General features: G+C 48.2%; 1 protein-coding gene and 1 long non-coding RNA gene across 6 annotated transcripts; one reads left to right on the top strand and one right to left on the bottom strand.

Annotated features, from left to right (window-relative positions):
* The first annotated feature begins 16,087 nt into the window (after positions 1 to 16,087).
* CUNH8orf48 (chromosome unknown C8orf48 homolog) lies at positions 16,088 to 30,161 on the top strand. Of its 5 annotated transcripts, none has more exons than XM_041484683.1 (6): positions 16,088 to 16,096; positions 17,284 to 17,524; positions 18,043 to 18,186; positions 24,539 to 24,750; positions 26,175 to 26,327; positions 27,374 to 30,161. In XM_041484683.1, the coding sequence occupies exons 2-6, from the start codon at positions 17,293 to 17,295 to the stop codon at positions 27,476 to 27,478; spliced, it is 846 nt and encodes a 281-aa protein (XP_041340617.1). In that variant the 5' UTR covers positions 16,088 to 16,096; positions 17,284 to 17,292; the 3' UTR covers positions 27,479 to 30,161. The 5 variants fall into 5 exon arrangements, with proteins under 5 accessions (XP_041340617.1, XP_041340618.1, XP_041340616.1 ...); XM_041484684.1 differs by lacking the exon at positions 16,088 to 16,096 and adding an exon at positions 16,467 to 16,487; XM_041484682.1 differs by lacking the exon at positions 16,088 to 16,096 and adding an exon at positions 16,477 to 16,592.
* A 1,601-nt stretch (positions 30,162 to 31,762) lies between these two features.
* On the bottom strand, positions 31,763 to 42,107 carry LOC121362829. The gene is made up of 3 exons (XR_005956587.1): positions 41,804 to 42,107; positions 35,412 to 35,456; positions 31,763 to 34,018 (listed from the first exon to the last, which is right to left on the bottom strand). It is a non-coding gene; the product is annotated as an uncharacterized LOC121362829 (long non-coding RNA).
* Positions 42,108 to 70,243: the final 28,136 nt, after the last annotated feature.

Below are 70,243 nucleotides of genomic sequence, written 5' to 3'. Positions count from 1 at the left end.
TAAAAATCTTATCTGTATAGAAGGAAATGCTGGATCTTTCCCCCTCCTAGTGCTGCTGCAGATTGGAAAAATAAAAAGTTTGGAAATGTCTCCTGTAGTTCTCTGGCATTCACAGACTTTGGATAAACAAATATGACCTTACACTGATTTATTTTACTTCAGAATGTTACATCAGAGTTGTGGTGAGCACAAAGTCCTACAGTTACACTCATATTATATCCAAGTGGCCTCATTGGTAGGGAAAAGTCATAATTTGATCATTCCTGGCTCTTTCAGGGAACTTCACAGAATTCAGCTGACCCTAAAGAAAGTGGCAGCAAGGGCTGGGGCTGTGGAGAGCAGGAGGATGAGATCGGAGGCTGCCTGCCCAGCTGCACTGCTGCCTTTGGGGGACTGTGGCCAGCAGGAGATGGCTCAGCACCTCCTGTCACCTGCCTGGGGCTGATGAGAGCTCAGGTGTGGAAATCCCCTGGGTGCTGAGCCCTGCCTGCCACAGGAGCTGCTGGAAATGAGTTCATTACCCAGACACTGCCCTGGAAATGTCCCTGAGCTGCTGAGGACACCAGTGTGGCACGGAGAGGGTGCTGAGGGAGCTTAAAGGAGAGGGAAACCCTGTCAGAGGTACCCCAGAGCTGTGGAAGGCAGGATGCCTGATCAATTAGATAATTATTGGAACCAATTATTCAGAGAGAAATCAAACACAACTACTCAAGTTCCAATCACAAAAGAATTCAGGAGCAAAGATGGCCATCCAGCAACCCTGAAATTGGCCTGGGTGACAATAACAGAACAGGAAATCACATTTACATCAGTGCCACAAGCACAACAAATAAAAGCAAGATTCCATGTGTAGGGAAAGTGTTAATGTCTCCTGGGTTATAAATGATTTTTTTTTTTTGTCATTGGTGCTTCTGCTGAATAAATAATCCCACCTGATTTCCCTGCTCCACATGATCTGTGCAAGCAAATAATATTTTCATTTTTTCCCCCTTGCCTAGGAGGAAATCTTTCCTTTCTATTAGGAGATGGCTGCATGGGAATATTGGTCAATGATGTATGAAATGAGGGGAAGAGTGAGAGAGAGGCTGTCTGTAGGTAATTCAGATAGAAATTTATCTAAAATAACTAGATGTTGTTAGATATTATTTCTGTGGGTTTAGCCCCTCAGTGAGTGTCATTTCACAAACCAGAGGGATCAACATTGTTCTCACCTGATTTCGTGTGTGCTTCACTTCTTTCTGCTGGAGAGAAGAAAACTGTTCCTCTGTGTCACAAATCCTGGGGTGATACAACCTCAGGGAAATGTGTTCCCCATTTCTTGGGAAAGGGTCCCCATTTGAGGAAGAAGGAGCCTCTTTTTGCCTCAGGAGGATCTGACTCACTGTCTGGGTTTGAAAAGCCAGGTGTCTGCTAAGGAAGGCAGGAGCCTCCTTTGAAATGGAAGATGTAAACCCCCTCCTTCCAAATAATTATATATATAATATAAATATTAGATAATCTATAATATAATATAATATAGAATTATATATGTAATTTATAATTATAATATTATATAATATACCCCATGGACAGCAGAGAACTGCCCAGCTCTCACAGATGTTAATGAACACACCCAGCCCCAGCCACATCTCTAACCTGAGACACCTCAGTGGATGTGCTGCTGGCACTGGGAAGTGCCCAGGAAGCCATAAATGTGGTTCAGGACTGTCACTGAGAGAGGAAAACAGACAGATGTGTTTGGGAAACATCCCAAATGATGCGGGGACACATTCCAGCTTGGTCCCAGCCAGGAGCCGGGCTGGCACAGCCCAGGGGGACAGATCTGGGACAGGCAGCTGGGCCGAGGGATGGCAACTGCGTAGGCAGGAGAGCCACAAAGCCTCCATGGACTCCAGCTTCACTTGGATATCCCAGCTCTGGTTCTCCCTGGAGGCAGAACCTGGACAGAGACGCTGCAGGAGCTGAGCTCAGACACCAAGCCAAGCTTTTCCATCAGCAGCCCTCAGAGATCTGCACCCCTTTGCCCCCCTCCCAAGGACATTTCACTATCAGGCACTTTGGGGAAGAGAAACCTAAAAACAAAACTCTTCCTCCAGATTTTGTAGCATTTGTGCAGTGCCAAGACTGCTGGTGTCCTGCTCCCTTCCCATCAGGCACTAGGGAATAATTGGTACATATATTAGGCAGAAACTAAAAATATGAGCAAAATCAACCTATCTGGAGCTCAGCTAAACCCCAGATGATTGGCAACACCCGTCTTGTTCCACAGGGAACAGGCATTCCCAGGGTTTGAGCTATTCCAGGCATCATCTCTTCCCACAGCAAAGGAACCTGGGTGGCAGAGAGTGCAAAACCTGGAAAATGAGGGTTGTTTAAAACATCTCTTAGCAACCCAGAGATACCCCAAAGTCACTGCTGCAGGAGAGCACTGCTGCCAATGCTCATGAGATTTCTGCTTTCCTTGGATCTTGGTGAGGAATTTATCAGCAGACGCAGGCAACTCGACAGCCTTTATCTTTTTATCTCACCCATTCTTATTCAGATAATTGTCTAATCCTTATTTGAAACTCCCCAAGGTCTTTGCCTCAGTAATTGAAGATTTATTCGTGCTTTGGGGTTTGAAGAGCACAGTGTCTCCTACAAGAGAAATCCAGAGGATGTTCCTTTGCGCTGGAATTCCGTCTGTTCCAGGTGGGGCCTGTGGCTCAGCTGAAAACAGGAGAGATTTCAGCACCACGGGCAGGGTGGGCATGCAGGGATGCAAATGTGGCAGAGCTCCAGAGCCCATCCAAACACTGATGGAATTGCAGAGCTGGAGCCTGAAGGACACCCAGTCCTCACCACTCCTTCCTTCTTATAAAGAATGTCCCATTTTCCACAGGTCAGCAGGGAGTGCTCCTCACTCTTCACTGTTCTGTGGAGAAAATGGTGTTTTACTTGGGTTTTACTGGAGTGAGGGAGGGGGTGCTCAGTGCTGTTCTCCAGATGTTAATTCCACATGTGGGGCAGTCACTGTGGCTTTGCAAACATTTCTCACTCTGCCCAGGTGGAATCTGCTCTGACAGGCAGAGCTTCCTTCAGATCCCAAAAGGAAAGGGCAAAACACATCACAGTGAGCAGAGAGGAAAATGGGGAAAATCTGCCACAGCTTCCACCTAAGAAGGTTTTTTCTGAATCTCCTCCCCACTCAGATGAGCAGGGATAACCATCCAGGAAGTTTAACCAAGTCATATTTTGAAGCCAGATAATTTAAAACCCCTTGCTACGGGCTCCTGAAAGCATTCCAGAGCTAAATGCTCTGCATTTCCTGGCTGTCTCCACAAGGAACTTCCCACCATGCCAGGGTGCTCCAAGCCCTGTCCAGCCTGGCCCCATCACCTCTCTCAGCCAGGGAGGTGTTAAACACCCGAGCTCCTGCAGAGAAGGATCCTGGAAGGAAAGGGAAGGGCTGGAAATTTGTTTACTGAATCTCAGTCTGAGGTGAGTTTTAGCTCTCTCAAGAGGTTCCAGCCACATAATTGCAAATAGTTATTTTAGCTGAACTTCATAACTCTGAGTTGCTGTGATTAAACTGAAATCCCCATCCCAGACCTGCAGGAAGATGAGTCCTAATAACAACTGTTAAATCTCAATATCACATTCAGCCACCTCAGTAATCTGTTTAAAAAAGCAAACATCTGCAATCCCATTATCAAGCAGCCCAGGGGCTGAAACCTCCCAAGTGGATATGTCGGGAAAGAGAGAAATTTTGCTTAAAAAGGAAGCTTATCTCATCAGGATGAAAAATCTCAACCAAGGAAAGCAAAATGTGCGGTAAAACTTAACCACAACCGTTTTTGTCTCTCAGTGTCTGAGAAATTAAAATTCTCCAGTGGATTCTCCCCCTCTGAAATGCAGGTCCAGCCCATCTTTCAGAACAATGGCTTCAGGTTAATCACAGTCAATGTGGAATTGTTTCTTAGTGACAAGCACAGCTAACACAACAAATAGCCTCACATTCTTCAGGGGTGCTTGTAAATAAATAAAACTAATTCCTGCCACCAGCACAGCTCCCAGTATTTCACTGTGATAACAATGCTCTGGAGCACTTCATCCCTGCACAGCCCTCATCCATCCCAGGGAGCCAGGGCAGCTTTTCTCCTTCGCCAGTCAAGAGAGTGGAACCAAATGCTGGGGCTGATCTTGCTGAATATTTTTGGGTGGCTGAGCAGAACCCTGGCTGTATTATGATACATCCAGAAAAAACTCCAGAAACTCAGTTTTACACAGCTCACAGCACTGCTGGTGCTTCAGCTTCTCCTGGAAGACAAAGTTCCTCAGGAAGGATGACAAAAAATATCATTACATTCATGAACTCCACCCTGTTTCTGCAAATTTAAAGGATTGCAGAGACATGGACAGAGTTAACCAGCACTGCAAAGCACATTTTAAAGCACTCAATTTTACTTCTCCAGTTCTCTGCTGTTTTTCTGTGAAATCCAGAATGAGGGGGCTCTACCTCCAGGAAGCAATTGAAGCCTTAAATGCACATTTGACTGGGTAAATTACCCAGCAACTCCTCTGAGCATCCAGCTGGAGACAGGCAGAGATGAACCCAGGGAGAAGAACAGCAATAGGTTTTATGCTACAGAATTTACCTCTCTTGGTGGGAAGCAGGATGCTGAAGGCTTTGGAAGCACTCTGATATCCTTGATTTCCTTCACAGCAGAAATGCACTAGCTTTAAAAGGGGGTGCTTCTAATTAAACTGTTGTTAATGTGTTGTAGTTAATACATAAATGTGGATTCAAGCCTCAGTATTAAAATTTGAATATGACAAAATGTGGGGTTGTTTAGATCTGGGGGTTTATTTTAGCAGGCTGTAAAAGACAGATCAGAACCCATTCTGTCTTTCAACCATGGAATTTCTACCCATGGAAAAATGATAAATGATGGAGAGCTGTCCTGACAGCAGAGGACAGTGTGAGGAACAGTGGAAATAATATTTTGTTACTGACTTTCCTTGGAATAGGCAAATTCCCTTCATCTCCCCAGCCCCATCCATAGCCCTGCAAACCAGGGCACTCAGGATGTGCTGCTGTTGCAGACCTTGCACTGGACACTAATCTCCTTATGCTCCTAAATCAGCTGCCAGTTTTAGCCCTGGGCTGGCCCAGGCAGCCAGGACAGCCTGACATCTCTGCTCCTCCATCAGCTCTGCCTCAGCGTCCCCCTGAGCCCCAGCAACCCAGAATAATGAACATTTCACTGACACTGCCCAGCCCTGGGACCAGTGTCCAGCCCAGGCCACCAGCTCTGTCCTTGGCTGGGGTCAGGGACAGCAAAGCAGATTCACATGGGAGCGCCTGAAGATTTCCCTGCCAGGCCTCCCACACCAGGCCATGCCTGTTACACAAGACTTAGATTAAAAATCAGAAATAGTTGCAAAAATGTTGGTGAAAAAGTCGGCCAGGGAGTGTTTCAATAACTTCTGTTAAAAACATTACATGCTCCAGCTCAGCTCTGCCATAAGAACAGAAAAGCCAAGTAGGTAATTTTTAAATTACTTTTTTGCCATTAGGACAGTGTCTTTTACCCAGAAGCTGAACACAGATGGTTCTCAAGACACCTGTAATTCTTTCTCTTCAGTAATAAACATGCAAAATGAATAATGAAGAGGTACCTTGGAAGCCCTGTCCACAAGCAACACTTGCTGTGACTCTATAATTTTATTTTCCTTTCTAAATAAAAGGTACTAAAATGGGGGATTTTTGTCCTAGTAACACTGAATATATCATTGCAACAAGGGGCCTGGGTGTGACAGCAGAACTGGTAAGGTGACCTAGGCCAGGGAGGAATTAGGGGATAAGTGTTTTAGATGTGGCTGAAAAGATCCCAAATGCCAGCACCAGCAGCTGTGCCTGTGGAAAACTCAAAACACCTGGGAATTCCCAGGGGAATCCAGGAAAACACAGCCAATCCCACATGGACATCACCTCCAAAGCAGCAGCTGGAACTGCACAAGGAGAAAACTTCCAGGCCATTTTGTGAGAGGATCCCAGGACTCAAATAAATGTAGGATTTAAATCCTTGCATTATTTCCATGTGTACACCGAGTAGGAAGCGTTCACAGGGACGTGTGAAAATACCTGCTTTGAACCAAGAAGGGAAGGTGGAATTGGTGCTGGAGTTCACTGAGGAGAGCCAGGAAATTCTGCTTTTGTCTCCAAAGCAGCCCAGGGTGGCAGCAGCTGTGCCAGCCCCCACTGCCCCAGGCTGGGGGAGCAGCCTTGGAGCAGCAGTGGGACAGGACTGGAATTTCCCTGGACGGGATCAGCCTGGAGGGCTTTTCCAGCCAGGATGATTCTGTGGCTGGGACACAAGTGTGACCCCACAAGCAATCCTGGTGAGAAGCAGCATCGCCCAGAGCCCCCACGGGACTGGCACCTCAGCCACATCCACAGCCAGCACTCCACGGAGCTGCCTCAGCGGGCCAGCCAGACAAGGAGATTTTGTCACTATTTCCTTTATTTGGGGAGGGAAGAGAATAAAGCTGAAACAACAGCCTTGCTTTTAAGTTTTAATAAAACTCCTGCAGCTGCTGGGATTCTCCCAGCCGAGATCAAGGTCGCCTTGTCTGGATTCCTGAATTTTCAGACAGCAGCCTGGTGTTTGATGCTCCCTGCTGCTGCCAGGGCCCACACTGACACGCCCTGCTGTCAGGACAAGCAATTTTATTATTTATTGTTGGGGCAGAATGCATTTAAGCACTAGAACTGCTCCTGTTCCATGCTAATGGTGCCACAGCTTCACTGGCCCATCCTGCTCTGTCAGCTTGGGGGCTGAATTATGGTTTTGGTATTTCACTCTCTGCTCTGACTGGGATTTGTTCCTTGTTGTGTTTCTGGTCTACTTCAGGGTAATCACTTGTTGGAGACACTCAGGCTGCTTGTCACAGAGCTCTGCAAGCAGAAGAGCTCTTCACAAATTCTGTGTGTCTGGGTTGTACAGGATGGGAACATGCTCAGGATCTGTGAATCTTCCAGAACATCTGAGCACAAATTCCTGACAGAACAGAAATACATCTTCACACTTCATGTTTTAATGAAAACAATCAGCACATTCCAGTGTGTGTTTTCTCCATTTATGTCTTTTCATTCAAAATGCATCTTCATACATTCTTTACAACTATTTTACTTCAAATATTTAATGAACATCACAGAAAATGCAACACTGAATCAATTTGGCTTTTCTTTAAAAAACTATTCCCAAGGCACTACACATATGGCTACACCTTAACACATAAATAAGTATGCAGTGGATCAGAGTCTGGATTATTATTATTCATAACTAAGAGAGGACTGTGAATGTATTTTGCTTTTCAAAATTCAGGAACAATCCAGCAGAGGTTTTTGAGTTATCACAGGAGTCAGCAGGTGTTCTGTGAATGAGGAATTGGAGAGCTCAAGGCCTCGGAGCTGTAAGCACTCCTTGGTTTGAAGAATTCAGAAAGGTAAATAGGTGCAAGAAATAATAATGGGAAATTCCATTTAATGCAGGACAAAGGCAGGGAGATGTAGAATTACCCTTCATGAAGGGAATAAAGCAGGCAAAACCTTCAGACAACTTTCCCCAGCTGAATCCATACGTGGATTGTGCAAATCACAGAGGGGGGAAAGTGAAGATCCCTCATCCAATTCTAATCCAGCTGTGGAGAGTGAAATTTTTACAAGTTAAAATGGAAAATAAAATAATTAAAGCTACAAGTTTTGATAGCTCTGCAGCTCAGGTGTAATTTTTGACAAAATTACAGTTTGGTTAACTGAACCAAAACATTCAGTTTTTGGTTCAGGTAACCAAAACTGAATGTTACTTTAATGACATTTCACCCACTAGGTCATTAAGATCAGTCCATTTGTTTCCCTTGTTTTTCATTATCTTCTGTAGAGTCATTCTGGTTTTCTACTGGTGTAAACACATCCCATCCCATGCTGTTTAATTTCCTTTAAAATTTTATTTGCCCATTTCTGGTTTCAAGAGGACTTTAACTTGCAGGTGTTTAAAACAGCAAGGAAACAAAAAGATCATCTTAGAAGGAAATGGAGTCAACTCAAGCTATATTTTAATTTTATGACTGTTCATTTTCTTATACTGGCAATTCCCAGTCAACAACTCAGGTGAGAGAACATGACATTTTTAACCACTGAAATCCCATAATTTTGAAGTAACCGTGGGCTTCTGGTTGTTATTGCTTAAGACTCAACAGAGGCTGCATCAGAAATGAGCCTTTGAGGAAACCAAGCCTATTATCCCTGCTAGCTGGGGCAATGGTAACCATCATGAAAGTAAAATTACTGCCATTAAATCAAGAAACTAATTAGAATCAGATCATCAAGCTCCTTTTCTGCTGGAGCCTTGGTCTCCTGGCATGGGATAGGGTGATTTACTCCAGAGCACACACCAGGGCTGAGCTGTGTCTGTCGGTTTAGTGCTTTTCTGATACTTCTAGAAATTCAATAAACAGCTCAAGAAGGCTCTTGTGGATGTGGGCTGGCAGCTCTCAGAGAGGAAGGCTGGGAAGGCAGAGCTCAGCAAATCTGGCTGATTCCTCTGGATGGAGTCAGAGGGAATCAGCCTCTGCTCTCCCTGCACGGCCCCGAGCAGAACAGGAGCCTTCAGCTGAACGTCTCAGACACAGAAATCCTGGGCTTGATTCCCTCCCTCTCCCAGCAGAAATCAGTGAGATGTCAGATGGAAGGATCACGAGCACAGCTCTGCTCAAGCATCTGAAGCAGACAGGAGGGATCTCTGTGGTTCCCACAAGGAGACCTGGACTGGCTCTGACAGCCTTTGTGTGAAAAACACGGACATTCTCCTGCGAAAATGTAAAAAATTTAATAAAGGACCATAGGAAACAAGGAGCAAAGAGCAAAAGTTATTATGGCACTCAGCCAAGAGCAACACCTGCAAGTTTGGAAAAGCCCTTTACATCCCATTTATATTACATCAGCCTGTTAGATATTCATGGACCTTTATGCACAGTAAACTTCTTCCCAAACTAGTTTACATGTTCCAAGAACTGTTTAGCACGGTTCCTCCTCAGTATATCTGACCTCCAATCAGGATTTGAGGAAGAAATCTACACCACTGGACAGTGAAGAAGGGGTTGATGGACAGAACTTTGGGAGGGGTTAAAGGGTGAAAAAGGGGAAACCTCCATTGTGTGGGAAAGAGGGCACATAGCAGGCAAATCTTGTGCTCCTGGCACCATAACCTTTTTTTCTCTACTCAGTCTTCTGTTGTATTTTTGATAAGGTATAATAAACCTTCCTAAACTATGAAAAGTGAGTAGCTGCTTCTCACAGGTAGGAAGAGGAAGCAAGACAAAATAGAGACAAGAGGAGAGATATAGGGAAGCAAAATAAAGTAGTCACAGCAGCATGTGAAAAAAAGGGGGTCAGGAGAGAAGCAAAGAGTTCTTGAGGGGAGACAGGACCCAAGGGACCTTGGACTTACCTCAGCTGTGATTCTTGGATGATTCTTGGCACTGCCAGGAAAATTTACCAGCTCGGATGCATCTTTCCCTTCTCACCCAGAGAGGCAGGTTTCACTCGCCTGCAGAGAGACCCACCGGATGGCCTCCAATTTTTATTTCCTTGCCTTTTTTATGGCCTCTCCAGTCTGCCACAGCAGCACCTCTCTGAGCCAGTAAGTGCTCATCCTGTCCCTCTTCAACCTATGCCCTGGAGGGAGTAAGGCCAGTACTACCGATGGAAATGATATACAGTTTCAATTTTTTATGTAAACGTTTTAATTTTAATGTAACTTTAGTCAGTTTAGCTCACCTTTGCCCAGGGAGAAGAGAATTGAAGTTTCTTTTCAGAGGACTGGTTCACCAGGTGAGGTCTGATGAGCTTAACAACTCAAGGGACTGGAAGTAGCTCAGAAGATACACAAAAGGAAGTGAGAGACACCTGGTCTGGGAAAACAGAGATAAGAATGAAAACCTAATTAGCATAGAAGGTGAAGAAATCCGTATCCAATAGGAAACCAAATATTAAGAACTGCACAATGTGGGAATAATGAAGATTGAACCAATTAATTTCTATAGGTTTTGACTGTATAAAATACATGAAAAATCGAGTAAAGAGCTGAGATATGGAATTCTTTTCTCTGCACAATCCGGGCAATGTGTGGATGAAATTATTTCTGTTGCACATCCTGGCCAGAACAACATCCCGGCCAGAATAAAGTGATGCCTTGATTCTCTAACACTAAAAACTTAGGGGAGTTGTTTTTGTTTTTCCTGCAGTTTCAGTGACACTAATGTGAAAAACACATTCACTCTCCTGTGAAAATTTAAAGTTTAATAAAGGACCATAGGAGACAAGGACCATAGAGCAAAGCTTATTGTGGCTGGGTGCATCTTGGCACTCAGCCAAGACCACGCCTGCTAGTTTGGAAACACCCTTTATGTCCTATGTCTATTACATCAGCCTGTTAGATATTCATGGACCTTTATGCACAGTAAACTTCTTCCCAAACTAGTTTACATGTTCCAAGAACTGTTTAGCACGGCTCCTCCTCAGTTCCACCTTTTTAGAGCATGTGGATTCCTTGGTTGTGGCTTTTAGTCCATTCTTATCATGTCCTGGTTTTGGGCCTTGGTCCACACTGCCTTCAGACAGTGAGTGCTGATAGTTGGGATATCTGTACAGGTGTCCTCATCCTGTGTTCACTGGATGTTATCCCATCCAAGCAGGCATTTCAACACAAGCATACTTATATCAGCTATTTCACTGAGCTTAATTAACAACAGAAATAAAAACAATATCTTCATAACAAAGTTACTTTAACACCACACATATAAAATCCACTTTAATATTTGCAAAAAGCCAATTTTATAATATGTACCTATAACATTTGGGATGCTCTGCACTCTGAAATCCTCTTCATCCCCACGCCTGGGAATCTCCTGGGCATGGCAGTGTCTCACCTGCCTGCCAAACTTACTGCCACCAACCTTCTCCTGCTGTGGTGGCTCAGCCTCTCAAATGGAGCACAAGGATTTCACAAATATCCACCAGTGAGCTCAGGAAACTTGGGGGGAAAGCACAGGACGTGTGAGGTTCTCATACTGAGGATGAGAAAGGTGATTCACTCCAAATGATACCACAAGAAATTAGACAATTATCAAAGGTTAATAATGAATAACATGCATCTGGCACAGCAGGAAGTGCCCCGATGAGAATCCAGGCTGCCACTCCAACCTTACAGGAGCCATTTACTCTTTATGCCTTTGATTTCCCAGCACTCACCCTTATTTTCCCTGTCTTTGGAGAGTAATCAGTGTTTTAAATGTTCTTCAAAATTATATGAGTCAGTACAAATTGTCTTTCCATTTGTACCCTTAATTGGGTTTTAAGGCCATTTTAGGCATCTGCATGCTCCCAAGTCTAATAGGAACTCTTAAAAGCCTGAAATAATTTGGGACCAAAATTGACACCTGAGGGCCATTCTATTAATGGAAGTTGAGAGTTACCAATTTTACAGTTGTTTTGTTTATAACCAGAGGGAAGGACAGGTTTACTCAGTAGCTGCAGCATTACTCAGCACAGAGACCTGAGGAACGTTCCAGAAAGCAGCAAGGAATTTGCTTGCTCCACAAATAAAATCACTATTTAATATTATATGGGCTACATTTATTGAGAGGATCTACCTCAGATTAGGACACTGAAGTCCTCAAATATCTACACACAAAAGTGGCACAAACTGGTTGCCAAACTTCAAATTAATGTTTATTTTCTGAGTTATCAAACAGTCCCAGAAAATTAAGGGAGAAGTTCTTTCCCCAAAAATATAATCACTCAAAACAAGTCACCTCCTTCCCAGAAGGGAAATGCTCAGAGCAGCATTGATGTTCCCGCCTCCAGGACCATGAGATGGCTCAGAAATGAGCTAAAGCTCAGGAGAGATTACAGAAGTCCTCTGAACTACAAAATCAGTCCAGGTTCTCCAGCAGAAATAATATTCCACCAGCAAAGGACTGGAAAAGAAAACAGAAAATCCCGTGCTGATATCACCCACAGCAGGTGAAGGGCACTTCAGCACTTCAAGAAATTGGCTAAGGAACAAATGAATTCTGTGTTTCTAGGCTAAACACAGAGTCAGTACGAAAAGCTGCCATTTCTAAATGAAAGCCTTTGCTGAACTGGCAAAATAACTCATTGGTTTGAAACCAATCCTGCAAGATTCCCAAACGAGTCAACCTATTACCAAAGCAAGCTGATTAATAAATCCAGTATTGATCTGCCAGGAGCATGGGATGCCTTTGCTGATCCCTTTGGAAGCTCTTCCCACTGCAATGCACTGGGAACTCAGCAGGATGGGCCACAGGGAAATCATTAGGCAAAAATAATGAAAGGAGAGAAGAAAATGAAGGGATCTCAAGCCTTCACTAGGCAGGTTTCTGATTCTCCTCTTTCCCAGGAATTAATGTCACGTTCAGGCTGTAATATTCCTTGGAAAAACAAGGAAAAACCACTGCTCTCCAACATCCAGCTATTTAAAGCACCAACAATAACTCTGTACAATAATTCTGTAAAAAGAACTCAAGCAAACCCGCAGACAAACTGAGCTAGAAACCAGCCCCTCTGGGTGTCCCTGGCAGCAGCAGGCTCTGGGGTTTTCCAGCTGCTGGTCTGAAGCAGCACTGATTTATTCAGACAAAAAATGTAAGGCTGTTGGGCAAGATGGGATCTAGAAATTCAGCATCCAGTGAGGACCTGGATGTTTCCATACACATGGATATCCATCCCTGTCAATGGAGATTTGATAATGCTGCCTCGTGGAACTTTATTGCATTTTCAGTGTTTTCCCACTGGGTTATTGAAATTCTTGCTCCTGCTAGAAGAGAGGACTCACGAGGAAATCTGCAGTGCGCAGGCACAAAGGAGGAAAATAAAATTTGCTCTTTTCCACCTCCTTAGGACAGGGTGAGGAAGGATATTTCTCCAGCTGAAAGCACATGGAAAACCAGGAAGGCAGAGCATGGCCTGGCTGACTGGAGTGTTGTTTCCTACACCAATCCCAAAGCATAATTAACAACAGCTGCCTACAAATACGGATTTTCTTTTTTTTCCCTGTCTGAAACTCAGTGGACACGTTCTCCATCTCATTTGTATGCAGAGCTCTGATCTGCCAGGGACACCTGCCAGTCGCCAGCAACTTTCAGCAAAGATCAATCCATTTCCTAATTAGGGAGGGAGTTAATGGCAGCTGAAATGACCATTTTAAATACAGCAGGCCCCAAACAATGACTTCTCAGGGTGCTGCCTGTCCCAGAGCCTTTCCTTTGTAATCTTCTCAGCCTTGCACTCTCCTGGATGATTTATGGTGTCTGGGGGCTCCTTGGCAGTGCCTTCTGTGCTGATAAAGAGGAGAACCTTGACTCTATCTTAAATTGCCAACAAATGCTTTCAAATTTCCTAAGAGTTCTTGCATTTATCCTTCTTATTTTCAGAGTTTAAAAAATGTTCCAGCCTGAAACTGCCCCTTCCTGCAGAGTAATGCCCATGAGCATCTCATTATTGAGCCCCATGAACTTTCCCCACAGTCAAAATGTGCCTAATTCCACTGGCCTCACCCCATAATTCCCAGCTGGATACCCAACCTCGTGGTGACAGCTCAATTAATTCTGCTGGCATCATTAATGAGAGGCTGATTATTTGAGAAACACACCTGGCAAGAGTGAGTTTCACGGGCTAAAAGGGATATTACAACTTTAACAGAAGGAGACATCAAAAAGCATTTGCCCACAGCAAGGAATTCAACAATTGTGTTTAAATTTAATATAACAAGTAATAAAGAGTTGAGCTGGAGTCAAAGTCTGTCACTGGCTCTCCCACAATATTATTTATGGCTCTATATAGGCCCAGCTCCATGGCTTCAGCAGGCAGAAACCTTAATACCTTGTGACACAACTGGGCTGAGCCATCTAATATCACCCACAAATCCTTGAAAAACAAATACTCCTTCAAATAATTATGCTGTTCCAACATAATAACTTCCCAGGCAGTGATGAAATGTCCTGTTTTAGGGAAGACCACTGAAAAGCCTTGTCTGTATCCTGGGCTTCAAATCAAAAACCTTTAATATTAGGATCACACTCTGCACTGAATAAATGTCAGAGAAATAAACTTGACGGAACAATATATTTTTCATGCTCTAAAATGAATTTTAAAAAGGACCTAGAACAGGAAACTACAAAGTCTTTAACCTCCAGGGGGAAAAAAATCAAATACCACCCAGGTCACTAATAATCTAATGTCAACTGTTTTCATAAAAAATGGGCAATGATAAATAATCAAAGCATTTAGTGGGAGCTGTGGGGATCTGGGTTATTCTCAGTTATTCTGTGTTATTCTCTGTGCATGCTGATTAGATTTTTAAAGAAAAGGAAATGTTTCTCCCAGCCCTGTTTCCCCATGGTTTTTAACCCAGAGCATGAAATCTCTCACTTTATTTTCTAGATCCTTCCAGATCCTGACCTCCCTCAGCCTGGCTGCCACGTTTTCTTCCTGAGAAGGAAAACACCACAGAGCAGCCAATGCAAGGTGAACCTCTGGGCTGACCTTTAGGACACAAGGCAGGTCTGGCTGATCCAAACTGTCCAGAATTCCAGATTCCTGCCTCCACGAGCTCCTGGCACTGAGCTGGCTCCTGCAGTGCCCTTCCACTTGCACACCCCTCTGATCACTGCTCCTGTCTGGATGGGCAGAAGTGGTACAAGAAATGTTTACTTCACTTAAATTATTTTAATTTCTTGCAGCAAACTACAAGAAAAGGGCCAGCCCCAAGCATCCCACTCAGCAAACAAGTGAATGTTAAAACTTGAACAATGTGTAGGCAGAGGTGTTTATTGCACTCTGCTTTACATCCCACTGCATCAATGCATTTATCACTCTCCTGCATCCATCTCATGCTGCCCAATCCTTCTTTATGTTAAATGTAGAGATCAGCACAGAGTTCTCTGTTCCAAGAGACACAAGATCACTCTTGCTGCACTTCATCACGTGTGAGAGAAGACAAAATCTCTTGTCCTTTGGCCAGGCAGTCCAAAATCAGCATGAGGATAAAACCCCAGTGACAGACAACACACTCTGCATCCCAAGACTGGAGAATCAGCTTTTCTTGCCAAAAAAGACTTCACTGAAAATAAAAAAACCCAAAAAACAAAACAACCAACCAAAAACCCAAACAAACAACAACAAGAACCAAAAAACACCCAAAAACCCCTTCATATTTCCAGAGTTTAAAAAATGTCCCAAAAAAACAACAAACAAAAAAAACCCCCAAAACCCAAATACACCCCAAAACAAAACAGAAAGTGGTATTAGCTAACCTGAAATAGCAATTTTAAAGCAAGATCCCAGAATACAGAAGAGTTGCTTTTATCATGATATAACCTATAGAAATTGTACCTGAAAATATGGGGAGATTTCATGCCCTCGAATACTTTTTGCACCTTATTTCCCTGAAGCGTCACATCCAAGGCCATCTGCGTTCATCTTCTTGGGTGTAATACACTCTCCTAAAAAAAAAAAAAAAAAAAAAAAGTCATTTAAAACTCCCAAGTGTTTCTCTTGGCTTTTGTGTCCTTGTAGCGAAGCAGAGCTGGAACTGCCGTGTGGTGTTTCTGACAGCCACAGCTGCGGGCAGCCCCTCTCGGTGTGTGCAATGTGTGGATCCTGGTGGGATTGAACACCCCAGCTCCCCCAGCCCTGCAATGTGTGGATCCCCCTGGGAATTGAACACTCCCAGCTCCCCCAGCCCTGCAATGTGTGGATCCTCACGGGGATTGAACACCCCAGCTCCCCCATCCTGCGCAACCCGCTGGGCACGCTCCAGCTCCTCAGAGTCCTCTCCAACCTCAGAGGGACTCGCTGTGGGGCTCAGCTGGGACGGGATAAGCAGCACACCACCAGCCCCACACACCCGGGGCTATTTCGAGGCCGGATTTTCCGCCTCAGCCGCGGCCGGCCCGGGCTGCGCTCACCGCCCCGCTCCGCCCTCAGCGCCCGGGGCCGCCCCTTCCCGCCCGGGGGAGCCGGGCCGGGGTGAGGAGCGAGATCCGGAGGCCCTGGGGAGGAAAAAGCAGCTCTTAGAGCCCGTCCCTGAGGGCCCAGAGCAGCGAGGGAAGGGTGGAGCAGCTCCTGCCCAGCCCTGCAATGTGTGGATCCTCACGGGGATTGAACACCCCAGCTCCCCCATCCTGCGCAACCCGCTGGGCACGCTCCAGCTCCTCAGAGTCCTCTCCAACCTCAGAGGGACTCGCTGTGGGGCTCAGCTGGGACGGGATAAGCAGCACACCACCAGCCCCACACACCCGGGGCTATTTCGAGGCCGGATTTTCCGCCTCAGCCGCGGCCGGCCCGGGCTGCGCTCACCGCCCCGCTCCGCCCTCAGCGCCCGGGGCCGCCCCTTCCCGCCCGGGGGAGCCGGGCCGGGGTGAGGAGCGAGATCCGGAGGCCTCGGGGAGGAAAAAGCAGCTCTTAGAGCCCGTCCCTGAGGGCCCAGAGCAGCGAGGGAAGGGTGGAGCAGCTCCTGGAGCCCGTGAGGGGCGGGCACGGCCCTGGCTGGGGGAGTTCCGGGGTACGGAGCTGCTCCGGCCAGGCTGGACACTGGGGCTGGAGCAGCCTGGGATGGTGGAAGGTTTTTTCCCACTATCTCATCTAACCATACTCTCTTTCCATTTCATCTCGTTCTTCCTTGTTTCGACACTACCTGCTGTTAAATAGTTTTACCTACCTGTAAATAGTCTTACCTTTTTTTTCCCTGTAAGTATCTCATCTAACCATACTCTCTTTCCATTTCATCTCGTTCTTCCTTGTTTCGACACTACCTGCTGTTAAATAGTTTTACCTACCTGTAAATAGTCTTACCTTTTTTTTTTTTTCCTGTAAATTCCTTTTAGATGCTAGAAAGGGGGGAATTTGCATTTATTTTTTTTTTTTTAATGAAGAATTTTATCCAAGCATTACTCTAATCCACTACAGATTTGCAAAGAATGCTGCTCAGATGTCACAGCTAATGTTCAGTGCTAGTTGGTACTGTACATTTACCCTGTGGTCTGCATGTGTGCTGCTCTAATCCCTGCTTTGGCTTGATCACTACTGAGTGGTGATTTTACCCACCTGCTGTGGTGGTTAAATCTGGTGTGATGTGGCTGTAACATCCCAAAGTACCTCCCGTGTTGCTGTGAGTAATCCTGTGAAACTGACCTTATTTTTGTTTCGATTTGCAGTGCTGTCCCATGGCAGCTGTCCCAGCAGAGAGCTCCAGGAGCCACGGGAAGGGGCTGGGGTTGAGCCAGAGTCACAGCAGCTCTGCCTTGGACTATTCAGGAGACACCTTTGAGTCCTTCAGTGAGGAGGAGGAGGAGAGTGAAGCACCTGGATCCCGGTGTTCCACAGAGGATTTGGAGGGGGCAGCTGTGTCAGAGGCTTTGGAAAGCTCATCATCACTGTCAGGCCAAAGTGCTGCAGGTATGCAGAGCTCTCCCTGCTTGAGGCCTGCCTTCCACAGCTTCAGCCAGTGCAGTGGGAGCTGGAATCAGTAAAAATAAACAGGTGAAAACTGCGTGCAGTGTCCTTGCTGTGCAAAGTGCCCACCAGATCCATGCTTCAGACAGCTCCATGGGAAGGACTTTGCCGTGGAAATCCTTCCTTAATAATCTTTTGATGGTGAAATTCTGTTGGCACCTTAAAAAATAATTCTCCAAGCCACTTTTTACCATGTATGAAAAGTAGCTGGGCCATAAAACAATTTTTCCATGGGATAGATCCATGATTTGAAATACTGAAGAGGGCTGCGTAGGACCTTAAAGCTGCAGCAGAGGAGGGATAGAGCAGAAGCTGAAATCTGTGGCCTCATCTGTGTATTGCTGTGGCTCAGGGTTTCTCCTCCCTAGCAGGGAGAACTGGCACATTCAAGTGGAGGATTATTTGCCTCCCACTTTGCTTTCCTCACAATGTGTGTTCAAAGTTGCCTTTTTTCCTTGCAGAGGAGGAGTTTGAAGCAGTGGATCCTGCAGCTGTGGAAAGAGCTGCCATAGGAAAATGGATTGATGCCATGGGAAAATGGATTGATCTGAAAAATAAAGACACTGGGATTAGGCCAGACAAATCTGTCATCAGAACTCCTGCTGGTGAGTTGGTAACTTCAGCAGAGGCTGTAATTGTTTATTTCGAAAGGAGATGTAAACTTGACTTAAATTTTATACACAGGCTATTAAATTAGCCTGGCTTCATTAGCCAAGTAATTAAGTACAAAGTTTCTCTTTTATGCTTTCTTGGAGAGCAGTTTGTCTCCCATATCACACATGGCTTTGATGCTCCCCCCATGTAGTGACATTATCCTGGTGATGCATTACCACAAAACCTGGGAAAGTACATTAAAAATGTCCCCATGTTTGACATTTGATTGTTTAATTTAATTCAGGTTTTTTTCTCTCCAGTTGCAGAGGTACTAGGAAATTGGGGCATTTTTCTCTCCAAAATAAACATGACTTCAGAATTTATTGTGTGAAACGGGTTTTTCCCCTTGTTAATCAACAGTATTGATAATTGAATTATTTGTTTGCCCTGTTTTAATTCCTTTCCCAAGCTGAGGGAGGCAGTAGGACACTAATTTTGGCAGGAACAATGGAGCAGCTTTACCCAAATAATGATGGAGTGTAGGGAGGAGGAGGAGAAGGGAAAGGAGGAAGGAAGGATCCATTTCCATGTACCATTATGCAAGGAACTGTGAGAGCAGATGGTGGGATGCAAACCCTGCTAAAGTCTGTCAAAAAGTGGGTCAAAGATGCTATTTTTAATTAAGAAAAAAGAGCAAGAAAGCTGTAACTGAGCAAAAAATAATGGGAGCAGATGGGGAATCTTCCTCAATCTACATGTTGATGGGAAGTGAGCACACTTGGAGTTTTGTAGGTCACTGTAGGACAGTGATCCTCCTGCCTGGGCCCTTCATGGCCTGGCATTTGTGTACCAGCATCCTCAAAGCACCCATCCCTCCTAGAGAAGCAGCACCTCGGGTCACTTCCAGGCTGGTCTGAGTTGCAGAACTCCTTCCCCACAGTGTCAGTGCTGGTGGCTCCTGACTCATCTCCTGCATTCCTCTGTCCTGCAGTTGAGGGAAGGCATGAGCAGCTCCTCCTGGCCTGCTCCTCCAAGAGGATCTTCCTAAAATACATCAGAGTCCTGTGGTTGCTTCCTGGAGACAGAGAAGGGGAGCTGGTGGGTTCAGAGGCACTGAAGGAAGCATGAACCGCAGCTGAAGATTGAGGATGTTTCCATCCCCACAGGGTTTTCCCTTTGAAGTTATGCTCAGAGGATCCCTGTAGTTCCGCACCAGGGAATGCTCTGCCTTTGGCTGGTGGGTGCTGATGGCAGGGAGAGTCAGAGTGGTCACTGAGGCTGGAGCAGCAAGTCCTGTTCCACGATCTTGAGCTGATGGATGCAGAGCTGGCTTGTCCTTGCTGGTCTTGTCACTTGTCCCTGTGGCAGCCTCAGGTACATTGGTGCTTCCAGTGATCCAGATGAAGAGCACAGAATATGGTTCATACTTTTCTTTGATGCACACACAGTACCCAGCCATGCTATGCCCAAATCAATCATAATTAGCCATGCACAGCATTTTTTTTATTGCAGAATGTTACCATAAATTAGGCACAGCAACTTTTGTCATCTGATATCTGTAAATGCTTCTCTTGGACATAATCCTTCAGCACTTGGTAGCCCCCAACTCTTGTATTGTTTTAGCAGCTTGGAGGTGTTTTTTTAGTGCAGCAGATGAGCTCACCTAGAAGTGGATTGCTGCACTGTGAGTCCCCTCAGAACACTCAGCTCAGTGAATCATGTGCACTGAGCACACAAGGTACTCTGAATTGGGGTTTGTTTTATTGCCTCAAGACTTTCCTTCTCATCTTACTACTAATAGGGTTAAATGTGATGGGGGGAGCAAAAGGTTCTTGTTTGCCTGTAGGAGCGCTCTGGAATGTAATTTTTATTTTTCATGGTTTTCTTTGTGGGCTGAAAGAAGGAAAGCACGCTGGCCTCAGGAGAAGTGAGAAATTTTCATCAGAGTTGTCTTTGTCCCTGCACCTCAGTGTGGTAGCACGAGCTGTTATTAGCCAAATGCATCACAACACGAGTGTAAATTCTCAGTTCCACAGAGATTGCTCCATGTTAGTCATCTTTGAAATACACTCAGGAAAAGGCAATTCTTCAGCTTGGATGTATCTGAGAATTCAGGTGGGGCTCTTGAGCCCCCTGGCTGGTGCTGTGCTCACAAGCTGCCTCTCACTTTTGTAATGTGTCTTCATGAAATGCTTTGCCTGGTTTTTATTTCTGCACTTTTACCACTGCACTGTTCCTGCAATTGTTCCCTGGGAGGGTGGGGGATACCCTGGCAGAGGTTGCCCAGAGCAGCTGTGGCTGCTCCATCCCTGGGAGTGTCCAATGCCAGCTTGGACAGAGCTTGGAGCAGCCTGGGATGTGTCCCAGTGTGGCACTGGATGGGCTTTAAGGTTGTGTGACTCCGGGATGATTCAGTGTGCTGGAGGAGTTTTACTCACTTTAAGTTCCTATTTGTGATGAACAGCCTGACATTTCAGCCTGTTTCTCTCAGTCCTGTGTTACCTGCAGGGGTCTTTCTCATGTTCTTTGCTGGTCAGGCTGTCAGCATGTTCATCTGAACTGTAAAATCAATCTAGGTCATTATGAAGATGCTCTCTGGAGCTGCAGAGGTAAAACCTTACTGAAGAACAGTTATTGATTATTGCCTTTCACAGTTATCTCCTTTTACTTTTTACCTTCTTTAAAATGGAGTGTTAGTAGGGAATAATAACAACAAAATGCCTGCTATTTTCCTATTAAATCAAAGTTAGACATCAAAGGAAAAGGAAACTCATAAATATTTTCTTCTTTTACTCCCTCCTTGTGGATCTCAAATGTCACACTTAAGGCTGGAGTTAAAACCTGCGTAGGTCACTGAAAAAACCTACAAAACCTGCACAGATCACAGAGTTCCACCCCCCTCAGCAGGGTTTGGGACGCAGACATGAGGATTAGCTTGTCTCTTCTGGGCTGCTGGAATCACAGCAGCTTCCTGGTGCACTTTGTGGGGCTTTGCTGCCTAAACATTCCACGTTTTGTGACCTTCCTGCTGGGTGAGATGGGGCTGGGCTTGATGCTGTGCTGGTGTCACTTGGGCTGCTCTGTCACCTGCTCTGCCTTACTCCGCTGCAGTGAAGAGAGGGAACACTGGATTTGGAGCAAGCAAAAATCAGGAGAATGCCCTTGTGGAGCAGTCATTGGCACTGGCAGGGATTCTCTACACTGCCCTTAGATCTGCCACCACAGCTGGAGAAGGAGCACTGCAGCAGGTCTGGATCACACATGGAAAAGAGGGAATCTGTGAGAGACATGGAATAAACCCAACCCCAAAGCAAGAGCTGAGATCCCCTGGGCAGGTGAACCTCCCACACCTGGGGGAGGTCTGAATGTGTAAATACTTCAGTTAAAAGACAAACTTTTCTCATCTTTTTTTTTTTTTTGGGTTTGTTTCAGAAGAATTCTAGTCCTTGATCCCTAATTTATATTCTTTCCGAATTTCCTATAAGCATGAGTTAATATGAAGAAATAACTCCAGCACTGAGTCGTGCAGTGAGGTTTAAAAATTGCTGTTACCTTTGCCAGTGTTTCTTCTGAAGTCTGGAGGTGCAGATGAGCAGATGGGTGGGTGTATGGCAGCACAGGATTTATGCATTATTAGAAACCAATTCTTAATAAAATTGCACTTGTGGATGTCAGAAGAACCTTAAGTGAGTTATTCAGGCTGGTATTAAACTGTCACTAAATGCTCAGTGGACCTGATGTGTTTTACTTCTCCCTTTGAGTACTCAAATGCTTTTGTTCTGGGTTTTCCCCCCCTCACAATGGTAACTTTTTAATCTTTTTATTCATTCTATGTTCGGCATAAATGAACCTGCCAGGAATATTTTATTAGTGTGATTAAACCCAGTAGTGGCACATGATTTCCACATTTTTACACAATTCCTGTAAGGAAAATCACCTGATGACTGAAATGGAGGTTTCCACTCAGATATTTATGATGCTCCCTCAGAATGTTTTAAAATTAAATTTCATTTTAAGGTGTTGCTAATTCTTATTTATATGTCTAGAAATTGTCATTCCTTTTAATCATTTTGATACTTCATCTTCTTAGGAGGAATAAATTGCTCTGTGATGCTCAACTCTGAACTGTGGTACTTGCACTTAAGCATATTTTCCATGTTGTCCATGAAGCCACAAAATTCTTTCTTTGTTTAGTTTTAATTACGGATTCCTTTATCCTTTATAAACACTTTATTTCTGAGGAGGTGCTCAGTTTCTTTACAGAATTCCACAACTCTGTCCTGTGTACTCAGGACTAAATAAATCCTAGGGAGTTTGGGGGAAGTTTCATATTCCCATTGCTCAGTATTTTGAGGATTTCTGTTGTGGGACTGGAATGACAAGTACCTGTCTGGAAATTGAATTTAATTCTGAAAAGACAGAATGTGGAGAGGTTGTTTAAATGAAAGAATCCAACCTCCCAGCAGGAATTTGGGTGTGAATCCTTGGAATTAAACTGGCCACACGTTGGAGTCACCACCTGCCTGACTTCGGGGGAAATCTGGCCACAGAAACCTCGAGAGCTGTGGTGTGTCCACCTCCCCAGCCCCATCCTGTGTGCCTGTCCATGAAATACTGCACTGATTGTGCTCTAAGCCTCTGGAAAATCTCCCCAAAAGCCCTGAATGAAGTTGTAAATCCATCCTAACCCGCCCAGCTGAAGTCTAATCTCTGTTTTATTTATTTTTACGTGCCACTGGGAAGGATAAGAGAAGATGAAAGAGGGAATGATATTTTTGAAATAAGATCTTAAAAAGAATTTAGGAAATGATTGTTGAAGCTTTAGATGAGAAGTGCTTTCTAATTGCATTTCCTCAAAAAAAAATTGCCTTTCTGTACTTTGTGGAATTTATTGGAGATGTTTCCAGAGTGGCTTCAGTGGACACTGCCTCTAATTTTTCTTACAAATTGCTCCTTACAGTTATTGATGAAGAGCTCTCTTGATATATTAATTAATTTGGGATTAGCAAGTTGCAGTTTCAGGTAGTGAGGTGCTAAATCTGTATTATTGACAGCCAGTTTATTTAATGTCATTGTATTTAACTGCTTGCTTTGCTAATCTATTTATCCTGTGCCATTAACCTTTTGTCCTTTTATTTCCTCCCATCTCTGGAGCCTGTTTTAGAGCCATTTATTCTGCAGGTTCCTACAGCTCCCATCCCCATTGCTGTTTAAATTCTGATTTTGGAGCCTGTTTCAGATCCATTTATTCTGCAAGTTCCTACAGCTCCCATCACCGTTGGTGTTTAATTCTGATTTTGGAGCCATTTCTTGTGCAGGTTTCTACAGCTCCCATCCCCACTTGTGTTTAAATTCTGATTTTGGAGTTTGTTTTAGGGCCTTTTATTATGCAAGTTCCTACAGCTCCCTCCCATCCCCACTTGCGTTTAAATTCTGATTTTGGAGCCTGTTTTAGATCCATTTTTTGTGCAGGTTCCTGCAGCTCCCATCCCCATTGCTGTTTAAATTCTGATTTTGGAGCCGTTTATTGTGCAAGTTCTTACAGCTCCCATCCACATTTGTGTAAATTCTGATTTTAGAGTCTGTTTTAGAGCCTTTTATTATGCAAGTTCCTACAGCTCCCATCCCCTTTTCTGTAAATTCTGATTTTAGAGCCATTTATTCTGCAGGTTCCTACAGCTCCCATCCCCATTGCTGTTTAAATTCTGATTTTGGAGCCATTTATTTTGCAAGTTCCTACAGGTCCCATGCACATTTGTGTTTAAATTCTGATTTTGGAGCCTGTTTTCAAGCTATTTATTCTGCAGGTTCAAGCAGCTGCCATCCCTATTGGTGTTTTAATTCTGATTTTGGAGCCATTTGTTGTGCAGGTTCCTGCAGCTCCCATCCCCATTGCTGTTTAAATTCTGATTTTGGAGCCTTTTATTGTGCAGGTTCCTGCAGCTCCCATCCCCATTGCTGTTTAAATTCTGATTTTGGAGCCTTTTATTGTGCAGGTTCCTGCAGCTCCCATCCCCATTGCTGTTTAAATTCTGATTTTGGAGCCTTTTATTGTGCAGGTTCCTGCAGCTCCCATCCCCATTGCTGTTTAAATTCTGATTTTGGAGCCTTTTATTGTGCAGGTTCCTGCAGCTCCCATCCCCATTGCTGTTTAAATTCTGATTTTGGAGCCTTTTATTGTGCAGGTTCCTGCAGGTGCCATCCCCACTGGTGTTTCATTGTGCTCTGTGTTGCCGCAGGCAGGGCCTGACCCTGGCTTTGGTTCTCCTTGGCCAGCACGAGGTCACACAGATGTACAGCAGCAATTCCTCTTTCCCTGGCACAGCCAGTGATGCCCTTTCCCTGTTGATTTCTGCCTGGCAGGAGTTGCTGAGTTCTCCCAGGGAGAGCTGGGTGCTCTCAGGTCTTTCTGCAGCAGGAGGATCAGCAGGATGCAGCAGGAGCAGGCTGGGAAGGGCAGGAAGCTGCAGTGGGGAGACCCAGCAAGGCAAACTGAGACAGGAGATTCCTGTGCTGTTCCTGCCCAGCTGATGAACAGGATCCTGCTGGAGAACACCAGGGAGGCTGTGAAACAGGTACTGGGTGAGACAAAGGGACATTTCCCCTAAATTCTGGGAGAACCACTGCAGAAAAGAGCCATAATTACAGGATCAAGTCATGCAGGCCTTGCTGATGCCAGGCTCGGGCCTCTGGAAGAGGTTTTGGGTTGACAACCCAAGATTTATACTTCTCCTTTCTTAGACATCACTGTAGAACTGTTGGTAGCAAATAATCACCATAAAATATTGTCTGCTGATAAAATCCTGATTTGTGTGATTGAGCAAGGCTGGGGTCATCATTTATTTTACAAGAAGCCCTGAATCAGCTGAAGGAAAAAGCCTTTTTCTCTGATTGTGTTTGCCCCAATTATTTATCAAATTATTCTCCATATTATCGTTGTGAAGTTTCTGACTCCAGGATTAGAAGAATTGCAAAGACAAAACCTCCCTGTGCTCCCAGCTTTCTTAGGTATTAGATAATATTGATAAAAGCAGTTCCAATAAAATCTTGCTGACCTCAGTCCCTGCTTAAGAAGCCTCTGTCTCATCCTTACCCTATTCAAATCTCGTTTTTTTGTCACCAGCCCAGTGGTTTTTTCCTACCACAGGATGGGTTTTATGCCCCAGCTCCTCCCTTCAGCCCTGCACCTAAAAATAACACTTCAAAATCAGTTCTGGTGTGATAATTATTTCAGGCTTCCTGTCTTTTAAAACAATTTTGATATTTCAGCCATCTGTTTTTTAAATTTCTGTTAATGTTAACCCACCTTGCAAATTTAGTGGAATTTTTTATTTCCTCTTTATTTGTCTTCCATTGTGGGAATACATTCCCTGAGAAAAGTGACTTCATCTGCTCTTCTGCTTGGTTCTGTCTGTAGCTCCACACAACATCATTTTTATCCAGAGAAATCAGGGAAAAGGGATCAGAGAGGCCTGGGATGGGACTTCCTTGGGTTGATTCCCCTGCTTTTGTAGCAATTGAATGTGTTTATGGAGCCAGATGGAATCTGAGTCAATTAGATCAGATAAAACCATTGATATTTCATAAAAGCACAAACCCTGGGATTTGTGTAATGCTGTTAAATAAGCTTAAGATTTCATGGTGGATGAAGTGACCCAGGAATCACTGAGTAGCACTGCTTATCTTACAGACAGAACTGCAGAGTCTGGGTTGGATTCTGCCTCAGAGCTGCATGTTTGAACTAATGGTTCCAGAGTTTATTTGCCTCTTAATTTATTTATAAAATGTATAAATATCATTTATAATCAAAACCCCTCTGGTTGCTGCTTAAGGCCTTGCACACAGCCAGCATAGGAACAGTTATAGATGATGGAATTGTGACTCTGAATTATTTTACCGCTGCCTAAAAAGCCAATTTTTGTCTTTAGTGCATTTTTATTGATTGTTCTCAAAGTTGCCAGCCAAACATTGCTTATGGCATCAAAGTTTCCTCTTCTAGGTCACAGAGGCTGAAATCCATGAGGTTTCAACCTGTCCTGACTGCCAGCAGAAGGAAGCAGAGCTGGCCAAGGTTGCCTTTCTCAGGCAAAAAAAGACTCTGCTGGAAGGTGCTTTAATCCAAGAGAAATTAGAAGAACAGTTTTACTCCAGGGTAAGCAAATATTGTTGAAAAAAATTCATGCTACATTTTATAGGTGCTGTAATGACAGAATCTGTAGTTCAGATTCTCCCTGATTTATGGCAGTGAGATCAGTGCAAACCAAAATAGAATTTGGGTCCATTTCATTAATAAAATGCTTGGGACCAATGTTCTCCTCAAGTCATTTGAGCTGCCTGATTTGTGGAAGCTGAAGGTCACTGCCAGGATGTCCTGGAATGGTTTTGGGTCCCATTTGATTATGTCTTCCCAGTTTGTTTTCTGTCCAAGCTGAAATGGCAAATGAAATGATGTGATAGGAGGTAACTGCCCATGCTGGGCTTCCTTGCTCATCCGCTGCCATGGGAATCTTGGAGTGGGACACTGCAATGTGTGATGGAGGCTGAGATTTTTCTGGAATACTGGGATTTTTTTCTGGGATACTCTGAGATTTCTTCTTGGAATTCCTGTCTCTGTGCCAGTGTCGCAGAGATGGAAGCTTTGTTGGTAGGAAGTGCCTCTGGAGCAGATGGGGGAGCAGTGAAATGCGCAGAATTCCTTGGGCCTCCTGTGGCTGTTTTCAGGAGGATCTTCCTGAAGGAAGAGCTCTTTTCCCTCCTTGGGAGGGGCAGACCAAAGACAGGAGCCTTCCTGCAGCTGCCAGGTCTCTTCCCATGTTGATGAGCAGGCTGGGAGTTTGTGCTGTACCACACATTCCTTTCTTCCCTAATGTAATTCCAGTCTCCAGAATTTTGACTTTTCCTCACTTCCTAACTAAGATTTGAGAGCTTCAGCCTCAGGTGAGGCTTTACTTTTTCCCACTTTTACCTCCTGCTTCCCTGCAAGGCCATCTGCTTTTCCCTGTCCCTCCCTAGGGGCGAATCCTGCTCTTTGGGCCATGCTGTTGGACAGTTTTTTAACAGAATCCTTTCAAACCCACCCAACTGTGTGGATGAGTGCTGCCCACCTGGCTGGGCTTGAGGGACTGGGTGTATGCTACAGGCCACGAGAAATGGCGGGAATACAATCCTGAATAATCCCATGTTTGCTCTCTGTTTCAGGACATGCTCACACTTCTAGGAGAAGCACTCAAAAGCTTTCCCAAGCCTTCAGAGGATCCCAGGGATTTGTGGCAAAGGCTGAAGGGTCAGGAGTGGAAGGATTGAATGAACCACAACTCCAGTGGGTGAAGAACTGGGAGAGCCTCCTGTGGCCAGTCACCTCCAGAATTCCAATGATTTTGGATCTGAGCTGCTCTGGCAGTGATGGATTGGGTACTGCTTTAATATTCCTGCAGGTGGAACCAGATCTGCCTGGCTGGGGTGTGAGTCACCCCTTCCTCCTTCCTCAATGCAAATGTTGCAGTATATTGTAATCCATCTCCATAGGTTTCTCAAATTCCAGAAGCCAACAGTTTCCATTATTAATCTGGCAAGGCAGAAGTATTGTTTTTTGTGGGATTGCTGTGGGATTGCAGAGCAGCTCTCAGCTGCTCCCATCCATAAGGAAAATAAATGATTCCGTTTGCCAGGGCAGGGAGGTGTAATTACTGCATTTCAGCTCAGGCTTTGCCCACTGCCTCATAGTAAATTGAAAGTGAGAGCCCCAGGTGGAAGACAAAAAGCAAAGTTAACTATAAAAAGCAGTAAAATGAAATGCAGTATTTATAGAAGGGAAATAATGAGGTTGTAACAGAAATTAATCAGCAGGACCGGGGATGCCAATGGGATGAGAAATGATAATAAATTAATCATGGAATCTATATAAGATAGAGAGGAAAAAAAAAAGTAACAGATGAAAACTGGGAGAAGAATTGCAAGAAAGTACTTTGGAATTTGTTGTAATTTTTTAAGATGACAAAGTCACTGTTATTCAAATACTGGATCTGGGGTCCAGTACACATCCAATTAAAATGGAATTGTGCTGGGAATCTTTGGGTTAGACAATGAAATCATCCTCACTGTGGCCTCCAAAGCCTGGTGCTGCTCTATGGGCACCTCTGCAGCCCTTTTGACCAAAGCTGACAGCAAGGGCTCAGCCCCTTGCTCCAGCCATGGCCTGACTCTCCTCAGCCTCCCATTTCCTGATTTCACTGCATTCCCATCTCATTTCCATTTTCTGTGGAATATCCCTGTCTATGAACCCACACTGTATTTTTGTGCCAAAGCAGAGGGAATTAAATCTCCCTGTTGGATTTTCTTCCCCCATTTTGGGACAGGAGCCCTCACTGCTGAAGTGGGTTTGTATTTCATGGGGTTGTTTCCCTCCTCGTGCTCTGGATTGTTTATCAGAGTCCGTGAGGGCTGTTTAGCCTCTTGTTCTCACTTCCCACAAACCAGTGGAAAACCTGGAGGGAAATGCTGGGATATAAACAGAAATGTTAGCAAAGTTCTGCCTTCTGCTGCTTAAAAATCTGCTCAGAGTTTATTTCCCTGGGAGTGGATCCTGAGTAGGTCAAGCACCAGGTGGGAGCCCAGCCCAGCCCTGAGTTACTCAGTGCTGCTTGTCCTTGCAAACAGCTTTAATAGTCCATCAAAAATACTCCCCCAAAAGCATCTCCTTTTGAATTGTCCCTGCAGAGCACCTGGATAATGAATAAACTCTGCTTGTTTCGTCCTGTTGCTCTGGGATCCTTGGAAATGTTCAAATCCCTTAAATCTCCTGCCCTCCAGTCTCTTCCTGGATGCCCCACCTCTGTTCCTTCCTTGTTTTGGTCTGCACTCCCTGGTTCTCTGAGCCTCTGGAAGGCTCTGCAAACACTGGGAGAGGCACCCAGAATTTCAGGTGGAGCCTTGGAAGGGCTGTCAGGTATACAGGAGGTGATCAGGAACTGAATCCTTGGAAAATGTCATTTTATAGCACAGACTTCAGCCCTTGCAGACCCACAAAAAGTGACTTTCATGCACATGTTGATATTTCTGTTTTCAGAACATAGAAGCTTTCTAGAGCTACTGAAATTTCTTTGCAGCTGCTGTCAAGCCTTTCTGTAAATCCTGAACTGTGAGTTATTTGGGTTATGTGTCTGACAGTATTTGTCTGTGGAACAGCAGCCTGCTCACACACAGTGCCTGCACAGCTCTTGTTTGTTTGCATAAATGTTACAAACAGAACTCAGGTAACTCCTCAGGAAAATCAAAGCAGATTTTGCTGATGGCTGTTGGATGCATTTTCCTGCTGCTCACTACAGTTGTTTCATTCTTTTATCAGCAGTGAGACTGAAATCTGAATGTTTTCTTTAGCAGCTCTTAGAGATATGCAATGGGATGAACGATCTGATCCCCTAAATAATTTATTTTCTAAACCTGAACTTTTTGAGCAGGATCCAAAACTCTGCTCAAAAAAAGAGATCCAAAACTCTGCCAGGGAAGATGTGGGAAAGAGGGTGGGTGATGTATCCTCCTTTTTCCCCTTCCAGGAGCTCCTCCCTCCAGCAGCAGATTTTTCTTTTGATCCAAAGAAACCTCAAAACTGGTCAAGGAATATTGGCTCATCTGCTGCCTGGTTTGTGCTTGCTGGGGCATAAAAGGAGCAGGGTGGCTCAAGAGGGATTCCTTGGGAAAAGCAGCTGTGGCTGTGAAACAAATCAATCTGCCTCTTCAAAGTGCTCTGCAGCTTTGCCTTTGTGGCTTTCATGCCACCCAGAGCTGGATGATTTCATCTTCTGGATGATTGCTGATGTGGTGGGGTTCATTGTCCTGAGCTCTGTGCTAACAGAGGAGGTTTCTCCCATCTCAGTTGTTTCATGCTCTGTGCATGCTGATATCCCCTTCTGGGCTGTTGGATTTTATAACTGACACTTTGGAGAAACTTGCATTCCTCATATTATCATTAAAATCAGTTTCCCATGGACTGCAGCACTGTAACTTTGCCTTGCTTTTGCTTTAGCTTTATAAAAACCACCCTGCACTCCAGGCTCCCTCATTCCTTGTCTCCTTTCCATCCATCTCTTAGGCTCTGGGAATTTGTATCTCTAGGAAAAACTTCCATCTCAGTCCCAGCAGGCTGCTAGCCCAGCTCTGAGTGGGAGAGAAGTTTTAGTGTCATTAACTCCCTGGATATGAGCTGGCACCAAAGCTGGACATTCACAAAGGACCTGTCCTGGTGGAAGGTGGCCCTGCCCGTGGCAGGGGTGGCACTGGATGAGCTTTAAGGTCCCTTCCAACCCAAACCTTTCCACGAATCTGGGATATTTGAATTTGGATTTCCAGCTACTGAGGAAATCCTCTGTGGTCCCAGTGGTCCAGTGTAGGATCATTGAAGAGCTGGAGTTGGAGGAGACCTTCCAAAGGCCCCCTAACCCCCCTGCCATGGCAGGGACACCTCCCACTATCCCAGGGTGATCCAGCCTGGCCCTGGACACTGCCAGGGATCCGGGGGCAGCCACAGCTTCTCTGGGAGTTCTATTGCAGGGCCTGCCCAGCCTCAGTGTAAAAACCTTCTTGTATCTGGTGTAAAGCAGCCCTCCTGCAGGTAAAACCATTCTGCCTTGTCTGAGGGCACAGGGCCTGCTCAGAGCTGTGCCCCATCTTTCCTGCAGGCCCCTTTCAGGTACAGGAATGTTCCCTGGAGCCTTCCCTTCTCCAGCTGAACACTCCCAATGCTCAGGTTTTCTTCAGGGCAGAGGGGCTCCAACCCTGAGAGCATCTTTGTGACCTCCTTCCATTAATCCTGAACCTTTTCTCTGAAGTTACAGGAATATCTGCAATGCTCTGGGGTCCCTCAGTGCCTCCTCAGAAATTCCGCGCACAGGGTTGGGGTGTGGTGAGACTCGGGTGTTTTTTTAGTTCTATTTTTTACCACAGCCAGTTTGATGAGGTTCCAAGAAAAGGAGCTGAACTCATTTACTCCTGTTGGGAACTTGTACAGAAGTTTTCAGCTGGTGGCACCAAGGACAAGGGCTGGTGTTCCCCTGTGGAGCTGGGGCTGCCCCAGCACCCGGCTCTCAGTAAACCCTGAGCTGAGTGCGGTTCAAACCATCCATGCATCCTCCAGCAAGGGCTGCAGTGCTCCCAGCTCTGCATTCTTCAAGCATTTTCCAATCTCCTCGCATTCCTCAAGCTGTGATTTTATTACCACTGGATGTGATTTCCAGAGAGTGACTTTTGATTGTGCCCCTGAGGGAGGCGCTGGGTGTGTGCAGATCAGCCCTGCCTGCCCGGGGCTGCTTTCCTGCCTGCTCTGGCTTCAAATGATGCCAAAACAGATATTAATCCTATCAACAGATATTCATCCTATCAACACCACATTTGCATTTTTTTCATGCAACTCTTTGTCCTTTTTTTTTTTCTCCACGACTGATTTTGAAGATCTTTGGCAAAACTGACAACACCAGGATGTGGATGGGAGATGAGGGGGAGTGGATTCCTTCTGTCAGAGTCCTCCATCTTCCAGATTACCTAAAGAATTGATCAGGGTACTTTAAAAAAAAAGAAAACCAAACATTTTCCAGCTTCTGGGCATGGACAGTCACTGCTTATTTATTCATTTATTTATTCTGTAATAAAATAGTACTGTTCTCACAGACTAGGCTGTATGATCCATAAATACCCTTGTAAAATAGATTTGTAGCATGTAACAGAATCCTTTAGAATATTCTGTGGAAATTCTTTTTTTGTTGTTGTTGTTGATAGCACTTTCAGAACATTTACATCCTTCATCCTGACATTTTGAAATAGAACATTTTTTTTTCCTACAGAGGTAAGTTTACAGCATCATCACAGTATTATAGCTTGTTAAAAATACATACAGCAGTACTGGTAATTGCAAGCAAGCTGTAGACTTGAGCAAGGGGCTGGTGGCAACTTCACATGGTTTCTACTTTATAAAACAATGACATTTATTAATATTACATCCATCACTTGGTTAAAAAAGATTACTTAGATGTGCTACTCACAAGAAATCTGTCATTTCTCTGTGACATCACAGGACAGGCTATGGAAATAGAAACACTCCGTGATATGGGGGGTTTAAAAAGGATTTGATGCCTCATTTAAAAAAGGGGTTTAGGCTGTCTCTTCCCGTAGGAATTTGAGTTCCATTTACACTGGATGTCCTTAATCCACTTGTGGGAATGCCAGGAGCAGCTCTCAGCACAGCCCTGAAGGAAGCACTGAATTGTCACTCTGGGCCCAGGAGCAGCTCTTGAGGAGCAGCCTGGCAGCACCAGATGGGACCCAACACCTGCACATGCCTGCAACACCTGCAGCCCTGCTGGCCCCAGTGCAGCACAGCTCCCCTGGGCTGGGGCTGCTGAGCTGCTCTGGGATATTTGAATTTGGATTTCCAGCTACTGAGGAAATCCTCTGTGGTCCCAGTGGTCCAGTGTAGGATCATTGAAGAGCTGGAGTTGGAAGAGACCTTCCAAAGGCCCCCTAACCCCCCTGCCATGGCAGGGACACCTCCCACTATCCCAGGGTGATCCAGCCTGGCCCTGGACACTGCCAGGGATCCGGGGGCAGCCACAGCTTCTCTGGGAATTCTATTGCAGGGCCTGCCCAGCCTCAGTGTAAAAACCTTCTTGTATCTGGTCTAAAGCAGCCCTCCTGCAGGTAAAACCATTCTCCAAATACCACTTTGAGGTATTTGGATACCCCAAATCTGCCTCTTCACCTTCCAGGGGGTTTGTGAAGGAGTGAAAGCAACAGATTGAAATTTACTGGTTCAGTAATACACAGAAAAGTGTGGTTAGGGTTGGAGTGGAGCTAAAAACTCATCCCATTCCAGCCCTGCCATGGCAGGGACACCTCTCACTGTCCCAGGCTGCTCCAGCCTGGCCTTGGACACCTCCAGAGATCCAGGGGCAGCCACAGCTGCTCTGGGAATCTGTGCCAAGGCCTGTCCAACCTCACAGGCACTGTCAGTTTGTCCAGTGAGGGTTAAAACGACAGAAAAGATTAAAAATACATCATTGCATTGGTTTTAGTTTGCACAATTGAGACTTAATGTATAAATATATATATATATATATATGTGTGTGTGTATAATAAAGCTGTAGGAAATCTCCAAACTGCTAACAACTCTTAGAAATGAGATAAAACAAGGATGTATTTGCTTGGAAATTCCAAATTTGCAGTTCTGTCATGATTTTCATTTTCAGGTAATTCAAGAGTACTTCACGGTGGATCCTGGTTTTCTCTCTTTATGAAACAAGTCCAGGTGTGCTTTGGCAAATGCTCTTTTCTTGGTCTCTCTGATACTCCTCTTGTGCTTTCTGCAGTCTTTTCCCTCTGAGTTTCCACTTGTGGAAGCAGTAGGTGATGAGGGATGTGAGCACCAGGGAGAAGATGATGACCAGCACGACGACGAGGGCGATGGTGGACGAGAGGGACCCCTCCAGCTGCTCGCTCTCCGTGTCCCTGGTGGAGTTCACATCAGCAAAGTTCTCGTAATCTGCCGAGGCCAAAAGCGCAGCTCCAGGAGCCTCCCTCAACTTGGGCCTCATTGGGACTCGGGAGCTGTTCTCAGGAGCCTGGAGAAGCAGATCTAGGAGTGCCCTGTCAGCATGCAGAGCCAGCTCCGGCTGCTGCAGGCATGGGGAGGCTCAGCAGCGGTGTCTGCAGCCAGGGAGAGCTGCAATTGCAGCTTGTGGCACAAAGTCTCCGGCACAGGACAGCTTTATCCCAGGTGCTGGGGTCAGGAACGTGCTGCCTTCTTCATCAAGGGGCAGGGAGGGCTCAGCCAGCTGCCAGTTTGGGATTCCTTGCTTTCTGCAAGAGATCATTGGAGAAAATCCAATCAGTTTTCCAGTGGTGGCCGAGCTCGTCCTGGGGCTGAAAGCAAAACAAGTGCTGCAACAAGTGTAACTTTCTATCACTGAAAGTCTTTTTTCCTTTCCAAAATATTCCCAGAGGAGAAGGAAATCAAAGGCCTGTTTTGCACATTACGCACAGTCACAAAATCAGCTGCAAACAGGAGTTCTCCCATTAATGAAGGGGTTTAACTTCCCCTCCTCTACGTATCTGCTCTTGGAGTGGGCTGGAAATTGGGGTTTTAATCCTCTGGAGTTTTAGTTATAGTGGGATTGAGGAGGTTTCCTCACTGATTGCAAATCAGGGATCTGGAGAAAGATCCTGGGTGAAAAACCACCCTGGATTAGTGGAGAGGTGAGCTCCCCTACAGGCACTGAGCTGTAAACTGGAATTTAACCCCCCCTTCCTTCCACAATTCTGCTGGAATTTCAAAGACTTTTAAGTCTTTAATTTGCTTTTGATATGTGCTCTGTGTGACAAATCCTAAAAATTTCACTCATCTGAGCACTTCTGAAGCACAAAGCTGCTCTGCCCTCCCCATTCCCTCCCTGATCCAAATCCCATTTTGGAGTTCAACCTGAGGAACAAGGCTGCTCTGCTCTGGATTCCTGCTTCCAGCCGGGACAGGAGGATTTGCCTCGGGGTATTTTCCTCTGAGGAGCTGTAAGTACGTTCAGGGCTATTTATTTCAAACAACAGCTTGCTCCAAACCCCCTCCACCCTCCTCCCAAATGCTTGGAGGCCAAAATTAGGTTTCAGAGATCTTGGAGCATCATTGTTTGGAGATGCTGTGTTTGATAGGATGCAGTTCATCCTCTTTATAGAAATAAAGTTCATCCCACTCAGGCTCACAGAGAACTGAGGGTCTCTTTTCCTAATTAACAGCACATTCTGATTAGTAATAACCACTGTTTACATAGCTCAGCATTCTGTTGGTGCTAAAAGATGTAAATAACAGTTCCTGCCAGCTTGGAACAATATGTTCACAGAGTCAGAGAGAAATGGGGATTTTCAAGGAAGTTTAGAACTCAGATTTTGCCAAGGGAGAGCTGATGGAAAGCTCATTTCACACGAGGGGCCCAGTGCACCGCGGCCCGTCTGTGATGAATGTCTGCAAGGGGCACTGCTGGCAAGCCATGCATCAGGAGGGGTGACAACAGAATATTTCAGTGCTCCTTGGCCGTGTGTTCAACATCTCTCTCAAGCAGCCTGGAGAAAGGAACTGCAATAAAAACACTTGAGGAGCTGAGAAATGCCCCTCTGATTTATGGAGCAGCCAAGGGCTCACCTCCCAGGGAAGTGCAGAGGGGGATGTCTCAGCACCGGGGAAATCTGGTCTTGTCAAACTTACCTTGGCCTGGATCTCATCTCATCCGTGCCCACAGCTCTGGGGGTCCTGGGGAGGAGAGAACAAAACCAAAAGTCAGGCTGCAGCCGGCTCTGCGCTGCCCCAGGAGGGGCAGGGTGATGTTTGTCACGGCCCCACCAGCGCACGGAGGCGAAACCCAAACCAAACCAGGAAAGCTTTTCCATCTCAGATCCGCAAAGCTCTGCTTGGGCTGCGGCTGCACTTCGGGGAAGGAAACGGCGTTTCTGGGCAAATCCCTTGGGAGCAGCCCCGAGGGCTCTGCTGGTGCCTCTGCTGGGACCTCCAGAGTGACAGTGACCAAACCTGAGGGTCACGGCAGTGCCACCACTGCTCCTGTGAGTGACAGCACCTCTGCTCAAATGAGTGACACAGCAGTGCCACCACTGCTCCTGTGGGTCACAGCAGTGCCACCTCTGCTGCCTGAGGGCCAGGAATGCTCCTTGCTGCTGCTCAGGGATGGATTGGGGAACCAGACTGGAGAGCAAAGGGTGGGAGACACCCCAAAACGTGGCAGCCATGGCTGCAGCCTTGCCTGGTGTGGGCACAGGCAGGAGCAGTGCCGAGGGAGCTCCAGGGAGAAGCTCCTTGCTGGGAATGTCTGGGTGGCTGTGATGGGAGGGGTGGTGGCACAAGGGTGACAGAGCTGCTGCTGGCACAGCCCAGCCTGGCAGGGGAGCAGGCAGGGCCAGCAGGGATGCTGTGCCCCTCTCCAGAGCAGAGGGACACGGTGAGGTGCAGGCGTTGGGATGATCAGCTCCCATCCCATCCTCTGGAATCTCACTGGTACATCCTCAGGAGGCACTTCCCATTAAAATGCCCCAAACCTCTTCCTCTTCCAGGCTTTAGCTGAATTCCAGCAGCAGAGAATAAATAAAGCTGAGATTGTTTCCTTGGGTTTGAGTGAGTCATAAGCCTTCAGTGGCTTTGGCCTGAGCACTGCAAACATTGCAATCAGGAGCTCAGGGCTGGGCACATTTAATTCCCATTAAAATATATTAGAAAGATTGAAGTATTGACAAAAATAATGTGATTTTTTTAAATCTGGAGATTTGTTAGAATAAACTTCTTGTGCAAGCACATTAGAATATCTGGAAGTTGAATTAATTTTTAAAGCTTTTAACGAAATAATAATATTTTATTCTGGGACTTACACAGGCTCAGGCTCTTGGGTGTAGCACGTCCCTGCCTTGGGATGGACCTTCCTACCCTGGCTCACATTCCCTTGTCTTTTTCAGCAAGTTATAAAGTAAAGTACAACTCAGTACAAGATGGGGAGGACAAAATCTGCTCCTTGATTTGTAATATCCTTAGGACAGGCATTGTCTTCCCTTTGTTCTCCAAGTCTGACCTTTGAGAACCTCAGAGAGAAATAGATTTTTGAGGGTTTTTTTACAGTTTTTGAGGGCAGAAAGTAAGAGAGGGTTGAAAGCGATTTGAAAGGAAATGACAGTAAAAAAAGCCAGTGTCTCAAGATGAATTCAGGTTATTGGCATCTGTCAAATACTGAATTACTGAAAAGAGATAAGAATGTTCATCAACAGCTTTTTGATTTCCCTGGGAGTCCTCCCTTTCATTAGGGCAAACCCTGCCTCTGTTTGCCAGACTTGGCAGTAGTGATGTTATCAGTGTTACAGCCAAGACAGAAATGACAATTTGCACTGTATTCCTAAAAATAAATAAATGAAAAATCCAAACACTGTGTGGAAGAGCAGACTTAAGTTTTACTGGATGCGTTTTGGGGCTTTTATACAGTTGGAGAAGTCTGGTTTAGATTTCAGTCAGCGTGGCCGAGTTCAGTGAATGTCTGGGATTTTCAGGTTTTTTGGAAGGATGAAGGGCAGGAATCCCAGTGAGCTGCTGCAGCTGCAAAGGAAGCTGATGGCACATCCCTGACCCTGGGGATAACTCACACTTCCTGATGGGGCTGAGCAGGACATCAAACCAAGCCCGGGGAAAAGGAACAGCCCTGTTCTCCAAGGAACACAAAAGCAGCTTCCAAAGGAAAGGTGTCTGCCCTGAAACCACAAACCCTCCTTGGGAGCTGATGGAAAAAATCTCTTTGACAGCAGGAGAGCCTTGGGTTCTGTCTTTGTGTCTCATCTCATCCTCCACTCACCGTGCTCTTCCCACTGTTGAATTACTCCCTTCATTTATGTAACCCTAAATATATATTGATTTTTTTAACATAGTTTCAGGCTTGCTTTCTTCCCTTTTGCCTTCAGCTTTCTTTCTTCAGCTTTGTAAATCTCCCCGCAGCCTTTCAAATTGCCTCTTCCATTTTAATTGCATTAGGGAAGAATGCAGCTCCTCTCTCTCCATTTGCATCTTTTTGATGTGAAAGCATTGGGATGAAAGGTGTCCCTCACGCTTAAACCTGGTGTGGAAAGGGCTCCTCCTCCTCCTCTCCTGAGCTGGGGAGCAGAGGAGACATCAACTCCAACACTTGTGCTCAGATAAAAGGGAGTGGGAGCAGTGGGAGGGGGACAAGGAGGAGGAAGGGATGGGAGAAGGCAGAAAATGCTTGGAAAAACACAGTGAGATGTTTTAGCCTTGCTGCATCTTCTATAAACTCATAGGAACAGAAGGCCTATGAGAGTATTTAAAATAGGCCTATAAATATATATGTATTTAATTTTGGATGCTTAAATTCTTTTGGAAATCTGCAGGTTTCAAGTCTCCAAAGTGCTGCTGAGTTTAATTCCTGGGGGTTCTGTGTCCTTTGGGGTGTGTGCTGCTCCCATGCACTCTGTCTGTAGTGTCACCAGGTTTGTGGGTGCCCAACTCCACGGATTTCCCTGCAAAGTCCTCACATTAAACCCCTTTGTGCCTCTTTCTTCTGTATCGTTAACCTCCAAAGAGGAAACATGATCTGTGCTCGATTTTTCCACGTGGCCACCCCTAGGAATGACTTTTGCACAATCCCCTTGTGCTCACCCCCAGTGCCAGAACTGGCACCTCAGAGAAAGGCTGGAGCAGGCCAATTAATCTTTTAATTAAGTGTACAAAACTCCAGCCCTGCTTTTATCCCAGCGAACAAGAAATCTCTGCTCTTCATTGCTGTTCAGTGTGTTCTGCCTTTGTTATTCCTGAAGAAGACAAAAAGGCTGGGAGTTTTGGGATCTCTCATTCCAGCCCTGGCCAGATCCAAGGGGCAGGGGAAAGATGTGTTCCTATAAAAGGATCAATATCTGGTGGGATCCTGATTCTCCCTGGGCTTGGAGAACTTTGTGCACAAGAAACCCAGGTAATTTTAGAGCAGAACCCGATCCCATCTTCCCTCTGCTTGGAGGGTCCTGAGCAAAACAACCCCATGGACATTTTTGGGATCCAGGGAACTCCATTTTTGGGAGCTGCTGTGGGCAGGGGCTGTGCTCAGCAGGACCATAAATGCAAGGTGCTGCTTTCCTGGGCATTTGCTGCACAGAGGACCCACGTGAGGCTAATTCTGGCTTTCATTTTAGTCGAGTAATCCTTGAAGTGGAGATTAATTAAAGCCACAGGTGTGCCTGCCTTTAGCTCTCTCTGAAGCTAATCTCCATCCCACTGATTTCAGTGGTGACCTCTGATAGTTTAATGTGTTAATTCAGCCTAAGTGTGATTTGATAAACAGCAGCAGCTTCGAGGGTGTGATCACAGCCTCCTTGTCACTGCCTGGTTTGGCAAATCTCAGCTTTGCTCTGTGCCAAGTCCAAATCCCTCTGGAATGGTTCCTGCTCCAGGAGCAAACTGCACCTCAGCCATGGACAGGCTGAACACTTGATGGACTCCCTCCCTAAAGCAGCCCCTGGAAGGCACCTGGACAGACATTTTAACCTTCTTGTGCAGGAAATGTGAGGAAAGTTTATTATCCTGAGCATTGGAATGCTCGGATGCCGTTTTTAGGGTGGCTTTAAATCTCCATGGAGTGCTCCCAGAGGTGTGAGGACTGAGCCAGCACAACCATGTGAGAGGAAACACTGGGGTTATTGTTTTCACAGGAGGAGTAATAATAACAACAACAATAATAATAGTTTGGGTTATTTTTCCTCTAGGAAAGGGTCTGGGTTTTTTCCCCTTTTAAGTTTGGAGAACAGTGCTGTATCCAGGTGTTCCCTTCCAAAGAGGCTTCCCTGCCTTCCGAAAGCTCTGCAGCTGTTTTTCTCCAAGCAGCACCACTGTTCCTGCCTTTGGAGGGTGGGTTTTCCTACTCAGCCATTCCTGCCACAGGAGCTTCCATCACCAGCCCAAGAGCACACCCTGCAGAATGGGGAGCCTTTGTCCCTTTGAAATGATAGTTTGTGGTTCACTCGCTGCTGATGTGGTTCAGACTCCTTTTTTATGCTGTTCTTCCTCTCCAAAATCAGGGGCAGCTCCATCCTGTGATGACAGAGGCAGCCTGGGAATTTCCCCTTGGTCCATAATTCAGATGTTATTCTGTGCAAACACAAGCCCTGGGGTGAGCAGTCCCCAAACCTGCACTGAGCTTAAATTGCTCAGTGATTTTTTTTTTTTTTCCCATTTGCTGTTTTTAGGCTCAGTTTGCCCCAAAGTTCCAGGATTTTGGAGCCAGGACAAGTAGTACAGGTAGAGGTGGATGATTAATTGTTGAGTCAGAAGGGAAATGGAAACTCAAAGCTGTTTAGAACTGAACTCAAATGAAACCCCCAAAGCTAAGAACCCCCTTAAAATACAACCAGGGCCAACCAATGGCCTTTCTGTGCAATTCTCATTTTGTGTGCAGGTGAAGGAGGGATTTAATTCTGGCCTAATTGTGAAGGGATGAACAAATCAGATCTGGTTTTGCGTCCCCCTCCCTATTTAATCTCTCCTTTCCCATTTTCTCCTGCCCTACCAGGAGCAAGGAAAGCCATTACAGCTGGGACACTGCAGCCTTTCTCTTGGATCTAAAATCTGACTGAAACTCCCGCAGGGATAGATTTCTTTTTAAATATATTGCAAAAGAGCAAGAGATTGTTTGAACATTCCAGTTTTCATCCATCTCCTTTCAGAAGAAAACTCTCCTGCTCTTGAAGAACAGGCCCAGTCTAGGACTGCAATAAATTCACTACTCAGAGAATTTCACCTTTAAATTGTGCAGGAAAAGAAGAAGTTAAAGGGTGGGAGGGAGCAGGGGCTGGGAGGGGGAGTGATGAGTGTCAGCTACTTTATCTGTACATTTCTGGAATAAAATCGCATTACTGTTCCCACAGCACAGACTGGGAATAGTTTCTGTGGGATTTGGGAGCTGCAGGTGAGCAGCACCACCCTTCCCTGCCCTCCCCAGCTGCAGCCCAGGGCGCCGAGCTGGTGTGCAGCGAGCTGGTCCCGGCGCCGAGGCTGGGGGAAGAAGGAGGGAGTGAAGACTGGAGCATTCCCTGCTTCCAGCACTGCCCTTCCTCGGAGCTCCCAACCCCATTCCAGACGGGAAAAGCGATGTGGGCTCGGGGAATGGTGGGAGCTGGCCACGGCAGCACCGCCGGGGCTGGGGGGCACGGGGCACCCCAGGGGCACGGCTCGGGGTGCAGGAGGGAGGGGTGGCAAGGCTGAGGGATGCCAGGAGCCCGGGATGGAGAGCAGGGGCAGCTGTGCCCAGCGGTGCCCGGTGCAGCTTTGGGAGCAGCTCCCGGGGAGCTCTGGCAGCCGGGCAGGAGGGGCACCCAGCCGGAGGGGCGCGCCTGGCACACCTGGGGCCGGAGCAGGACCAGCGGCGTGGGCAGGGCAGCCCTGGAGCCTGCCAGGGGCCGTGCCAGTGGCTGGTACCGTGCCGTGCCAGCCTGCACACCCGTGCCGTGCGTGCCGTGCCAGCCTGCACACCGGTCCCACGCTGCCTGCCGCGGTGCCGTGCCAGCCTCACAGCCCAGGTATCACCGTGCCGTGCCAGCCTTACACGCAGGTATCTCAGTGCCGTGCCAGGCAGGTACCGCGCTGCCCAGAGCCGTGCCGTGCCAGCCTGCCCCGGTACCGTGCCGTGCCATTCAGCCCGCACGTCGGTCCCACGCTGCCCGGTGCTGTGCCGTGCCAACCCAGTGCCAGCCTTGCACACTGGATCACGGTGCTGTGCCAGGCGTGCCGTGCCGTGCCAGCCGTGCCCCGGTGCCAGGCGTGCCGTGCCGTGTCCCCGCGGGGCTGCGGGGCCGGGATGCAGCGGAGCATCCCCGGGCTGTGCCGCAGGCGCTGCCCGCGCCGGGCGATCGCCGCTGCTCCCGGGAACCGGCTCCAGAGGCGCATCCCAGGACAGGGGCACCGTGCCCGGGGCACCGCGGGCAGGGCACGGGGCTGGGGCTGCTTCGGGATCGCCCCGCGGCCCCTTCCCTCCTTCCCTCCTTCCCTCCCTCCCTCCCTCCCTCCAGCGCCCGCGGCTCCGCACAAAGGAGCCACCGCCGCCGCTCACTCACCGGCTCCGGCCGCGTCCTCGGGCTCCGGGCTGTGTGCGGCCGGCAGCCCGGGCAGGAGCCCCGGGCAGGAGCCCCGGGCCGGGCGGGAGCCCCGAGCCCCGCGGTGGCCCCGGGCCGGCGCTGCCGCAGCTGCAGCGAGGGTGGGAGCGCGGCACTCCCCCTCGGCAGCACCATCTGAGCCCAGCCGAATTTGTCAACTTTATTTAGGGGGAAGAATGGATCACATGGGAGCCTCACCGAGCTGGGAGGAGCGTGCGGTGCGGAATCAGGTCACCTAGAGAAAGCCGAGCTAGGCACGGCCACCGGCAGAGAGAGCCGGAGACAAAGGCAGGGAGCAGACGGGAATTCGGCCGCTTTCTCCTTTCCTCTGGCCATTAACCAGGGTAATTTCCCGCTCCTTTCACTAGGTGCGGTTTCCTAATCAAGTAGGAAATAGAGAGCAATATGAAAGGAATGTTTTCAGCTCCCGAGCGCTTTTCAGCACATCCATCCTGTCGGGCATTTCTCAGCCTTTTCCTTTCCCGTTTCTGGCTCTGTCCTGCTGTGCTGCATTGATCCAGCCCCAGAGAAATGGATGCTGGACCCATTCCCAAGCACCACATTCAACAGCCCAGGTGGAATATCCACCTCTGCCTCAAATCTTTAATTTGCACCTCCTGCTCAGACAAAGGCTGGAGCTGCTGCTGAACCCTACGCTGGGCTCCTCCAGCCCCTTTTCCTGGAGCTGGGCTCCTCCAGCCCCTTTTCCTGCTCGTTCTCATTCATTAATGGCTAGCAAAGCTCCCAAGCACAGATAGCACAAAATTTGTCTCCTGCTTGCTGCCAGGAGCAGTGTGACTTTTAATATCATTGTTTATTTCATCAGCACACATCCCCAAAGAGCTGCCATGGGTTTGGGTTATTCAGAGGCCAGAATTCGAGTGTGGATCCCTAAATACACACAGATCTTGTGAAGGAGTGGGCCTGACTTTTATAGGTGCTAAGCAACAGTTCTTGTGCATTTCCATCTGCTTTGAAGTCACATCCCACCCTCTCCACCTTCCTCATGTCCACACTTTGAGACAGAAATGAGCTGTGAAAAGTAGGCTGGCTCCTTCCTCTGCTGCCAGGAGCTTTCTGCCCAAAGGAAACTCCATCCTGCCCCACAGAAAATCCATCCTGAAGCAGGACACCTGATGGAAAGGAGTTTGGAACCAGGGGAATTGCCACTGATGTGTCCAGAGAGGGTGAAACCCAGGAGAGGGCATCTGCTGCAGCCAAAACTGGCTCAAGCAGCCATGGAACAAGTGGCAGCTGCCTACAGAGGGACTTTCCTTCCTTCAGCTTGCAGAAAATTATCCAGCCTTGGCACTTAAAGGCTGGAACAGTCAAAATGTTGATTCTTGGCAACTTCTTAATGAAGCCTCTGGATTAGAGAGGATGTAAATGAGGATATCACACCAGGAAAACAATCCTCACATCAGAGAGCACCCAAAGGCAGAGATGAGTCCCTCGGTGGGCACTGCAGTCCTGGCTGGAGCAGAGCTTCCCATTCCTTGCTTTCCTCTCCCCAGAAAAGGGGGAAGCTGTCCCAGGCTCCTGCTTCCCGTGGCTCCAGGGGCTCCAGGGAGTGCAGCTGCTGAATTCAGCCCCAGCTGGTTCTCTGGAGGGCAAATCAGCCAGTGCAGGGAGCTCTCTGCAGCTTTGCTCCTGCACAGCCCCGGCCTGGGCCTGGCACAGGGACATGGGAATGCCTTGGCTTGGAAATGGGGCTGGGTGTGAAATCTATCCCCATCTGTGAGAGCTGGGCAGTTCTCTGCTGTCCATGGGGCAGGTTTCTTTATCTCTCCCACAGCCAATCCTCCCTCCAGGAGATCTCTGCTGTCCATGGCCAGGGAGTGTCCCTGCAGGGCTGATCAAATTCCATCACCCCATGGGAGATGCTCCGCCCAGGGCAGGAGCCAAGCATTCCTACCTGGATACAATCTGAGCCTGGAACAGCACAGCAGCCTTTGCCCACTGCATTCCCAGAGGAGCAGCTTTCTCCTGCCCTGCATTCCCAGAGGAAGAGCAGGCCCATCTCCACAGCCCTGGAGCTTCAGAGGAAAACTGCAGCCTTGTGCAGGATCCCTGCTCCAGCAGAAGCACAGCTGGCACTGCAGGAGGGCTGAGCCCCCATGGGATGGGACTGTGCCACCGCCCTGACACACAGGGGGCAGGGCATGTTCTGACTCTGGCAGTGGCTTTTTTTTTTTCTTTTGTACTACTGCATTTGTATTTTTTAATTTTCCTAGTAAAGAACTGTTATTCCTACTCCCATACCTTTGCCTGAGAGCCCCTTAATTTCAAAATCATAATCATTCAAAGGGAGGAGGTTTACATTTTCCATTTCAGGCAAGGCTCCTGCCCTCCTTAGCAGACACCTGGCTTTGCAAACAGGGAGATTTCCCCAGGAAAACCTGGGGGTTGGACCTGGGGACTGAGCTTGGTGTGCAGCTTCCTTTGGCCTGGATTTCAGCCCAGGAAGGATCCATCCCTCTGCACAGCTGCTCCAGGTGTTTGGGGTTATTTTGTGACAATCTCTCTGCATTGCCAGGCAGGAGGAGACCTGCCAAAGGCTCTCCCAGCCCTGGTCACCCCTAATTTATCTTTCATCCCCAAGCTCTTTCTTGCTCACCGACTGAAGTTTTCTGTCTCCTGCACTTCATGAAACTTTCCTTTTATATTTTTATACACTGCTGCTTGCTGAAGTGTCTGATGTCAAGTGAAAATCTATACATAATGTGTGTCTAAATGCATATTTATATAAATTCACCCATATACATATGCAAAGACCTGGGAATGCAAATTCCTCCCTGTTTGCATTGGTGCAAGGGGAGTTTTTCCTCTGGTTTTATTACATTTCACCCTCCCCAACACTTTGCCAATGAGCTAAGCCCATAAGGAATGTCTGAAAAGATTCTAATATATTTTTATGCTACATTTAAGCTTTTCTTCAAATGCTTAATACATAATGTGTGTCTAAATGCATATTTATATAAATTCACCCATATACATATGCAAAGACCTGGGAATGCAAATTCCTCCCTGTTTGCATTGGTGCAAGGGGAGTTTTTCCTCTGGTTTTATTACATTTCACCCTCCCCAACACTTTGCCAATGAGCTAAGCCCATAAGGAATGTCTGAAAAGATTCTAATATATTTTTATGCTACATTTAAGTTTTTCTTCAAATGCTTGCTCTTAGTCCTCTATGACTAATCCACTCAAATTCCTCACACTATCAGATTTCCACTTCCTGAATCTCCTCTATTTAAGGCTTGCTACAGGTCAGGAATTGTATCAATAATCTGAAGATTGTGGCTCTCAGGGAGCTGTTGACCAGGGACAGGGACAGTGCTGATATGGCACAGCTCTGCCTCGCAAGGGGAGTTTTTCCTCTGGTTTTATTACATTTCACCCTCCCCAACACTTTGCCAATGAGCTAAGCCCATAAGGAATGTCTGAAAAGATTCTAATATATTTTTATGCTACATTTAAGTTTTTCTTCAAATGCTTGCTCTTAGTCCTCTATGACTAATCCACTCAAATTCCTCACACTATCAGATTTCCACTTCCTGAATCTCCTCTATTTAAGGCTTGCTACAGGTCAGGAATTGTATCAATAATCTGAAGATTGTGGCTCTCAGGGAGCTGTTGACCAGGGACAGGGACAGTGCTGATACTGCCTGCTCCAGGAAAACTTACAATTCCCAGAAAACCTGGAAAACCTTGATTTCAGTAAGACTTCAGGAAGGAATTTTGGGCTGTGAGGGTGGTGAGGCCCTGGAATGGAATTCCCAGAGAAGCTGTGGCTGCCCTGGATCCCTGGAAGTGTCCATGGCCAGGCTGGAGCAGCCTGGGACAGTGGAAGTGTCCCTGGGTACAGGTGGGTGACACCAGGAGATGATTCCCAGCTGTTGGTTTCTCTGGGTGGGGACTGAAGGCACTGGAGACAGCAGTTCATGTTCACACTCAGGTGTTTATTATTTCTTATCAGTAAAACAGTCTCACAACCATGAGTTCTGCAGCAAGGCACAAAGTGGGTAACTATCTCTTGTTACAAGGTCTTTTAAGACTAAACCATCCAATTAAGAACTGACACCTAGATTATTTTCCCTTTTAACCCAATAACTGATCCCAAAGAGCTGCAATGCAGACTGTTCTGCCCAATTACAAAATGCCACCCAAACTCATGAAGAAGAAGAAGCATGAAAAAGAAACCCAGGACAGCACCCTGTGCCCTCCATCCTGCTTCCATCCACAACATACTAAAAATCCCAAAACCTAAATTTCTCACCCAGTGACACACCTACACTGCTCTCTAGAATCTATTTCACACTTTTGTGGATTCCAGTCTGTCTTGAAGTCTGGGAAACTTTCTCCATGAATGAGGGTCAGAGTCAGTGCTGCCCTGGGGGTCAGGGCACCCCAGAGCAGACAGAGAAATATTCCCAGTGCCCTGGGTTTCCACACCCAGGGAAATGTTGTTTTTCCATGTCCACACTGCTGTCAGGGTGCTCTTCTCATGCAGAGACTGGAGCAGGTTCCTCACCTTTAATGGTCCCTACCTCCCCTTGGAGCAGAGTCAGGAACGTGGCTTTTCCTAATCCCAGCTGAGCAGGGAGGAACTAAAACCAGAATTATTCAAAGCAAAATTTCCCATCAATGCAAGACCATCACATTCCTCCTCACTGGATAAAGTTATAAATATTAACTGCAGGGGAAGAGCAAAATTTAGAGGCAAACAGAGTGAAATGAAAGCTCATCATGCAGAAAGTTTGAGCAGGGTTGTTGTTTCCTTCCATCCTAAGTGGAAGGTTTGGCTTTATTAGAAGAGATAAAATTGACTTAATAAAAAAATCAGTTAAGAGCTCATAATGTAAAAGTGGCTTAGCCAGCACTGCTGATCTCTCAGTCTCACTAATTTTAATTGCAGTCAGCCTGATCATGAAACGTGGAATGAGGTCTGGGATTTCTGAGGCATTGTTGGAATTCTCAGGCTGCTCCCCCATCTCTGAAATGGCTCCTGAGGAAAACTGACAGCTCCTGAATCCTTTATTCCAGGGAGGAGGCAGGCAAGGGGCTGTGCTAGGAGCACAGAAAATACAGAAACCTGGGGCAGGAAGTCAGCAATTCCTAATTAATCTGGCATTTGGGGAGAGTAGGGAGGGATCCAGAGGAATTGAAAGGTGTTACAGATGATATTACTGGGCAGGAATGCTGCTGCATTCCTGCATTCCTGTGCCAGAGGGCACAGAACTCCCCATGGAATTCTTTGCTGCAGGTGTGCTTTGAGGCTGAAATCCTTGAAGGATTCCTGGGAAGGTGCCCTGGGGGCGTGGGAGCAGCCAGAGCTGTCAGCAGTGTCAGGTTGTGGCCTGGGCTGTAACTCAGCACAGCAAAGAGGAGATTCCCTTGGGGCAGATCTCCCGCATTCCTGTGGCTCTGGGTGTGGTGTTTGCCAGGGTCCCAGAGATAAATCTGACTCCATGTTCTCAGAAAGCTGATTTGATATGATATGAGATAATGCTATACTGAAACTATACTAAAATACAGAGAAAGGATACATCAGCAGGCTTAACAAGAATGAATAACAAAAACTCGTGGCTTCTCAGAGCCTTGACAAAGCTGGACCATGATTGGTCATTAAATTTAAACAATTCACATGTTGGAAAACAATCTACATACCACATTCCAAAGCAGCAAAACAGGGAGAAGCTGAAGCTTCTCAGCTTCCCAGGAGAAGAAATCCTGGTGAAGGAATTTTTCAGAAAATATCACAGTGACGTCTGGGTGTGCAAAAGCAGCTTCAGAGCAGCCAGGGGTGCCCAGGGTCAGGAGCTGGGGCTGCACAAGCAGCCTTGGATCCATCCTTGAGACACTTCTGTTCCCTCACCGTGGAACACTCCTGGCTGCTGCGTGAGGAGGAAATTCAGCTTCACAACAGGAAGAGAAATCTGCATTTCCCCTGAGGTCGACTCCTTCTGTGCGCACAAATCCCCAGCGCTGGTGACTGGAGAGCTGAGTTCCCTTTGCTGGATCAAAAACATCCTGGAAAAAGCTTGGATCAAAGGATGTAGGTTCTGGAAACGTGGGCTGGAGTGCAGGTAGGACAGGCAGGCCCTGTTCTGCAGGGCTGGCATGAGAAGGTCGGGGCTGCTGAGGAGGCTGCTGTGTCCTCTGAGGTGACCCTGGGGAAGCCCAGCATGATCCCTGCCAGCACCACCCCTGGCACTCCTGGAATTTCCTTTTATTCCCTCTTGTCCCATGGCAGGGGGGCCTGGATGGGCTTTAAGGTCCCTCCCCACCCATTCTGGGGTTCTGTGACACAGAACCCCCGTGGTTTCCACCTCCCTGTGCATCCATCTCTGCTCTCTCATCCTGAGCCTAAAGATCCTCAGCTCTCATTCCCCGTGTCCCTCATTCTGTCCTGCTGTCCCCATTCCTGCCAAGGCCAAACTGGGTATCCAAATTAATCAACTCTTTCACAACACAGCAACTTCCTAATAGTTTTTCACCAGTCAGTCGAGATAAAACTGGGACAATAAGTTAATAAAAAATGCATTTGTAATGTGAACCTTGGAAAAACCAGGAACAAATTAAAAACGTGTGCTCGGAGCAGAACGTGAATTTGGAGAAGTAAAGTGGGTTAAACCAAGCAGGGAGGAAATGATCTTGTTCTGCAATAAAACATTCCATCAGGGAGGTGCTCAGTTGCTCTGAGTAACCCCTGAGGAGGGAAGGCACCAGGAATGGGCTGCACAACGAGAGAAAACAGAGATGGAATTGCTGCTTGTTAATTTGGAATCCTCCACCGAGCCCGGCGGGTCCTGCAGGGAAGTGTCCTCCTGCAGGGAAGTGTCCTCCTGCAGGGAAGTGTCCTCCTGCAGGTGCTCCTGCGGGAGGAGGTGGCACTGGGGGCTGCAGCTGGGGCTGCACCTTCCTCCTGGGACGGCTGACCCTGGGAACAGCCCAATATTCCCCCGAGCGCGTTCCGTGGGGTGTTGTAAGCTGCACTAGGGAGTGTGAGGTACAGAAATGTTGTTTTGGGGTGGAGCTGGTGGGTTTTCACACTCCTGCTGTCAGGGCTCTCAGGGAGAGGCAGCTGGTGTGCTAAAACAAGGGATGGACTTTGGAAGGCTGCAGGGTTAGGGACTGGAGGCAGGGAATGACACAAATGTCAGCTTTCCTGGAAGGGAGTGACACAAATGTCATCTTTCCTGGCTGCTCACTCCTCCCACTGCTCCCCACGCTGTTTTCTGGAGCAAAGTGTAAACATTTTATGGGAGGTGTTTGGTGGCTCTGCTGGCACTGACTCTGTGGGTTCTCCGCCTGATGTTCTTCCTAAATACAAATTTGGGGGCTCCAGTTGCCAGCTCTGAGCTCAGCATGGGGCTGAGGCAGACTGGAGAGACTGGGGAGCAGAACTGGGTGAACTGGGCTCTGCCCCTGTGTTTGGGCCAGGACACAGCCCAGCTCCCACCCTGCGAGCCCTGTGGGGCTGAATAAAGGCAAAACACCGAATTTGGGTTCATCATTTGTGGCATTCACATTCTCTGGAAAATCCCTTCACCAGGATTTTTCTCCTGGGAAGCTGAGAAGCCTCAGAGAAAAGGAAAACAATTCTTATCTCATTTGCTTCTCCTGTGCTTTGCTCCTTTGGAATGTGTTTGGAGATTGTTTCCCCACAGGTGATTGTTTCGTTGGACTCTGCTGTGAGTTGTTTTCACTCTTTGGCCAATCAGGGCCAAGCTGTGTCAGACTCTGGAGAGAGTCACGAGTTTCATTATTATCTTTTTAGCATTAAGTTTGAGCAGGGTTGTTGTTTCCTTCCATCCTAAGTGGAAGGTTTGGCTTTATTAGAAGAGATAAAATTGACTTAATAAAAAAATCAGTTAAGAGCTCATAATGTAAAAGTGGCTTAGCCAGCACTGCTGATCTCTCAGTCTCACTAATTTTAATTGCAGTCAGCCTGATCATGAAACGTGGAATGAGGTCTGGGATTTCTGAGGCATTGTTGGAATTCTCAGGCTGCTCCCCCATCTCTGAAATGGCTCCTGAGGAAAACTGACAGCTCCTGAATCCTTTATTCCAGGGAGGAGGCAGGCAAGGGGCTGTGCTAGGAGCACAGAAAATACAGAAACCTGGGGCAGGAAGTCAGCAATTCCTAATTAATCTGGCATTTGGGGAGAGTAGGGAGGGATCCAGAGGAATTGAAAGGTGTTACAGATGATATTACTGGGCAGGAATGCTGCTGCATTCCTGCATTCCTGTGCCAGAGGGCACAGAACTCCCCATGGAATTCTTTGCTGCAGGTGTGCTTTGAGGCTGAAATCCTTGAAGGATTCCTGGGAAGGTGCCCTGGGGGCGTGGGAGCAGCCAGAGCTGTCAGCAGTGTCAGGTTGTGGCCTGGGCTGTAACTCAGCACAGCAAAGAGGAGATTCCCTTGGGGCAGATCTCCCGCATTCCTGTGGCTCTGGGTGTGGTGTTTGCCAGGGTCCCAGAGATAAATCTGACTCCATGTTCTCAGAAAGCTGATTTGATATGATATGAGATAATGCTATACTGAAACTATACTAAAATACAGAGAAAGGATACATCAGCAGGCTTAACAAGAATGAATAACAAAAACTCGTGGCTTCTCAGAGCCTTGACAAAGCTGGACCATGATTGGTCATTAAATTTAAACAATTCACATGTTGGAAAACAATCTACATACCACATTCCAAAGCAGCAAAACAGGGAGAAGCTGAAGCTTCTCAGCTTCCCAGGAGAAGAAATCCTGGTGAAGGAATTTTTCAGAAAATATCACAGTGACGTCTGGGTGTGCAAAAGCAGCTTCAGAGCAGCCAGGGGTGCCCAGGGTCAGGAGCTGGGGCTGCACAAGCAGCCTTGGATCCATCCTTGAGACACTTCTGTTCCCTCACCGTGGAACACTCCTGGCTGCTGCGTGAGGAGGAAATTCAGCTTCACAACAGGAAGAGAAATCTGCATTTCCCCTGAGGTCAACTCCTTCTGTGCGCACAAATCCCCAGCGCTGGTGACTGGAGAGCTGAGTTCCCTTTGCTGGATCAAAAACATCCTGGAAAAAGCTTGGATCAAAGGATGTAGGTTCTGGAAACGTGGGCTGGAGTGCAGGTAGGACAGGCAGGCCCTGTTCTGCAGGGCTGGCATGAGAAGGTCGGGGCTGCTGAGGAGGCTGCTGTGTCCTCTGAGGTGACCCTGGGGAAGCCCAGCATGATCCCTGCCAGCACCACCCCTGGCACTCCTGGAATTTCCTTTTATTCCCTCTTGTCCCATGGCAGGGGGGCCTGGATGGGCTTTAAGGTCCCTCCCCACCCATTCTGGGGTTCTGTGACACAGAACCCCCGTGGTTTCCACCTCCCTGTGCATCCATCTCTGCTCTCTCATCCTGAGCCTAAAGATCCTCAGCTCTCATTCCCCGTGTCCCTCATTCTGTCCTGCTGTCCCCATTCCTGCCAAGGCCAAACTGGGTATCCAAATTAATCAACTCTTTCACAACACAGCAACTTCCTAATAGTTTTTCACCAGTCAGTCGAGATAAAACTGGGACAATAAGTTAATAAAAAATGCATTTGTAATGTGAACCTTGGAAAAACCAGGAACAAATTAAAAACGTGTGCTCGGAGCAGAACGTGAATTTGGAGAAGTAAAGTGGGTTAAACCAAGCAGGGAGGAAATGATCTTGTTCTGCAATAAAACATTCCATCAGGGAGGTGCTCAGTTGCTCTGAGTAACCCCTGAGGAGGGAAGGCACCAGGAATGGGCTGCACAACGAGAGAAAACAGAGATGGAATTGCTGCTTGTTAATTTGGAATCCTCCACCGAGCCCGGCGGGTCCTGCAGGGAAGTGTCCTCCTGCAGGGAAGTGTCCTCCTGCAGGGAAGTGTCCTCCTGCAGGTGCTCCTGCGAGAGGAGGTGGCACTGGGGGCTGCAGCTGGGGCTGCACTTCCTCCTGGGACGGCTGACCCTGGGAACAGCCCAATATTCCCCCGAGCGCGTTCCGTGGGGTGTTGTAAGCTGCACTAGGGAGTGTGAGGTACAGAAATGTTGTTTTGGGGTGGAGCTGGTGGGTTTTCACACTCCTGCTGTCAGGGCTCTCAGGGAGAGGCAGCTGGTGTGCTAAAACAAGGGATGGACTTTGGAAGGCTGCAGGGTTAGGGACTGGAGGCAGGGAATGACACAAATGTCAGCTTTCCTGGAAGGGAGTGACACAAATGTCATCTTTCCTGGCTGCTCACTCCTCCCACTGCTCCCCACGCTGTTTTCTGGAGCAAAGTGTAAACATTTTATGGGAGGTGTTTGGTGGCTCTGCTGGCACTGACTCTGTGGGTTCTCCGCCTGATGTTCTTCCTAAATACAAATTTGGGGGCTCCAGTTGCCAGCTCTGAGCTCAGCATGGGGCTGAGGCAGACTGGAGAGACTGGGGAGCAGAACTGGGTGAACTGGGCTCTGCCCCTGTGTTTGGGCCAGGACAGAGCCCAGCTCCCACCCTGCGAGCCCTGTGGGGCTGAATAAAGGCAAAACACCGAATTTGGGTTCATCATTTGTGGCATTCACATTCTCTGGAAAATCCCTTCACCAGGATTTTTCTCCTGGGAAGCTGAGAAGCCTCAGAGAAAAGGAAAACAATTCTTATCTCATTTGCTTCTCCTGTGTTGTGCCCCTTTGGAATGTGGTTGGAGATTGTTTCCCCACAGGTGATTGTTTCGTTGGACTCTGCTGTGAGTTGTTTTCACTCTTTGGCCAATCAGGGCCAAGCTGTGTCGCTCTGGAGAGAGTCATGAGTTTCATTATTATCTTTTTAGCATTTGATAAGTATCCTTTCTGTGTTCTTTAGTATAGTACAGTATTCTTTAATATAATATAGTATCATAAAATAATAAATGAGCCTTCTGAGAACATGGAGTCAGATTCACCATTCCTTCCTTCACCAGGGCACCCTGCAATACAATAATCATTAGCATGGGCAGGTGCATGCTGGGCTGCAGGGAGCAGGGCTGGTGAATAGAACTTGTGGGGTTGTATTATTTACTTTGAAACAAAGAGGTTTTAATCCATCTCCTTAGTTAAGGAAACTGTTATCTTGGAGTCCTTCTGCCTCTGTTTATTCTGTGTGTAAATGAAAAGTGATTCTTTGCTCTAAATCTCCTAATCTTGACACAAAAGCAAGAGCAATAGGTTTAACCCCCTGAGGAAGAGCAGGAGGTGTAACACTGCAGCAAGGCCTGGAAATCAATGATTAATGCTTTAGGGTTTTTAATTAATCTCCCTTTTAATAATGGGGGATCAGTGGTCAAGGAGCTTCTCCAGGACCACTCCTGGCAGTGGGATACAAGTTGATCACCAATGGGAAGAGCCAAGGAGGAATGTTTTACCCAGAACCCAGCAGGGGTTATCTGGCTAAATCCATGGGGTTGAAGGTTTTCCTTCCTCATCATTTCTGATGAAACCTCCCAGGGCCTACAGGGGCTCCAGGAGAGCTGGAGAGGGACTGGGGACAAGGCATGGAGGGACAGGACCCAGGGAATGGCTCCCACTGCCAGAGGGCAGGGCTGGATGGGATATTGGGAATTAGGAATTGTTCCCTGGCAAGGTGGGCAGCCTTGGCACAGGGTGCCCAGAGCAGCTGTGGCTGCCCCTGGATCCTGGCAGTGCCCAAGGCCAGGCTGGACACTGGGGCTGGAGCAGCCTGGGATGGTGGAAGGTGTCCCTGCCCAGGGCACTGGATGGTGTTTCCAGTCCCTCCCACCCAAACCATTCCATGATTCCATGATCAGATACCCTGGAAGCACCCCCAGCTTCAGCCCCTCACATCCACGACGGTGACATCAGTGGGACAGCTCTGTTGGCAAGGGGTGAGAGCAGGGGCAGCAGTGCTCCCTTTTCTGTGACAGCACCCCAGAGATCCCCTGGAGGGTGCTCTGGGAGCAATGGGGGGCTCCCTCTGGAACAGGGGCCCAGGAACCCTTGGGGGGTGCTCTGGGAGCAAGGAGTTTTCCCTCTGGACCTGGGAGTCGCTCCCTGATTGCTGCAGCAGCCTCGGGGCTCTCTCAAACCCGGAGACAGGAGCTGCAGCTGGAGGCACAAATATGAAATATTAAGTGAGTTTAACTGAAATGTGGAGGGGTGAGGTTTGGAGGGTCCCAGACTGCCCGAGCAGCCTTGGGCTGGTCTGTGGGCACAGCCATCCCAAAGGAAGGGCTGCTCTGGGCAGGGGCTGGCACCCTGGCCGTGCCCTCCCGGTGGGGCTCCCAAGGAGCTCCCAGGAGGATTTGGAAGCGATCAGGGAAGGCTCTGAGGGAGCAGCATGGCTTAGGCTGTGCCAGCAGCATTCCAACACTAGCCCTTCCCAATATTTCCCCTGTTTTCCCTCATTTCCAGGCACGAAGAGGAACCAGAGTGGAGTTTTCCCATGGGGAGGAGGCAGTGGCTGGGGGCTGCTGCTGGATGTTTGGAGCAGATCAAATTTAACTCCCTGAGGAAGTTCAACCTCATTTTGAGGAGCACGCTGGGATCCCAGGGCTGGAGCTGTGCCCAAGGCCCCTCAGCCCCACCCCACACCCTCAGGAGGGTTTTCAGGACCGGGGGACATTTTCATCTCCTGAGTCACCAGGTGCTCTAGGAGCGAGCCAGCTGATCCTGTTCTTCGCCACAAGGGGTGGCTTAAGGAGACTGTTCCTGTTCCTTTGTTCCATCCACTCTGTTCTTCCCAAAACACGATTTCCTCTGAGCTGTTCTGAAATTGGATTTCAATTGACCAACGGCTCCAGGAGTTACAGAGTCAGGGAATGGTTTGTTTTTTTGGTTTTTTTTTTTTTTGAAGGGACCTTAAAGTTCTTCCAGTTCCACCTCTGTAATGATAATTTCAGGATTCTAAAATTCACAGAATGGTTTGGGCTGGGAAAGACCTCAAAGCCCACCCAGTTCCACCCCTGCCATGGCAGGGACACCTCCCACTGTCCCAGGCTGCTCCAGCCTGGGATGTTCCAGGGATGGGGCAAATCCCACCTCTCTGGGCAGCCCTCAGGAGACAGAACTGAAAATACAGAACCTGGCTATTCCTGGGTCCTGCATGACTGATCCCCACGGCAATCTCCATGTCCCTCCTGCTGGGAGATGCAGGGGTTGCGGCAGGATTTCTGCTTTGTGCTCATCCCCAGTTTTCCCTGCACAGCAGTCCCTGTCAGCCTCAGAACCACAGCAGGCATGAGGAGGTTTTCTCCCTCTCTGCTTTGTTTTTGCTCTGTTTTGTTTCTCCTGACAGCTGTTTGATAACCCTTCTGTTGCTGTTTGGGTATCAGGCTTTAGTGCTGAGGTTTTTCATTCCCAAGCACTTGCTGGGAATAAAAATACACTTTGTATCTGCTGGGTGTGCACATGCCTTGGGCTGTGGATTCACAGCTCAGGGGGGGAAAAGTCACTTCCCCCCCGGTGTCACTGGTGAGGAGTCTGTTGTGGCTTGTGGCTCTCAGTTGTTCCCTGTGCCAGGGCCCAGCCCGTGCCCAGAGCTGTCCCCAGCACTCCCAGGCCCTTTCCCAGTTCTCCTGCCCCAGCCTGGAGCCTTCCCTGGCCTTGTTGTGACCCAGGTGCAGGACTTCCATCTCACCCCAAGGTGGGATTTCAAATTCTTTTTATTTTGCCACTCCAAACCTTTATGCACCTGCACCTGGGCTGCAAAAATCCATTTTTTTACTGGAACCTCTGGTAACTGTTACCCAGGAACAGGGAAAGTGGTGTGCTGGCCAAGCCCCTGTGTCAGCAAATCCCAGGTTCCGTGGTGTTTGCTTCCCCCAGCACAGTTTGATTGGATTTCTCCAAAACAGCTTTCCTTCCCTGGAGCTCTGTGCCAGCAACGGAGGCTGAAATCCTGCCTCAGCAAACGGTGCAGGGCTGACCTCAGGAACATCCCCTCCTGAAAGAACCTGGAAAATGAGTTACACTTGAGAATTTTGCTGACTTTAATATCACTGAGCTGCACAGTTCTGCCGAAAGTGGGATCAGTGCCAGCAAAAGGGCCCTTGGACAGCTGGGAATTGGGCTGAGATTGCCACAAAAGGAATCTGGCGCCTCCATGGAGTTGTGTGGCTGCTCCTGATCGTTCTTAAGGTGTAGATATTCCATTTTTATTAATTATGAGTGCTACTGATAGTAATAATTAAAATGCATATTAATATGATAAGACTGGGATAAATCCTTTCCAAAGGCTTTCTCAGGGTCTACCCAGAGAAGACAAATCTCCTTTTTTTAGAGTATTTTTGGGATGAGAAGCCACACTGAGGGATTTCACCCCAAGGTGCCACGAGCTGGGATGCAGATCCAGCACTTTGCAGGGAAATCTCCTGCAAACAAAAATTAATGATTCCAAAAAATATTCCTGTCAAAACGCCACTTCTCAGAGGCTGTGCCAACCTTCTGCTGGGGCAGTTGGAGATTCATTAGGAGCTAAGGAGAGGGTTAGGATTAGGAGCTGAGGAAGGCTCCATCCTGACAGAGCAGCACATGCACAGTTCATGGCCAGCATCTGCTGAGCACCTGCAATAAATCAGCTCCAAATTCACCTCCCGGGCCCCAAACCAGCCCTGCTGAGCAGCTCAGGTGCTGCTTGTACTTCCCAGTGCAGGAGGAACCAGCCTTGGAGCAGTTTAAAGCCCTGCTTCCTCCTGCCCCTCTCCAAATTAACTGCCTGGACACTAATTGGCATCTCCTCGGTGCCTGGAGCTGCTTCCAAGGAGCTGCAAACAAATGAACTCTGGAACAAGGCAGGAGCAGCTCAGGGAGAGCTGGCTGCTGGAGAGAGAGCTGGGAAAACTGAGGTGCAAACAGCTCCTAATACCTCTGAAAGAGAGACTTGACCAGTGGAGAGAGCAGCGCTGCCATAGCCTGATTATTCAAAGAGGGAGGTGCAGCTGTTTGGATTTCCCAGAGGAAAACGCTGGGAAAGCCTGGAACTGGTGTGGGAAGTTTAAAGAAGTTCCAGCCTAAAGCTGAGACAGAGCCGGATGGATCTGTCCCTCCTGGGACTCACCAAGAGACAGCAAAACTCATTCCTGCTGTTCCTTTCCCAGCAGGTGATGCCTTGGGAGGCTCCTGGAACAGAGGCTGGACAGAGCTAAAGGAATAAAGTGGGAATTTATTAAAAGGCCTTCACAGGATTCACCCTGGGCAGTGCAAGAGCCCAGCCAGGGCTCCACCCAAGCTGGAGGAAGGTCACAGGTTCTCACACTTTTTTATAAGTTTTGGTCCATTTCCATTTTGGGGTTCATTGTCCAATTCCAGCTCCAGGTGATGCAGTCCCATCCTCCCAGTTTGCTCTCCTCAATTCCCTGCTGTTTGCACTTTTTGGGCCTGAAGCTGCAAAGGTGTCCGTGGTTCTGGGGCTGGGAAAGGATTGTTTTGTGTGACTGAGCTGTGAGGAGAGCTTGCTGACACTTCATATGGAGTTCAGAGTTATAAACTAATGCAGTACAGAATCTGGAAAACATGAAAGCTGAAACTTCAGGCATCACAGGGAGCTGGGATTCAGCTGAGCCTGGGCAGAGCCATCCCTTGGAGCTGCTCACCTGGCTGGACTGAGGTGTGCCAGAGGAGGTTCCAGCCCGTGCCTCCTGTCCTGCACACCCTGTCAGACACATCCCTTTGGTCCTGGGCTCCCTTCCCCTTCCCCTGGAAGCCATCTCAGAAGCTGCCGTGGTTTCTCCTTTTCCTCCTGCTCCTGCTCCCTGTCTCTGCTGCCTCTAGTGTTCCCAGGCAGCTGCTGGCTCTCCTCATCTGCTGCTGAATTTTGGATTTCTTTTCCCTGCATTTCACACGAGCTGGGAGTGCCATCAGCTTTCTGTGCCCCCTTGGGAGAGGAACCAGGGCAGGGTCTGCAACTTCTTGTGCCAGCGCCTGAGGCCAGCTCCGAACCCATTTGACTTCCAGTTTTGATGATTTCCACGTCCTTCACTCAGTTCAGTTTGGGGATTTCTTTTCCAGCCATTGAAGTCCCTTTCTAATTCAGGGAGCTGTAGGTTTAATGGGATGTCACACCTGGGATTAGAGCCACCAGATTTTGGTGCTGTTCCAACAGCATCCATCACACCTGAATGCCGTGCTTGAGTTCACTTTAGACTCAGTCTAAGCTTGATTAAGTCTACAAAAGCTTTTGGAGCCGTGAGATGTTGCATGGAAATCAGAAAATGCAAAAGGGGACTGGAGATCCACGTTGGAATCACGGGATCGCTGCTGCAGAGGGAAGGTGGATTGAAAAACACCTCACAGAGAGATTGTTTCCAGAGTTCTGACTGAAATGTAACTGTTTAATGAGCTCTGAATTGTGTGTTATTTAATTGTGTGTTATTCTCCATTTGCATATCTGGAAAAGCGCTTTGGGATGACCAAGTCCAATGATTCACCAGCACGGTGAGTTGGGTTACAAGATGTGACCAGGGCTGTGTGTTCTCTCCCCATCTGTGAGAGCTGGGCAGTTCTCTGCTGTCCATGGGGCAGGTTTCTTTATCTCTCCCACAGCCAATCCTCCCTCCAGGAGATCTCTGCTGTCCATGGCCAGGGAGTGTCCCTGCAGGGCTGATCAAATTCCATCATCCCATGGGGAGATGCTCCGCCCAGGGCAGGAGCCAAGCATTCCTACCTGGATACAATCTGAGCCTGGAACAGCACAGCAGCCTTTGCCCACTGCATTCCCAGAGGAGCAGCTTTCTCCTGCCCTGCATTCCCAGAGGGAGAGCAGGCCCATCTCCAGCAGCCCTGGAGCTTCAGAGGAAAACTCCAGCCTTGTGCAGGATCCCTGCTCCAGCAGAAGCACAGCTGGCACTGCAGGAGGGCTGAGCCCCCATGGGATGGGACTGTGCCACCACCCTGACCCACAGGGGCCAGGGCATGCTCTGACTCTGGCAGTGGCTTTTTTGTATTACTGATGTTTATTTTTATTTTTCTCTAATAAAGAACTGTTATTCCTACTCCCATACCTTTGCCTGAGAGCCCCTTAATTTCAAAATCATAATCATTCAGAGGGAGGGGGTTTACAGTTTACATTTCCCATCTCCAGGGAGGCTCCTGCCTTCCTTAGCATTTTTTCAAACCAAGTCAATGGCCACCACCAGCCCCTGTCCTCCGGTGCCACATCCACGTTTTGTGACCCCTCCAGGGCCGAGGCCCCCAGCCCTGCCTGGGCTTGGTCACCCAGGGCCAGCCAGGGACAAGGATCCCTCTGCTTTTGCAGGAGGAGGGAAGTGGCAGAGCTTCCCTCGCACAGGAATGTGTTCCACAGGCTCGGGAGTGGGTGAGTGACAGCTGAAGGCTGAGCTCTGATGAGCAGCACAGCTAATTAGCACCTAATCTAATTAGCACCTCCTCAGCTCACCCCTCCACCCAGCCTTTCCTGAAGGCTGCTTCTTGGGATTTTTGGCACCCAGCGTTGGGCTGCAGCACAGTTTTGTCCTCCACGTGCACCTCCTGCCTGGAATGGGACCTGACAGGATGGAAAAGGAGGGATCCCGTGGGATTTGGGTCTCCAGCACATCCCTCCTGCCCTGCCCTCACCTGCTGTCCCCAGGCACAGGGAAAGGGAGCAGGTCATGTCATCCCCCAGCTAATCCTCAAGATTTCTCTCCAGGAATGCTGGGATTGTTACTCCCAGCTCAGTTCCTTGGTGGCAGAAACTTCCTCAAGCGCAGGGAAAAGGTGGAAACCCAACACTTTTCCCTAAATCCCAGAATATCTCCCCAGCTGGCAGCCAGGAGCTGAGGGCATGGCCCTTCCCCTTCTGCCTGGGTCCTGGGTAGCTCTGAGCTGTTGCTCAGGGATTTTTAGTGCTGGGGCTCCTGCAGGGAACCCAGGAAAAGGGTTTGTGCTCTGCTATCCATGCAGGAAAAAGCAGAAATTCCACGAACCCCTTGGAGACTGCACTGCAGGAGCATCCTGGGAGGGAGCTGGGAATGGGTTTCCAATGAATTCTGTCAGAAACACTCCAGCCCAGCTCCCAGGGACCCACCCACACCTTCCTCAAACAAACCTGGAGACATCCCAAGGCCTCCCTGTGTCTGGGTGTGTCACTCCCTGCGAGTGTCCCTCTCTGCTTCCCCTTCTGTGGGCCAGAATTGTTCCCAGAATGATGAACCTGCACAGGGAAATGCTCCCACCGGGCAAAGTGAGGCTGTTCCCACACCATCCTTCTCTTTATTCCAGGAGGAATTTCAACATTTTGGTTTCCTGCTCCAGTCAGGGCCAGAGGAAAGTCAGGGCAGCAAAAAAAAAAAAAAAAAAAAAAAATCTGAAGTTGAATCAGATCTTAAGCCTGGATTTAAAATGGATGACATTAAAAGAACCAAAAAAATCCAGTAAAGAATAAAAAAAATCCCTAATTCTCCTCCTGATCTCCCTCTGCTGCCTCCCTGTCCTCCCATCCACTCTTCCCATCACCTTCCCTTGCTCTGCTCCAATTATAGATCCCTCCAGGCAGGGACCTGCCAGTGTTTCTGTCAGGGAAGTGCCAAGCCCATCCTCGATGCTTTACAAATAATCACAGGCAACACATTTTTTGTGAAATATTGAAGCTCTTCCTGTTAAAAAAAATGAAATCTCTCTGCCATATCAGACAGGATGAAATGTCAGTGTGCCATCCTTCCTAAATTAACATCCTTCCCTCTGTCACTCCTGCTGTGGCACATGGGAGCCCAGGATCCATCTCCTCCTTCCCACAGGGAAGAATCTGGTTTTAACTCTGAGACACAAACTTGTATAAAATTGAATGTCTGAGGTGGGTAAGAATGAGGGAAAACCATCTCAAATCTTCTTTAGCTGCCTTTGTTTGCTTCCCTTTAACTCTTCATTCCCTGAAATCCCTCAGAACACCTGGAGGATGAGGCACCCTGTTAAAGGCTGCAGAGTTCTCCCTGCTCTCCCTTGGCTTTTCCAGGACCTGAGCATGTCAGGAGCCTTGCAGCCCATTCCAGTGCTTGACAGCCCTTTCCATGAAGGAATTATTCCCAATATCCAGCCTGAGCCTCCCCTGGCACAGCCTGAGGACCAGAGAAACCCACTGATGGGATGAGTCTCATGGGATTGGGAGCTGGGAGGAGTTTCAGTGCCCGGGAAGGCTCTGCCCCCCGAGATGGGGTGGGATTGGCAAAATCTGGGGGGAGGGAGTGGGCAGGTGCTCCTGAGGTGCCCAGCCTTCAGGTCTCACTCCGAGAGCACTATGAGTTTATTTCCAGGCTGGAAATTGTGCCAGGAATTGGCATGGCCAACATGGATCTTGAGGATTTGAGGTGACAGCTGGGAAAGAAATCTGCTGCTAAAACTGCACTGGAGTTCTTTCCCTCTTTCTGTCATCCCTCTCACTTCATTAAGAGCCCAGCCTTCTCCTGGGCTGCAATTGAATTTTTGCTTTCACCTCCAATCTGCCTGAGGTGGAGTGAACTCCGCTGGAGCTGGCGAACACAAACAAATCCCATCTCCACAGGGGTTAAGGGTTAATTGTGTTTCTCTCTACCTCTTCTGATCAGAAAGTTGGTATTTGTCCCCTCTGTCTGATCCCTCTTGCTCCTTTCTTGTTTTGGGGAGCAGAAGGTTTGGGGCTGTGCCCCCAAAGCAGCTCAGGCTGCGTGAAAACAGCAACTTTCTGCAAGTGAAATCTGCTTCTATTTCTGTGTTTGAAAAGGAGCTGAAATGCCAGCGGTGATGTAATGTTCATTTACATTTAGAGTCTGTTTCTATTTATTTTTGCTCCTATTAACTGCATCTTGATTCCAACAGTTTGGGGGAGTTTTTATCCACTGAGGCTCTCTTTGCCATGAACAGCTCATTTTTTACCTAAAGCCTTTCAGATTTCATGCCTTATTCAGTCCCTAAATGAAGAAGAATGACAGGTAGAAGGGGAAATGGATATTTCCTCCCCAAGGGAAGGCTCCTAAATTTGATAGGAGCTATTTCTCCAGGAATTGCTGCCTCTGATTGCCACTGGAATGGCTCTGGAAGGAGCTTGGAGGGGATCATTCACCTCAGCTCCGTCCTGGATATGCAGGGCTGGGAGATTTCCTGTGCCACCTTCCATAAACACAAAGAGATGGATTCAAAATACCTGCAGAGCTCTGATGTGCAGCCTGTGGCTCCTGGTGCTGCTCCAGTCAAAGGGTTCCTCAGCCCCAGAGCAGGAGAAAAAGGCAGAAAATCCTGGAATCACAGGGTTCTTAATGCTGGAAAAGACCTTTAAGATCATCAGTGTCAGCCACCACCATGGTCACATAATCCATGTCCTCAGGTGCCATGTGTTCATCCCTTGGACTGAGAGCTGGAATATTGCAGGTTTATTTTCCTCCCTGCTCTCATCTCCTTCAGTTTCTGGGCTCACTTTTGTTGATTCAACCTTCTGGGTGCCTTTAATTCATCTTGTTCAAAGGTTTCGGGGAGCACTGCCTTCCTCAGTGTTTAATTTGTTTTCTAAAGGGATAAATGCTCCAGGGTGGCCTTTTTAGACTGGGCAGAATTGGAGCTGGCACTTGCAACAAGAATTAAAGCACAAGAGTTCAGCTCTGCCTTCAGAGTGAGCAGGAACTGAAGGATATTGAAGGATTTCATTGTTTCTATGGCTATAAAATCCTTGGAAAATATAACTCAGCAGCTCTCTGTGCTCTTGCTCAGCAGAACTCCAAAGAAATGCTCTCAAACCCTTTATTTACGGGGTTGTTGGACAAGGAAAATGCAAAATTAAAGAGAGGCTCAGGATCCATCTTGGAGCTGCTGTGCCCCCAGCAAATCCTGTATTTCACTGCTCACCAGCCTAAAGATGCCCCAGTAAACCCAGCCAGGGGAGAGCTCTGACTCATTTTCCCCTCGGGTGGAAGTTTAAGGTTGTCCAGGTAAGCCCAGCTCATCTGAAGCCGAGAAAATGTGCAGAGAAACATCCTGGAATCGGTTCTGTCCTCAGGGCTGGGCTTAACTCTCCTGCCAGGTGTAGCTGGGCTTTTCCTGAAGGACAGAGCTCAACTCCTTGATTGAAGATCAGGAGATAGGCCAGGCCTAAATCTGTGTGGGAAGGCAGAGCTGGAGCTGCCAGGTGCTGGCAGGGGTGCTCAGTTCCAGCTGTACTCAGAGTGATAAATGAGTGGGAAATGCAGATTAACACAGGCAGGGCTGGGAGGAGAAGCTGATTTATCTCCCCCTGGTTTAGAACTGATTTATTTCCCTCTATTTCAGAACTGATTTATTCCCCCCTGAGGTTTCAGTGCATCAGCTGAGCTCGGAACACATTCCAGGTAGCAGATGGGCAGTGATGGAGCAGGAATGTCCCTGAGCAGGTCCCAGGTGTGCTGGGCCATGTCCTCTGTGGGTCCAGAGAACCCCAGGCTCTGTTCTCCACAGGGCTGGGGCTCCTTGTTCACCCCACCGTTCATTTATTCCCTATTTTATAAATGCAACGATCTCTCTTTATCCCCACAGTGGGAGGGAACAGAAGGAATTCAGTCCTGGAACCATCTCAGAATATCTTTACCACATTCTCCTCTTTTGTCAAATCGTTCTTTTTCCCCAGTTTCTCATTTCATAGGTTTGACATTGAAGCTATTTAGAGCCTTCCCTTTCCCTAGCTTCTCTCTAAATATATCTCAGGGCTGCTTGAAGGGTTAAGGAGACACACATACATCCCCTTATGGGGAAAAGGGGGAAACACATCCCAGCCTCCTGCTTTTCTCTCTCCTCACAGCCACAGCCACACACATTTTGATTTTGTCTTTATTTTCTGGTCATTGTGGGGGAACCGAATGAAAACAGGCAAAAGAGAGCAAATCAATATGCTCCAAACCCACTTTTTTAAAATTAGGTTATTTAATATGGCCATGGGAGGTGGCAGTTGTAGGAGAGGAAGGTTCTCATATTATAAATGTTTAAAAAACTGGGAATCTGCTTCCCTTCCCACTTCCCTTCAAGCAGTTCCCTTGGACAATTAAACCTGCAGTTGTATTTATTGCATCCCTCATTTCCTCATTTGTGTCTCATCCAGGGATGATATTCATCAACAATTGGGTTTTTGCTTTCCTGGCCAACACAGCTAAGGGACTGTAAGCATAAATACAAATATAAATACAAATATAAATATAAATCCTAGAAATAATTGCTCCCAGTCTGTGAGTGTTACACAACAGAATCTCTACTGTGGGATGCACAAGAACTGCTGGATTTGGGATTTCTGGGGCAGTTCCAGCAGGGTCATTCAGGTGAGTGAACTCCAGGGCAGACTGTTCCCACCCCGGTGCTCCCCTCACTCCAGAGCCATGGAAAGGGAAGAACTGAAGGAAGCTCTGCTGGATGCTGATTCCCACTGAACCTTCAGAGTTCCCCCCTGTGGGTAAACAATGACAGAATTCCAGCCTGGGCGGGGTTGGAAGGAGCTTAACGCTCACCCTGTCCCCTCCACCACCATCCCAGGCTGCTCCAAACCCCGGAGTTTCAGGAGAGCGCAGAAGTTTGGTGAATCCCTCTGGGAGCAAAGTGAGGGAGCAGATGCAGCTTCCAGAGCCTGAAGGGGCTCCAGGAGAGCTGGAGAGGGGCTGGGGACGAGGGATGGAAGGACAGGACACAGGGAATGGCTCCCACTGCCAGAGGGCAGGGCTGGACGGGATATTGGGAATTAGGAATTGTTCCCTGGGAGGGTGGGGAGGAGCTGGGTTGGAATGCCCAGAGCAGCTGTGGCTGCCCCTGGATCCCTGGCAGTGTCCAAGGTTTGGACAGGGCTGGGAGCAGCCTGGGACAGTGGAAGGTGTCCCTGGAAGGTTCTGGAAAGGACACAGGTGGTTTCTTTTGTTCTGGACTTGAGGCATTTTGTGAACCAGCAAGGAAGGGTTGGACAAATCCCATGGAGCTCAGAAATAACAAGAGAATTCTGTGAATAGGAATTCTGTCCTGTGAAACACAGGGATTTCAGGGCACTCACTCCTGCTTTACACTCAGGAGCCAGAACTGGGCCCAAAGAGGCTGGCAGGAGCTGCTGGAGCCCTTTCCTGAGTGGGGTGCAGCTGTCAGGCTCTGCTCAGGGGCGCTGCACTCAGCCCCACGGAGCATTCCCTGCACTCTCTGACTAATTCCTCCAGCAAGACCCATTGAATTCCAGAGCAATTCACTAAGACAGAGCTAAATTGCTTGGCAGGATAACGGGGAAAGAAAGAACCTGGCAGGAGGGAAAACCTGGCAGGTTTCTTTGACCAGAAGAGCCCCAAATATAACAAATGAACCAAAATTCCCTCAAGAACCATAAATAAGGAACTGAATCCCTCACTCCAGGCTCATCTGCTCAAGACCTGCTCCTGGTGTGTGTTTGAAAGCCCAGCCCAGTCCTCACAACACCGGAATAGTTTTAGAGCCCCGAGCCACAAGCTGCTGAAGAACACAGAAATGACGTTGTTATTGGAGTTGTGCTAATTCCATCTCGAGTCATTACCCTGCTAAATCTGGGGAGAAGGATTGTTAGAGGATGGGGCTTGTTCTTTAGGGGGAGAGTGTTTGTGTGGGTTTATTGCTGCTGGGTTTTAAATGTTATGGGTGATGTTGGTAAACTCGTAATAAGTGGAAAGTGGTTTTACTTCTGGTTTTACTTCTTCCCCTGCAGCTTTTGCAATTATTAAAATCCAGAGGTTACAATGTGATTTGTTAAAATCTCTTCTGAGGGATGCAGAAGGAATTATTCCAAGTGACTCAGACCTGCTGAGATTGGAGGAGCTTTTCGGAAAGGTGTGGGAGTGTCTGAGCGAATCTGGGAAGGCCCTGCTTAAAGAATGAGCTGCTAATTGCAAATTTAGGGATCAGAACCAGGCGATTTGGCCATTTTCTGGATACTCATTCATTCCTGTCTCCCATGGGAGGTGGTTTATCCAGAGGATGGATGAACAGACCCTTGGCTGTTGGTTACTCTGATTTCAGGTTCCCAATTTGCCAAGCCAAAAGGTGGTGCTGGGCTGAGGAGGTGAAAATCCATGGGTGTGGAAAGGTTAAAGATCAGTGGGAAGGAGCTCTGGAATTTGGGAATAATAGGAGTCCTTTAGCATCATCACACATTCCTGGGAAACCCAGCCCTCCCTTTCCACCCCTAGAAACAAACCAGAGCCTTCCAAACAAATGTTCCTCGAGCTGGTTTGGGAGAGGATTTCAGGATGGTGAGGAAAAATCATGGGATTTCTAATTCCTGCTCCCTGCAGGCTCCGGACACGTGTGAGCACAAGGACTCCAAATTCCACGGGAGCTTCTCTTTGGGCAGCTCCCACAGCCCTTGGGCCAGGAACTGACGTGCAGAGATCAGGGGGAGCACTGGGGCCTCCCCACAGCCCTGTGTCCCTGCAGGATCCAGCTCCTGGACAACCCTTCAGCTCCAGGGAATCTGGGGATGCCCGTAGTGGACCCCCCAAATTCATGATTCCATCTCGCCCAGGCTGGTTAAGACACAAATGCCCTAAATGTGGTTTTAATCCTGATTTATGCAACTCATCCCATGCAGATTTGGGGGTTTGGGTGTTTTTGAGGGAAGCGCCAGAGGGGGTTTTCCTTGGCCAAAGCTGTTCTCACACCCTGGGAAGGCCATCTGCACCTTCTGCTGACCTAACTCAGGGTCAGGGGATATTTTACAGGATATTTTACTCCCTGTTTCTGGCAGATTTTCCCATGGGACAGCTCCAGCACTTTGATGAGTGAGAAGCTGCCTTTTCCAGTAAAATCTTTGGGATTGGTCTGATAGTTTTGCTGCTCAGCAAGGAGGGTGGAACTTGAACCCCGGATAATCAATCTGAGGTTTTTAGAGATAAATGTGAATCAAATGAAGAGATTTGACCGAAAGGGGGTTGGGAAATTCCCTATCCAATAATCAAAGCTTAAACGTGGAATTTACTGCTTCCAAAAAGTTTTGAGCTGTGCATTAAACAGCAAGTGGTGTGCTAAAATATTTCTTTAAGGAAAAAGAAAAATAGAAAAAGGAAAAGGAAGAGAGAGAAAGGGAAAGAAAATGGAAAAGAGAAAGGGAAAGAGATGGAAAAGAGAAAGGGAAAGAGAAAGAGACAGAGAAAGACAAAGAGAAAGAGAAAGGGAAGGAGATGGAAAAGAGAAACCAAAAGCAAAGGGAAAGAGAAAGGGAAAGAAAAGGAAAAGAGAAATGGAAAGAGAAAGGGAAAGAGGTGGAAAAGAGATTGAAAAGAGAAAGGGAAAGAAAATGAAAACTTAGATGTAAAAATAAAATTAAAACAAAAAATAAATGTAAAAATCAGGAAAAGAAAGTGACAAAGAGAAAGCAAAAACAAAGAAAAGAAAGAAAATAGAGAAAAAAAAAGATGAAAAGAAAGGAAAAAGAAGTTGGTAAAAACTGATGCTTAAATCTTATAAAAATCATTTAAATTAAATTAGACGTATATGTTTGCTCTAGAGATGGAACCAAGGATAACAAATGGTGCTAGGTGACATGAGGTGAGCAGGCTTTTCTGAGTGATCCCTGCTGATGTGGATAAAATAATGGAGCAAAAAGGCAGATTAGGGGACCCAAAAGCTCCTCCAGAAAGAGGGAAAATCCTGGCTAAATTCCAGCCACAGAATGTTGTGGGGTGTTCCTGCCTCACCTCCATCCCTCTGCTGTGGGATTGGACAGAGCCAGCCTTGCAGCACCTGGGGACTGACTGAAAAGGGATTTTTTCACTAAAGCCCACAAAATGCATCTTGTGGTGAGATGCTGGACAACTCTGAGCCCAGCTGTGGCCAGCTGCACAGGGCAGCCCTGCAAAGCCTCTTCTTTCTGCTACCTGCGCTCATTCCTGCCTTGGAAAACCCTTCCCGGAGCCAGCGACTCCTCCCAGGCTTTCCCTGGAGACAGGAACAGAAATCGTCCGGCTTTGCCAGTTACTGCTCAGCAGTCACAAACACTGTCACCAGCAGGATCACGCTCAGCACCGCACTGCCTGCAGCACAGGGACCCCTGGCTGCCAGGGAGGGAATTCCTGCTCTTCCAGGAGGGATGGATGGATGGATGGATGGATGGATGGATGGATGGATGGATGGATGGATGATGGATGGATGGATCCAACCACTGATCCCTGCACTGACAGCCACACCTGCAAGGTGCAGCCTGCTCCAGCATTTGGACGTGTGAAGGGTTTGTCTGACTTTCCTACCTCTTGCAATTATTCTGTTTTACACGTGCAGGGAGTTAATTTTCTCTCTGTGTTTAATTTTGTATTCTAATTTTTCTATTTCTAGAAGCTCACGTTCTCTGGGCTGGAATTACACATTTCCCTGTCCCTGGGCCAGGCCCAGGAGCTGGGTCACTTTTTCTCAGAATCCTCTGTGGCTTTTCCCAATGCTTTTCCCTTTTTCAGGCGACTCTTTGGGATGGAATTTGCCTTTGTGCCTCATTTCAGCTCTCCCAGCGGGGAGCCCAAGGACAGGGTCACTTGGGCAGGGTTGAAAACTGGCTGATGGCCAGCCCAGGGAGGGCTGGGAATGGTGGGAATGGTGGAAAGGGTGCCATATCCAGCTGGGACCAGCCTGGTGTTCCTCAGGGATCAGCACTGAGCCCAGTTGTGCTCAATATCTCTATTGATGATCTGGATTAGGGCATGATCATCAGTAAATTCCCAGGTGGCTTTGGGCTGGGTGGGATGTGGATGAGCTGGAGGGCAGGGAGTCTCTGCAGAGGGATCAGGACAGGCTGGATCCATGGGGTGACAGCAGAAATGTGAGGGTGAGCAAGGCCAAGTGCCCACTCCTGCCCTTGGGTCCCCATGGAATGCTCCAGGCTGGGGGAAGAGGAGCTGGAAAACTGGGAAAGGCCCTGGGGGTGCTAGGGACAGTGGCTGGACCCGAGCCCAGGTGGGCAAAGCCAAGGGCACCTTGTGCCAGCCATGGTGTGACAGCAGGAGCAGGGCAGTGCCTGTCCCCTGTGCTGGCACTGCTGGGGCACCTCCAGTGCTGGGGACAGTTCTGGGACACTCCTGGCAAGACCTGGAGGGGCTGGAGCAGCAGGAGAGGAGCAAAGGAGGCTCAGGGGGCCCTTGTGGCTCTGAACAGCTCCTGACAGGAGGGGACAGCCGGGGGGATTTGGAATCTTATCCCACAGAACACGGACAGGAGGAGAGGGAACGGCCTTAGGCTGGGCCAGGGAGGTCAGGGTGGACACCAGCAGGAATTTCCCCATGGCAAGGGAGGTCAGGGATTGGAATTGCCCGCTGGGGTCTGGAGTGCCCAACGCTGGAGGCGGCCAAGGAACGCCTGGCGGTGGCACTCAGCGCTGTGCGCCGGTGACAAGGTGCGGACGGGTCACAGGCCGGGTTTGCTGATCCCGGAGCGCTTTTCCACGCCCGCGATCCCTCAGGGACGGGACGGGCCCGCGGACTCCCGGCGCCTGAGGGCACCGACCGCGGCCGCCAGGGGGCGCCAGGAGCAGCGCACCTCACGCACGCGCAGCGCCCGCTCCCGTGTCCGCCGCCGTGCCCGCGCCGCCTCAGACACCCCGCGGAGGGGCTGCACTGTCCGACCAGGGACACCGGAGGCACCGGGGGCACCGCGGACACCGGGAGCGGCGGTGCCGAACCCCAGCAACCCGGAAGCGGAGCCGCTTCAGCCGCGGCAGTGCGCAAGCGCAGGGACAGAAGTGACCAATCGCAGCTGGCGGCGCGGCGCTGACGTCACAGGGGCTGTGAGGGAGCCTGCTGCGGGAAGAGGCGCCGGAGGAACCGGGAGCGGGCCCGGGGGTCCCCAGGGGTCACACGGTGGCTTTAGGAGGGTCAAAGGAAAGAGTCGGCGGTTGTGGGTGGCAGATCTCGGTAGGGGACACGCCGTGGAAGAGGCTGGCGCTGTGCTGGTGTCGGGTGAATTTTCCAGACTGGGTCTGGTTGAGGGACCTGGAAGAGGCGGTGCGGTCCTGTTGGTGTCCCGGAGCAGGAGGCAGCAGGAGAAGGGCAGAAACGCGGTCACAAATCCTCTTCAAAGGAAGAGTTGGAGGTGCTCAAGAGAAGGAGCTGCTCCAGGCTGTGGTTTATCCACGATGAACGTCCCCAAACCGTGTTTTGCTGCTGGCTGGCAGCTGCTGGCACACCCCCCACACTTCCCAGCATGGAGAGGAGGAATCTGCAGCCCTTGCCCTGGCTGGGGTGAATGCCGTGCTGATTTACAGCCGGATGCATGCTGAGGGTTAAGGCAGACCCTCTGCTTGGCATCCGGACCTCGACAAGCTCATTAGCAGCTCTGTGCAAGCCCCACTTGCCCCGTGTAATCCTGACGGCTTTCAGGAGGATTCTGCAGCCTTCCAACAGGAGATAAGACAGGAGTGGTGCAGGAAAGGAGGATGGTTGGGGCTGGGGCCACGGCAGAGGTACACGGCTTTCCAAGCAGAGCTGGGAATAGAAGGGAATCTCCGTGTGCTCCCTCTGACAAGG

This window comes from Pyrgilauda ruficollis, unplaced genomic scaffold (genome assembly GCF_017590135.1).
Source record: "Pyrgilauda ruficollis isolate IOZ18807 unplaced genomic scaffold, ASM1759013v1 scaffold67, whole genome shotgun sequence".
NCBI lineage: Eukaryota > Metazoa > Chordata > Aves > Passeriformes > Passeridae > Pyrgilauda > Pyrgilauda ruficollis.
The sequence above is the reverse complement of the archived record's forward strand: the minus strand, read 5'-3'. Positions and strand labels throughout refer to the sequence as shown.

What these genes read in the sequence shown, in the direction of transcription:
- CUNH8orf48 (XM_041484683.1), top strand. Translation starts at nt 17,293, where the DNA reads ATGGCAGCTGTCCCAGCAGAGAGCTCCAGGAGCCACGGGAAGGGGCTG. An exon ending in GTCAGGCCAAAGTGCTGCAG is followed by an intron (nt 17,525 to 18,042) that starts GTATGCAGAGCT and finishes TTTTCCTTGCAG; the next exon opens with AGGAGGAGTTTGAAGCAGTG. An exon ending in TGTCATCAGAACTCCTGCTG is followed by an intron (nt 18,187 to 24,538) that starts GTGAGTTGGTAA and finishes TCTGCCTGGCAG; the next exon opens with GAGTTGCTGAGTTCTCCCAG.